Genomic DNA, 72,089 nt, shown 5'->3' with positions numbered 1-72,089 from the left:
TTCAACCTTAAAATTTTTCTTCTGTTTCATTTTCTTGATTTATGTTTTTCTTGAGATAGGGTCTCATATGGCCCAGGCTGGCCTCACAATGGCTCTGCAGTTAAAGTATAATCTTGAACTCCTGAATTTCTCAGCTTCACTTCCAAGTGTTGGAATTAAAGCATAGCCATCGGGGATGCTATAATCTTAAATATTTTGCCTGCATTGGTGAAGTTATAGATAGAGCTACATTTCATGAAAATGTTCTTTTTCTTATCAATTGATCAGATAGCTCAAAGGGTAAATGCACTTGTGTCCAAGCCTGGTTACTTATGTTCAATAACTGGAAATCAAATACTGAAGAAAGAAAGCCGATTCTCCACAAGTTATTCTCTGACACCCACATATATGCTATGGCAAGCACCACCCCCAACACAGATACACCAGCCCCTGCATACACACTAAAATAACATGGGGAATAAAAAAACAACAGGAACTCTTATGCAAAGACTATCCCAAGGATTCTTGCTACGTGTGTATATTCTAACCAATAACTGGAATTATTTTTATGATTTAAGATTAGGGTTCATTTTTGTCGTCATTCATAAAAATAATGATGTTAAACAGCTACTGAGAATGCAGAAACATAGTATGAGGACTAAAGATAAATAATACGTTATTTTTCCTAGGAGCAAAATTCACCGGCACATAGAAATATGATTCTCTTTTTTAATTTTTTAAAATTTTATTTAAAATATAATTGTATAATTTCTCCTTCTTCCATTTCCACCCTCTCCCCTCTCCCAGGGTTTTTGTTTCAATCTAGCAGATACTAACTCAGCCTGAAAAGAATTTATCTCTAAGTAGGATCAAAGATAATACCACTGCCTTCAGCCATGCTCCCACACAATAGTCAAATAAGTGACTCCAGAGAGGAGCTTTAGACCTGGATTCCAGGCTTTGTGAGCTTGTGTCAGAGTTCTGTCAGGGACCTCAGAGTCTGAGGACAAAAAATTGTAGGTTGCTTGCATAATCTTTCCTGTTTCACTTTTTACCTGCTCATCTAAAAGAATTTTCTTAATGTGTCCTCTATAGGACACTGGCATTTGAGACTATCAAACGTTAACGTCATTTATCCTTTGTGATTTTTTTTTTTTTAGAAAGTACCATGGTCTGAATGCATCCTGTGTAGCTCCAGAGTAACAAACAGTCTTATGAATCTTTATTTCAGAAAGTGTTTTTGTGTAAGATAAAAGAACATCGTCAGTACTGAATAGTTTTATGGTGACTTGTAAGTCCAATGAACATACACAAAAGAAATTCAAACTTTCACCCCACCTGTGTGTGTGTGTGTGTGTGTGTGTGTGTGTGTGTGTGTGTGTGTGTGTGTGTGTTTCTGCATGCATACATGCTTGTATATTGGGTATGGATAATGCATGCTTATGGGCAATGTGTGTTTACCTGCATCTGTGTATGGCTGCATGTTCATATGTGAGTGAGGGCATACACAATCTTTAATGTGTGTCCTCTTTTTTCACCTATGTGATTTAGGGTCTCATATCATTTATTTCTGCACATTTGAGGCCATCTGGCTAACCAAGTTCCCGAGATTCTCCCATCTGTATCTCCCATGTTCCCATAGGATCTTGGGGATTACAGATATGTACACTACTGCATCTGGCTTTTTACATTGGCTCTAGGACCTGAACTCAGATTGCAAGGCTTGTTCAGTAGGTGTTTTACCCACTGGGACAATTCCTATAACCTCAAACCCTATCTGTGGTTTAGGTCAGCTAATCATTAATTAGCTAGGAAGCTGTACACAAGGATTTTTAAAGGCATCAGAACCTTTGAAGATACAACTAGAATAAAGAATTAGGTAATACATTTAAAGAAAAAGGTTGTTTGTAGGTTCTTTTATTGTAATCTTGGTTAAGTTACTTGACTACACTGGGCTGATATCATGACATATATAGAAGGGCAGAGTTGGAATACAGATATTAAAATACTTGCAATAATTAAGTCTATAATGTTCTTTGGTTTGATATTTCATTAATTTACATTGAAATCATGTGATGTTTGCATATAAAAGTATCAACACAAAATATAGATCTTGAGTCAAAGAGAACAAGATACTTTGATCCAAAAAACCTTTTTATGAATCAGGGAAAAGTCCTGGTCCCACTGCCAGGGTCTCCCAAAACAGGTCTAGCCACATAACTGTATGCCAGACTTTATTGACTCTCCAAGGGAGGCCTCTCTGAGGAGTAGATGGGGGGTGGGATGGGGAGACATGAGGTAGGAGAAAGGGAGGTCGTGGGAACTGGGATTGGTATGTAAAAAGATAAAAACATTTTAAATAAAAAAAGACACATTGATCATAAGTGACCATGGCCAGGTTAGATTCATATGACCACAAATACTATGTTCCAACATGTTAATGGATTCATTGTTTTTATTATACTAGAACAAAGGAAGTTGTGCATCAAGACAATTTACATTGTAGAAACACAAGTCATTACAGTCAAGCAGGGCAATCCAACTTTCAAGTTTCATGTTTTCTAATGACATCTGTAGCTATTTGGTTAGCAAAAATGGGGGACTATTTCACCAGGTAGTCATGAGGGTGCTACATTGCACACAGAAGTGTGTAATACATGGCTATTTGGGAGCTAAGCTAGATCATGATAATTTGGCTTTGCACTTGAAACATTCCAACTCTCCACAATCATGAAAGTCCTAATCAATCAGCCTTGTAAAATGTTTAATGTAGATGCAGAGTCCCCTGCCCCAGGAACTTCCATTAACAAAAGGTAAAGGTGACCAGGCTTCACTGTTAATCTATTGTTTTATCTTCATTGCCAACTAGACATTAAAATGAGTAATTTGCAGGAGTGCTATTCAAAGTCAGGAACTGTCTCTAATGCCATTCCATACCTACTATATTGCAATTATGTTCAGAAGTCAGAGATTTTCCAATAGAAGTCAAAATTCACGTGTGAAACAGACATGCTTGGGTCGGCAGGAATTAAACTTAGCGTCATCTATTTGCACATTCCATTTCTTGTACGTGAATTCATGCTTATTAATGAATTGTAGTTGTAGTGATCTGAGGAAGTTGAAGCAGGGCAGTTTATTACTAGAAATTATATACTGGTCTTTTTACAGCACAATGGCACGACCAAGTTATTTAACATGATTCTATGTCAAGTTGTTCTGATCAGATACTGAAGTAGGTCTGTAACTGGCTGGATAGCCTTCATGGTACCATAAGCTTTGTCAAGTTTTGATAAATTGCACAATTGATGAGAGTTAAAGAAAGGAGACATAGAAAAATGCAAGATTCGTTTTACTTTGTTTATTCTGAGGAATTCATTGTAAATCTAAATATGAGGTCATTAGATCAGTAGAGAATGATTCCTGCAGAGTGTCTGTGATTAAGTTAGATCATTTGCATGGTGCCCGCTCTTGTCTTTGTATTCTGAACTCTGCTAGGAAATTCCTTTGGGCCTTGTCTCATGCCCTGAAACACTTAACATTCCTAACCTGTCTCCTTAGAACCAGCTTTTCATTTCCTGTGCTGTGCAATTCACTGAATTTGACCTTTCTGCTCTAAAGAATGCACTTCAAGACACAGCAAGAAGAATTATGGTGCCTTGTCACTTTTTATACATAGAAAAGGGACATTTTTAGAACATTGTGAGTGAGCAATAAAACAAATCACATATATAACTGTGCTCCTCACACAGCTCCCCACATGCTCCCTAGCAGGTATATTTACTGATCAGCTCACTGTCAATGCACAGAGCCCTGTTTATAGCACTGCAAAGAAAGACAGCATTACCTGGCATTCTCAGTCTTGCATATATATGTGTGTGTGTGTGTGTGTGTGTGTGTGTGTGTGTGTGTGTGTATTATATATATTATATGTATATATATAATATATATATCCATCTAGCTGTCTTCATTACCACTCAGAACACAAGAAAGTCATGGAAGTGATGATGTTGGTGGGAACATCATCTAACACGCAGTTCATTCTTCAAGCAGACCATGTGGGTATCGCATGCATACCTTCAAAGGTTATTATTGAAATGAGCAATTATTATTTTTGTAAAAAAAATATTTGTGCTTATTTGAACTATCTACTCCCTTTCTTTTTTTCTTTCTGTTTTTTTTTTAGTGGGGTAAGTATTGAGACAGGGTTTTTCTATGTAGCTTTGGTGCCTTTCCTGGAACTCACTCTGTAGCCCAGGCTGGCCTTGAATTCACAGAGATCCTCCTGCCTCTGCCTGCCAAGAGCTGGGATTAAAGGCATGCACCACCACTGCCCAGCCAAACAACTTATGCAATTCTTTTTTTTCCCCCCCCCCCGAGCTGAGGATTGAACCCAGGACCTTGTGATTACTAGGCAAGAACTCTACCACTGAGCTAAATTCTCAACCCATCTACTCCTTTCTTAAATGTACACAATTTCTGGATTTTATTTTCTCTCATATCTACAGACTGAAAATGGAACCAGAATATAACAACTCTCAAAGACAAAAACACAGCTCTCACTTTAGAGGGGATAGCAGATAGTTTATACTGGAGATAACTATGAGTGACCATGGCCCAGGAACACAAATTCCTTGTGTAAAAGTGAGAACAGTCTCGTGATGATTCATGGTGACAGAACAATAAAGGTCATGAATGAGTCATGAATGAGATGCTTTTCAAATGTGTGGGTGGAAACATCAGGTGAGTGGGTTTCAGCCAATCAGGGTACTCTGTGCTATGGGCCTCAAGTCCTAACTCATGGCATTCTCAGCCTTCGGGTTGGTGGAGGCTAAATTCTGCTCATATACTCCAGAATATACTTGATAGTGAAAAGATGTTAGATCACATGAAGAGGGGGTAATAAATGGCTATTAATGGATTAAACAGTGGGCTAATACAATGTGGTTCTAGACTTGCAACATTTCAATCTCTCCATGTCACTCCAGTTCCAATGAGTTAACAAGCCCTGTGGTAGACTTAGAGCATTTCTTCCCAGGAACTTTCATTCACACACAAATAATAATAATTAAGGGAAACATACATAACAGCATTTACAACTTTCATTTGACAGTGTATAAATAACATTCAACTTTGTCATTTGCACTTAGTGTAAATTACACCCTCTGGTGGCTTGAAAGAAAAGGGCCCCCAAAGAGAGTGGCACTATTAGGAGGTGTCATCTTGTTGGAGTAGGTGTGGTCTTGTTGGAGGAAGTGTGTTACTGTGGAGGCAGGCTTTGACATCTCATATATGCTAAAGCCATACCCAGTGAGACAGACTGTAAGTGGCTTTTTCTGTCCCTCCTGTCAGCTCCAAAATCATGACATGGAGACTTATTATTAATTATGAAAGCTCAGCCTATAGCTTTGGCTTGCTTTTAACTAGCTCTTATAACTTAAATTAACCCATTTCTATTCATTAACGTGCTGCCTCATGGCTTTATTATCTTTACTCTATACGGCCCATGCTGCTTCCTCTGAGTCTTGGTGTCTCCTTGCAACTCTGCCCTTCTTCTTCCCAGCATTCTCCTTGCCCCGAAAATCTGCCTACATATTGGCTGTTCAGCTTTTTATTAAACCAAACTGAGTGACACATATTCATAGCAAACAAAAAGAGTATACCACAACAGACAACTTCTGGTTGCCTGCAAGTCAAGATGTAGGACACAGGGCTACTTCTCTGCCACCATGTCTGTCTACATGCCACCTTGTTGTACCATGATGACAATGGGCTAAACCTCTGAAAATGTAAGCCACCCCAATTAAATGTTTTTCCTTTACAAGAGCTGCCATTTCATAGTGTCTCTTCACAGCAATAGAAACCCTGACTAAGACACACCCTTTACTTGTTTTATATTTGGTTCTAAATTATACCTCACTAAAACCATGATACAAAGTCTTTAACATTTAACAGACTGTCTTCACCCTTATTAATGATGCACATTATCATAGATGTTGAAGATATTAAGTGAAATAAAAGCGTATCTGTCTTGAAGGATGTTTCAAGGGAACGGATGGTTCTTGGGAATTGGTAGCTTCTATGACTGGACTTGTAAAATGAAGTTTACCACAATAAGCTACATTTATATTAAAGATCCCATAAATCTGATCCTATAGATCTCCAAGATTATAGGGATTTGGAAGGCCACAGACACCAAAGCAAAATATTTCTTGAGTTTTATTTATTCCTTTCAATAGATACCCACTGCCTTTATCTGTATCTGACCTCACATCCTTGTGGCCATCATATGTAAATGTGGAGAAATGTTAACTAAGCTGAGGATGCCGTCAGACAGCATCTGAAGCCTGTAGAAGAGTTCTCCTTGCTCTGATCTAAATTCCGTGTTTCTACCAATGAAAGTAGCTTGAGCTTTGAATTGCTTTTGTTCTACAAATAATAAAAAAATTATAAAACTATATTTACATTAGGTTTGTTTGCTATTTCTGTGATAAATTACCCTGACAAAAGCAAACTTGCTGTATGTATGGGGAGAGGGTTGTTATTTAAGGTCACAATGACAAATTGTAGTGTATCATTATGATAAAGTCAAAGTGCCATGGAGCAGCTAATCACATTTCATCCATGGTCAAGAGCAGAGAGCAAGGAATTAATTCATACATACTTTTGCTCACTCAACTTATGTTCTCCCTTCTTATATAGTCTAAGACCCAATTCCTGAGAAGGGTGCTTTCAACTTCTAGGCTAGGTTTTCCTTTATGTATTAACATAATCAAAACAATCCCCAAAGCCTAGCCCACAGGCCAGCATGTTCCAGAGAATTTCTCAATAATGTTATCTTCCTAAGTGACTCTAGATTGTGTCAAGTTGACAATTAAAACCAAATGGGGTGGTTTGAATGAGAAATGCTCCCATAGGCATGGGGGTATTTGAATACTTGGTCCCCAGTTAGTGGTGATTGGAGAGGGCTTAAGGGGTACAGCCTTGCTAGAGGAAGTAAATTAATGCAGGAGGTCTTTGAGGGTTTAAAGCCTTGTGCTATTTCCAGTTTTGTGTCTCTTGCTTTGTCTTGACATTTGAAGATGTGAGCTCCAAGCTTCCTGTTCTTGCTGCCATGCCTGCTACCCACTGCCATACCTCCCGCCATCATGCACTCATTCCTCTGGAACTGTAAGCTCAAATGAACTCCTCTTCCACAGGATGCTTCTGGTTATGGCAGTTCGTCAGAGCAATATGAAAGTAACTAATACACTAACTCATTATTTGGGTCAGCCTAAATCTATGTTCCCAGACCATGGTCACTCATCTGCCTCAAAAAATGAGTAATTATTGTTGAGGTAAGAGCTCTGTTCTGTGTTGAAAGATGAACCACAGAATGCTGTGTGAGACTTCATTTGGGCAGACTGGAGGATAATAAGATATTTTAGATAATCTTTGAGGTAGATTAGAAAATTGAAAAAGAGCAATATATTGGGTGGAGAAACTTCCATGATGTAGTATAGCTTACCTCAAGTGAGACAAGTTAATAGTGGAATGGTTAATACTTACAACTTTCACAAAATAATGCTGTTCTCTCCACCTGTTACCCACTCCTTGACTCCTCCAGTAACATCTAGAGAGAACTGTACATTCAAATCTTTTATAAGGAGTTGAAACTATTAAAATTAAATTGAGATTTCATACTGAGATCTAAAAAAAAAAGTCAATGGGCCTAGTTATTTTTTTCAATTACTGGAAAAATCAGCAATTAACTACTGAGTTTGTGAATTATGTTTCCCATCCTAGTAGTAAGATTAGATTGAACAAGCAAAATGATTATGTGATGATCAGCCAATATTATGGCCATCATTGCAATACAAAGACTTCAATTATTCAGTTAAATTTGGACATGTCACAAGACATCCATGAAATTAAAATCTGTTAGAAAAATAAAAGGACTGTAAAAATGCTTCACTTTAACAGATTAAATTAAATTTCAATGAGGAACATTGGAAGTGACTATGGCAAGGAAATTGAAATAATAAGCTGTTATTGTCTGTGATTGTCTGAAAATGTAGAAGTCATCTCATTGTATTTTCAACAGATGTCTATTTTACAAATCAAATTTATAAAGAAAGCAAAATAATATTAGACTATAATTTCTATAAGTTGAATTATTTTTAAATAAATTATGAAAAAACTTTATGGGTCTCCTGAAAATAAGTTATGTTACTCTTTAGAGACAAAAAGATTATTTATTACAAATGGTCTCACAGGAGAGTAGTTGTATTTAATAGTTAGCCATTCTGTTGAATAGAAATGGCAGTCATTGCTTGGTGTGTGGCTAGCCCACACTGAATAATGCATATTCAGTATCAATAATATTTGGTTTTACTAACTATACAAATCAATCACCACTTCTTAACTTCACCATGCCAAGTAGCAGCTTTCCATCAAAAACCTTGAGGGCAAATACATAAAATTCCTAACAGTGGATTTCAAGTTATTACAGTGAGGGGGTGGGCAATTGCAATGTTGGATTTTATATAAAATAAATTTAAGGCTAGAGCTTGTGTGGTCTTTTCCTAGAATATATTGAGAAAATTCTTTATGTCCTTGCAATAATGATTTTACCAATGTTTGTTATTTTTATCCTACAGTAAGCTTTTGGAAACAACAGATTTGAAGTAAATGAGAGTCAGTATTTAATAACATACATGCTTTGTACTAAGTTCTCTAAGAAACTGATGATAAACATTAACTTAAATACAATGTTGATATTCATGATTTGCTGCAGATAGTAATGAATATGTGAAGATAAGACTGATGTAAAAAATATGCTTTAGAAGTTGGGGTTCTTTTAGAAAGTCAGATGTTTGCTTTTGTATTTGTAGTTTACTTTGTAAGGATGGATTTTTTATTAGATCACATCATGCACTTTCAATTCCAAATTTCTTATGAGTCTATGGAATGTGGAACAAAGCTGACCTCGTGGCTCCATTAACAAAATAATGTCATTAATACTAATGCCACACAAATTCCACCATTATATCATCAGATACTTTGGGTAGACTATAAAGAAAAATGAATTCTAGTAATTGTGATATGATTTTATTCCTTTTAAGTAAGTTACATAGAGGTTTAGATACAGCATCTGATGTTCTTTATAGAGCTAATATAAACTCAATAACCAAAATTGAAGATGACTTTTGAGATGGTAATGTCAATACAGTCTTTGTTAGAACTCAGTGTGAGGTTAAAGAATTAGATGCAAACTGTTAACTGAAGTTCCAAAATAAATAAATAAATAAATAAATAAATAAATAAATAAATAAATAAATAAATAAAAGATGCTATGTCAAACATCTATGGAACTGATTAGTGGACTGCAATGATTGTGGACGGTTAGAATATTGCAAATCTAGAGCCAATTTTTTTCTCACTGTCAGCAATTTATTGTCCACCTCTGTGCATGCCTTAGCATCATTGTGAATAGAAGGTAAACACTTCTGGCCTCTATAAACAACCACCTGGTTTCCACCAATGCAAAAGCAAAGAATGTCACCAGAAACATTCGAGGTTATGCCAGAGTTCTCCCTGCTTCACTATAATCCATTTACCTGATATCCCCACTAATACATTTCAATGTCTTTATGACTTTCTTTTCTTTCCAGAACATCTTCACGAAGCTGCCACCCAACTGCAAACCAGTATTTGAAGCAGTCTGAACCTGGGTTCCAGGGTCAGGGTCAATCATATTTGCCTGGAGAAGGAATTCTCTGTTCTGCCATTTGAGGTGAGAGGGATGTCTTCACATCAATTAAAGGAACTGAGACTTGATCATTGATCTAGTTTTCTTTCTGGTTGTTACAATAAAGCACCATGAAAGAGAAACTTTAAGGGAGAAAGGATGGAATATTTATGATTTCAGGCTACAGTCTGTCATTTTAGAGAAGCCAGGGTAGCAGAGAAGGGAAGCAGTTGGTCACCATTGTGAAGCCATTAGTCACATCCATGAAGCCGGTAGTCAAGAACACAGAGAGAATTACTGGAGGCAAGCTTGTTCTCAGTTCATTCCCTTACTTTCTTATACAGTCCAGGACCCAAACCTAGGAATGGTGTGATCCAATTTTAGGCTGTGTCTTTCTGTATAAATTAGCATAGTCAGTACAATCCCCACAGAGACAGCCTCAGGCCAGTCTAATCTAGACAGTCCCTCTGGACTCACTTCCTAGTGATTCTAGGATGTGTCAAGTGGACAAAACTGCCACAGTTGTGATGAACATCTATTATTTAAAATCTAGCTATGATATAAAATACTTCGAAAAAAAAAGAAGTGTCAAAGTACACAATGTGAGTGTGCGTATGCACATGAGTGCATGTGTGCATGCATGCATAGTGCATATAATGCTTTTTAAAACCAGCTGATATTGTACTCAAAAAAATAAATCATCTTCCCGGGCTGTATTTAGGCTTAGAATGTTGTTAGCCACAGATGGTATGTGTAAAACTTTGAAATCTACTTTGTAAATCAATCTATTTGTCCAATCAGTTTTTGATATTTAATATTTTTTCTAAATTTGTTTATACTTTAAGTTTTTAAAATACTTAAAATATTTAACAGACTGATTATCAATTGACTTTGATAGGTTTTTTTTTTAAATCAAATATGCAAGCTGGGTATGATGGCTCAAGGCTTTAATCTCAGCACTCAGGCAGGCAGAGGTAGGTGGCTCAATTCCTGTGAGGTAGAGGGCAACCTGGTATCCCTAATAAGTTCCATGATGGCCAGAGATACAGAATAAAAAAATTCTAAACTATTAAAAAATAAAGTAAAACATGTAGACAGGAAAAACATTAATTTATCTCCATAAAAACTAAAACAAAAATACATGTTAGACAAAGAAAATCTCTTCTGTGGGTTCCTTTTCTGTAAAAGTAATATAATACTTATATTGGAGTTGATAGAAAAACTAATTTATATACAAATCACAATGTCTGATGCAAAGCAAGCCCTAGATTCACTGAATTAGTATTGATATCACTATCCTTGAAAGGAGCCCACAGAAGAGATTTTCTTTGTCTAACATATATTTTTGTCATGTAGCATAGATGGACTTTAGCCTCAGGTCTCACACACATATACACACACTCACAAAAAAACCTTTGTCTATATATTGTGTATTTAATAAATACTCAATGTTCAAACTAAAAAAAAAAACCAAAAACTAAAACAAAAATAAACAAACTAGATGAGAGCTTCTACAATGTTTAAGATTTAATTTTGTAATTTCAGGTTAAAATATTTCAAGTTGTATATTTCTCTTCTTGTTTCATATTTATTTTAATGTGATATATTTATATTCTGCAAAGGAGATGACTAAGATTCAGAAACCCAACACTTCACAGAATTTAATCTTTCTAAAGAGTGAAAATAAAATAGAGGGTTACTTGATTGGTTTTCTTTTGCAAAATATTTGTGTAACAGAAGTATTCAATAAAACAAAATATAGAATACATAAAACCTTAAGTCAAACTGTTTGTGCCCTCAATTTAAAAGAAAAAGAAAACTAAAGATCCAGACCACGTTTTACTTTATAGAATTTGAATGATCTATTTAAGTAGCTCAAACTCCATCCATGATGTATTTATTTTGTCAGTTAAATGAAATGGCATATTCAGGAAGAGGTCAACCAAAGGTGTTATTTTTGTTGAAGACGTCAACTAGGGCTGCCAGTTTAGATGACAGAATGTCCTATCTCTGTGCTTTGAATAAACTCTACGTTTAGAAGCCTGGGCTGCCTCACCATCCCTACATACACCAACGCACAGTCCATTAGTGGCTATTTCAGGAGGAACCTTTAAAGTACCTTTAGCTTTCTAAGTTACTACAAACAGAAAAGTAAAAAAAAAAAAAAAATTAACTGGAAGCATGTAGCTTTAGTAGTTTTCATACAATGAGTGTAAATCTGAAAGCAGCTGGAAATCTTGCACAAGAAGCATCCAATATCTGGGATGTGTCCTTGTACCCGCCCCACCCCAGCATAGTCCCTCCTCTGCTACTCCAGTCCCACTGCAAAGTAAGTTAAAAACACAACTTTGATGTGGCTGTCAATCAAGTTTGTTTGTTTTTTAATTTTATGTGGATGGAATTACATCTTACTTTTTTTTGTCTCTGAATCACTTCATTCAATATGATTCTCATGTGATTTCCTCCCTTTGCTCTCAAAATTGTTAACTTTTAATATTCTTACCCCTATGTGATATTCCATTGTATAAGTAAATTATAATGAAATTTTTCTCTACTATTCTAGATGAACACATGAGCTGTTTCCAGTTGGGGACTATTATACATAATATTGGTATAAATTTTCTCACATCAGTATTGGAAATTATGTATATTTCTAATATAGACTGTGAAAACTTTGTTTTAAATAAACTAAGCTTTCTACTAATGCAATCTCTCTTTTCAAACTCCCTACTCCAAGAGGTTATCAGGTCAGTTTAATGTTTAAGAATTAGGTAAAAGCCATATTTAATGGACATTAGCAAGAAGCAACTAAATCAATTTTAAGAAGAATTTGTATAATCTAATACTACTTTATGGTCATTTTGTATCATTGCATAGTTAATGTTATTCTCTTTGTTTCCATATTTTTCATAAACTTTCAATCTTCATATTTTTTTTTTGGGGGGGGGGGTTCAAGACAGAGTTTCTCCATGTAGTTTTGGTGCTTGTCCTGGATCTCGCGGTGTAGACCAGGCTGGCCTTGAACTCACAGAGATCCACCTGGATCTGCCTCCCGAGTGCTGGGATTAAAGGTGTGTACCACCACAGCCCAACCAATCTCCATATTGTTAATAAATGTTGAGTATATTTGAAGATTTTTAATATAAATACAACTTGTAGAAAAACAACAACAAAAAAAATTGCATAAAGTATGTTTCTTGATACAGGGAGAAAAATGATAAAACGATAAACTAACAAGTCAAAACAAACAGATTCTAATCTGACACACAATAAAAGATGTATTGACAAGAGAAATTGAGGAAATACAGGGCTCTGTTCTTCAAGGGGTTAACAATCTATCTGCTGAGCCGGGTTCTCCATTAACCCATTTTATTCAGTGAAAACTGAGCTGCACCACATACAGTAAGTAGGAAATCCAGAACAGGATCCCAAACCGCATAAATTTAGGATCGGTCCTGGTTCGTGGTAGAATCTAGAGCGGTCTTCAAGAAAACTTCGTGGAGGGCATTGAATTAATTGGATATCGCACATTCTCCTTATTTTTAAGGAACCTTACGTTGCATAGGGAGTTTATGGTGCCCGAAGACGTCCTGAAATAGCTGCCCTAGGTATCAATGGAAGACATGTTCACCATACCAGCAGCAGTGTGATTGAGAGTGTGCAAATCTCCCCACTGTGTGCTAGACACAGCCCAGTGCTCTTTCACGCTGTGCACTTGACCTTCCTGTCTTTGCACTCAGGGATCTTTTCCTAAGGTTCTCTACCAAGTAGCTCACAGGGCTCTTCCTAAAACTCACTGCCTTCTTCTCCCCACCCACCCCCAGGTCAAATATCTTCCTAGCTCACTGCTGTACTTTGCTCCTGCCTACAGTATCTCACTCATTCCTCCCACCTGCTCTCCTAATTCTGCCCTTCATCTTGTACATTTCAGTTTCCACCTACCTGCAGAAAGATTCAAAGATTCCCTTAGAGAATCCTAGCTACTCGTATATAAATAGGCGAGGTTTCTTTGGAAAATTTCTCTAAAATAGGGGAAGTTTGTTTTTCTGCACAACACCAGGCCCAGTATTCTACCCATAACTTTTTAAAGGAGTATTATGTAAAGATGTTTCCTAATGGGTACCAACCTCTTCACGTCATAGGATAGCTTCCTTACCATGTTTTTATCACACTGCTTCATGTTACAGATTTTCTTTTTTTGCACGGCTGTCTTATAAGCAAGCAGCAAAGAAACATACTTTATTTTACTCCTCAGTGGGTCATTATTCACTACCTTTAAATTAAAAATATATATAAACTAAACACAAAAGTCATGCTCTGAAAAAAATGTAGTTTACTTATTGATAAATTCGGCCCTTAACTAATCCAGTCAATATTAACTGGTACCTACTATTTCAAGGAATTCTGTGGAAAAGAAGAGGGTAAAGAGTAAAAGGATTAGAAAATTCGTACAAGTCAGTAGCACTGTGGCAACAAAAAAGCTGTGTTTGTTTTGCTTCATTTCACTTCATTCTTGTTTCTTTATTAATGATCAGGAGTCCAAGGAAGGGATGTGGTGTAACAGTGTTGAGGGCAGGCACAGGTGTTTGAATTTTATTTGGGGATACAGTTCCACTACACCAGGATTGTTTTTCACTTTGTCCCTCATTTAAACAGACATCCTCTACCCTATTAACTCCATGGCTTCTATCTCAGTCTCTAACCATCAAAGAACTGAGCGACTTGACATTCAGTTTCCACCTTTCTTGTATGTCTGATTTATATCACTGAATCAGTAAAGTTAAAATTAAAGAAATATGTATGTAGAAAGTGAGGGACTGAAGTCACTCCACTTCATAATACAGGGTTCATAAACTCTCAAGAAGTTCATGAAAATATTAGTGTTTTGCCAACTTATACAAAAAATCTGTATTTTTGTAAAAAAAATCTCTTAAATGTGGCATTTCTTTAATTATAAGTAAACTTCAATACTATCAGCACTACTTGTATATTTTCACCGGTAGAAGTCACAGATACTTGTATATTTTAGTACAGCTATTAAAGATGTCTAAAGTTATCATTGACTCCCTTCATTGTTGAGCAATTACAGTAATTGCTGGATCTACATCCAAATCTCATGGTTAAATGCATTAATAGAAAAGCACGTACATTACTGTATCAGAAATTTAAATGTCACAAAACATCACCTGAATATAATTTCATTCCTATGGAACTCTGTGTTTTATTTTGTGAAATAAATGAATGGGATGTTTTAAGAGAAAATAACTATGTGATACAGAAAATGGGAACTTAAAATAGAATATGCATATTGTGTTCTACAGTCAGGAAGGGACTCTGCAGGAAGTGATATTTGAACTGACAGCCAGAGTGTAGAGCAGTGAGTCATATGAAAAGTAAGGAGGGCGACCGTGGAGCAAGGGTACAAGAAAGACATAAGTCTTCAAACAGGAGAGAAATCAGGTGGACGTTTATGGAAGGCTGGACCAGGAGGGCGGTAATACAGAAAGAGCAATGCATTTGTTTCCAGCTATGCTAAGCTATGTGGGTGCAGTTACAGAAATGGTGGATGGATAAATCTTTACAGTAGTTTTCATAAGAGGTTGACAAACCAGAAGAAGAGTGTTAAGTTGGTACACCAGGACGGGGTTGAGGACAATGGTCACCATGGAAACAGAGCAATGTAGGAATTATGAATATTGAGAGCAGAGACTGAGAGGATACAATTCCAAGTTTGTGGGTTTTAGTGCAGCCCAAGGGATGCTGGAGATGAACAGCAGGAAAGGTACCTGGGAATTCACTTGCAGTGCTGGCAGGAAGAGTGTGGAGATATAGAGAAGCAGATGATTTAAGATACGAGGGAGCAAGTTTAGTAAGGTGGCTTACTTCAATGGTAAATTACTTCCCTTACTGTAAGTAAAATGTTCACTGCTTTATTCATAACATTTGGATATTTTCCCCCTGAACAGAAGATGTTTTCTAAATGTCAAAAAAAATCTTAAAAATGATGAAATGTATGTTTTTTATTTAGGAATATTACTAGCTCTCTCAATCATTATAATTTTCTAAACTGGGAAGTGAATAGATGTTTCTTAAATATCAATATAAAATTATAAATACTACCCCTTTCATTATTGATAGGAATATTAATTGTAAACCTATTCCAGTAGAATGCCTTTAAGTTTCTATTTCACATCAGTCAGAGCAGTTTACAAGAAGGAACCAAATGGTAGGAAATATTAGCAAGGATGCCAGGAAAGGGGAAACCTTTCCGTTAATAGTATTGTAAACTAGAAAGTCATATGGAAATCAATGTGAAGGTGTCAAAGGTTATGAATAGATCTACTATAGGACTCAGCTGAACCACTTTTGGGCATATACCCAAAGGATTCTGTGTCATACTACAGAGAAACCTGATCATCCATGTTCAGTGGTATTCTAATCACAATAGCCAGGAAATGTACCAAGCCTAGATGTCCATTAAGTGATGAATAGATCACTTAATGCAATATACAGTGGAGTTTCCCACAGCTGTAAATGAAAATTAAATTATGAAAAAGTGGAAATTTTAGATTTAAAAAAATTGAGTAAAATAACCCATGTCTAGAAAGGCAGATGTCACATACTCTGTATCAAATATGGGCTCTACATTTGATTATTTAGATCTGTGTGTTTCAAATGAGTTCCTCTAAGAAACTAAAGGAGACTTTGAGAGAGATAGGTACCTTAGAAGAGGTTAGTAGAATATAGGTAATGTGGGACTAGAGGGAGAAACACAGGAGGTGTAGAGATTTGAGAAGAGGAGGTAGGGGAGATTTAACAATGAAAAACTATGTGTCGAAGGGCCATATGCAAGTCCACTATTTTGTAAGCCAGTTTAAAATGTATAGGGGAAGTTCAAAGGGCTGAGAAACACAAAAAAATATTCAATGTCTTACCCATCAGGGAAATGCGAATCAAAATTGCTTTGAGATTGCGTATTACACCTGTCAGGATAGCTATGATCAACAAAACAAGTGACAGCTCCTGCTGACAAGGCTGTGGAATAAGGGGAACACTCATCCATTGCTGGTAGGCATGCAAACTTTTACAGCCACTACGGAAATCAGTGTGCTGGTTCCTCAGGAAGATGGGATGAATCTATTTCAAGATCCAGCTGTAGTACTCTTGGGCATATACCCAAAGGATGTTTCACCCTATCACAGAAACACTTACTTAACCATGTTGTTCCTGCTCTATTCACAGTAACCAGAAATTGTGAACAACCTAGATGTCACTCAACAGAAAAATGGACAAAGAAAATGTGGGACATTTATACAATGGAGTATTACTCAGCTGTTAAGAAAATAACACCATGAAATTTGCAGGCAAATGGATGGAAGTAGAAAAAATTATTCTGAGTGAAATTTTCAAGACCCATAAGAACAAAATATGATATACATTTGCTTATATGTGGATATTAACCCTTAAGTTGATGATAACTGAGCTACAATCCAGAGAACCACAGGGGATATGTATAGAGCAAGGGACTAGAGGGAACAGACAGATCTTGTTAGGAGAGGGAAATAAAATAGATAGATATGGATGGATAGAACTAGAATTTTGGAATCAAGTGTGGAGGGAGAAGGAAAAGGTGTATGAAGGAAGAAATGGGGGATTCAGATCTAAAATTAAGGGGCATTTGAGAGGGTATATGGTAACCTAATACAGTAGAAACTTGCAAAAACATATAGGAAGAAAATCTAAATGCAAACACCAAATAATGGTTTCCCAACTGGCCATCACCTGTCACGAAATTAAGCTTCCAGTATTGATATTGGATTGCATCTAATTGAGTTATTGGCCAAAGGTGCCCCATGGGAATCCCCAAACAACCAAGACTGTTGCCAAAACTATGGATTGCTTTCCACACCCTGACAGAAAGGCTGCATTTGCAGAAGACAACACCTACAGAACTCATTGAACATAAAGATGTTGAGTTGGTACCTAAATAGAGCCTTCACCCCTATGCTCCAGTGTCTTTGGTACAGAAAGGTGCTCTGCATGATATCAAAAGATAAACACCAAATCAGTCACAAACCCTTTATCTACAGTGGTGTAATACCTGCAAGATTTGCTAGGGCAATGGTGGCACAAAGTTTACAGGAATAACCAACAAATAACTTACTTGACTTAAGGCCCATTCCTTGAGATTAAACTTATACATGACACTGCTTTCGTGACTAAGAGCCTGAGACTAGATAGCCGAGAGACCTAAGGTAAAACCAAATAATTCTGTTGTAGAAAAACAACAAATAAAAGAACAATAAAATGACCCCCCTGATGTTCTGCTAGACTCATAGATTAGTTCCTTGTTGAGCCATCATCAGAGGATCTTCCACTTGTAGCAGATGAAAACTGATATAGAGACCCACAGCCAGACATTATGCAGAGGGAGAGAGAAACCTTGAACACTCAGCCCTCAGTGGGATGTCTCCATAACATCCTGCCCTCCAGAGCTCAGGGAACCCACAAAAAGGAGGCAAAAATAGTGTGAGAGCAAGAGGGGATGGAGAACACCAAGAAAATACCCTCTAAATCAACATGAGCAAAGCTCAATTGAATTCACAGAGTCTGAAACAGCATGCACAGGACCTGCATGGGTATGTACCAGGTTCTCTGCACTTACATTATGGCTTCCAGTTGGGTGTTTATATGGAATTCCTGAGTGTGCAAATGAGTGTGTCTCTGATTTTTATGCAGTTTCTTGGGCACTTTTCCTTTTATTGGTTTGTCTTATCCAACATCAATATGATTAGCTTTTAAAAAAAATCTTGCTGTATTTTATTTTGCTGTATTTTAAAAAACTGAATGAATGGAAACCTAGCCACTATGGTAAAGGTTAACAACTAAACTGTCATTTATACCTGCTGGGAGAGAAAAAAATCAGTTTTCTCCAGTGGAGTGACACTGAGTATATCAACCACTCCAGGGCAGGCCTCATGTTCAGAAGTAGCTGAGAGACATAATGGACTCCTTAGGGTTTTCTTCTTCTTTTGTTTTTTTTGTTTTTGTTCTTTTGTTTTGTTGTGTGTGTGTGTGTGTGTGTGTGTGTGTGTGTGTGTGTATGTGTGTGTGTTTATATGTGTTGTACACTCTAGTTAGGTTATAGTTTGGAGTATTTTTTTCATTTATTTTGGAGGTGTTTTATTTTGTTTTCTTGGTTTGGGGAGGATTTGTTGTGGTATTGCATTGTTGTTTGCTTTTGAGAAAGAACTTAAATGTAGGTTAGTAAGGAGGGGGGCAAAGAAAAAGAAAAATGCATACATTTTAAAAATAAATTAGAATGAGGATGGAGATATACCACTATAATAGATAGGGTTCTTTCTAGAAGCCATGGGTTCTGAAACAAAAATCTCCAAGTCACTAGTGGGACAGCTCATGATATGTACTGTTACTTGTGGAGGCCTCAGAGGTTCCCCCAAACAATATATCCCTTTGCCACTACTTTTAGTTAGGCACCATAACTATATAAGACCATATTCCTGAAGACACCACATACCTAGTTTGCAAAATATAGAAAATTCAAGTTGGACCTGAGCTGAAAGCTTCTTCCTAATGGTTCGCTTCGTAATGCTGGAAGGTGTTCTGCAGGATGCTAAGGAGCATCAGCAATCTTACCTAGCTGTAGAGCCACGAACTGCAATATTAAACAACCAGGCAAGATATGTCTACTGTTGCCATAGCAGCATATCTGTTATGAGGGCAACGGTGTTCTCCGTGGTTGAATTTGAAAGGAGTTCATGCTTGATTCTGTGACCCAGTTAAAAACCTAAAGCTGAGGAGGTCCTAAAGTCCTCAAAGCTGACTGGGGTAGGAGGGGCATAAGAGAGTTTGGGAGGTGAGAGTAGTCAGAATGCATTATAAATGCATGAAATTTCATTAATAAAAGGTATAATACTTTAACCAAAAAAAAAAAACAGATCATAAAGGTAAGTATAATATAATCAAAAATGTAGAAATACTTTTGGTACAGGATTATAAACTGGTTCAAAAGTAGAGTTTCATACCCAGCTAATGTATTAATCAGATATGGGTCAAATGCCATTTAAAAAAAATAAAGATGAAAATTATTCTTTTTGAAAAGTGTTATTGCAAGTACGTTTGAGTAAAGTCTCAATGAACTCAAGCAATCAATAAGCCATGGAAAGGTCCCATGTGTAATGAAATGCACCACCTGCAATATACTGAAGCCTAAGATTTGTAACCAAAGTTGTCATATCAACCAATAGATCAGTTTAATGATGCTTTGATAACAGGTTGGACACAAGATTCCATGGGGTAGAGGAAAATGTAACAACCACAAGGAATTCTTTGGACCTCATCTTGTGTATTTTTTTGTACAAATAGAGTTTTTTAAATACTAAAAACTTAATTAAAAATATTCCCAAAGAAATGTAATTTTGTAAATAAAGATAAGACTCATATAGAAAATTAGTGAAAACAGAAAAGAGGTATTAGGCAATCTTAAAATCTTAAAGACCAAGTTTCTCAAAGCCATGTTTCTCAATCATCCTTTGCCAAGTGACATTACTATGAATAACAAAAGTTTCATTTCTTCCAACAAACATAAAGAAAATATTATACACATATGACAAACTGTTAAGAAAATTGCACACAGGTCACAGTGGTTCCTGAAGCTCCATACTGTTATGTGTGTTTTTCTTCAGTTTCTTTGAAAATGAGAGACTGTTGAATCTTTGTGGCCAAAAATTCCTTCTGCTTCCCCTTGTGATATTTGAGAAATCACCTCAAAATCAAAATAAATTAGAAGAAAGTAGGGAAGGAAGGACAAAGAAAGGAAGAGAGGGAGGGAGGGAGGGAGGGAGGGAGGGAGGGAGGGAGGAAGGAAGGAAGGAAGGAAGGAAGGAAGGAAGGAAGGAAGGAAGGAAGGAACAGAAGGGGGAGGGTATGAAGGAGGGAGGAAGGGGAGGAGGAAGAAGGAAAGGAAGAAGGAATAGAATGAAACAAGAAAGAAGGAAGGAAAGAAGAGAAAGAAAGAAGGAAAGGTAGGCAGGCAGATATCAAATTGATTAATATATCAGTAATTCCTGACATTGTTGTATTCAAGTGTTTATTAGCAACTGGGCAAAATGTTAATCCTGATTGCTCTCATTTTCTTAAAGCCGAACTTAATCAGTGCTGTCCTATACCTCCTGGTAACAGCCTCCCACACCAAGATCAATGGAACTTGAAAGCTACCACAAAAAAAAATTTGAATGTGCATCAAATTTGTGGAGCTCATAAAGAAAACACAATTTTCCTTCATGTATTTTTAAAGAGATTCTTGTTCCATTAAGTCTTGTGGGTGGTTTATCTGTTCAGTACAGCAGATAGGATTGAACTTCAGTGGTATTCCATTTTTCACTGTAACAGAATGCCGTTCAGTTTTAATAAAGTTGTTAGTTGTGATTTTATTACCATTAGGGACATGGTTACTCTGTGGGGAATGTGTAATATCTGTGGGTAAACTTGGCATACATCCTCACTTTTTTTCCACTTTGATTTGTTTTCTTAACCTTTAAGATTCAAGAGCTAATTTTCCCGAACAGAAAAGGAAACTGACATATGATCAGGTATACTTCATGCTTTGTTTTTAGTAGCATATTAATTCTACAATTGGTAAAATAAACTATTATTTTAGAGTAGTGTTTTGTGTACACACATATTTAAATCTATTTCTCTTTAGATCGTATTTTTATGTAAAACTACTAGAGTGGATACTATGGCATTTAAACCTATGACTAATGTTAACTGTAGGTCTAAACTCTGAAGACTAGTGGAGCTGTGCTTTATAAGCAGTCATCTAGAGAAGCAGCATTTCCTTTTGGTTTTTCACTATTCATTTTCCATTAGCTTTTCAAGCCTAAGTCATCCAAAACAGAATAATTACTTGAGAACTGAATAATTCATTTCAACATTCTATTTTTCATTAATTTTAATATTTTATGGCATTGACAATAAATATTTGAGAAGAAACAACACTTAAAGAGGCTTTTGCATTTGGTACTTTTGAAAAATAATATTTTCACTGAACCCAATATTCTAAAATTCATTGCATATGCTATTTTTGAGCCTAAAATCATGAAATTTTTATATCTAAAATTATTGGAGTTAAAGCAATTACCTTAATGGGACCTCACACTCTTTGTATATGTGCTGACCTGAGACTTGAACAGGTTAGATGGCCTAGCTGGGTCAAGAGCTCCAAACACGCTTTAGTGTTTTAGAGTCTGAAAATGTTGCTAAATGCTCATTTTGTAGGATCCCTGTGTAGAGCTGAAAACCTTAGTTACCCTGTTTCGTGACTAATTTTAATGAGCTACAGAATTTTCAATAATAGATTTTATGGTTATTGTATCTGTGTTTTTTGCACAGGCCATTGAACTAGTTTTCATTGATGCATCAGTATAATTTAGGAAGAAAAAGTGGTTCATTAACTTTCTCACTACCAATTGAAAGGGTAAGATTCCTTGTTCCTCTTAAATTCTCAGTGATGACTCACAGTTTCACAGTGGTTTTCTAAAGAAATCGTGGTTAGTTTGGAGGAATATTTTAATAGCATTTTTCATCAGCTACCCACTCAATAGTATTTTCATAATCTCTACCACATCCAGGAAAATATTGATTTTTTTATGGAGAAATTCAAAGAATCTCATTAAGGGTCATCAAAGAATACATCTATTCTTGATAGATACCCACTGCTCTTTATTTAATATATGACATCAATATTTTGTCACAGCAATGGAACCTAAATTTTTGTAGTTGAGCATGTGTATGAAAAATGATATCAATAATGTACTGGAAATTACATTTTGTTAAGGCCTTGTGCAATTGTTTCATCTCATTATTTCATTACCACATGTCATGAAAAGTTAATGTTCAAATATACCAGTGACTAAATTGCTCTCTTTTCTTAGATTCTGTTAATATAGTACATAAAATTCTGTGGTGTTTTTTCTGAGCATTTCAAAGCATATGAAAAAGGGGGTTTCTTTTTTTTTTAAAGATTAAATTAGTTTTAATGTGTGTTTTCCCGCATGTATGTATCTGCACAGCATGTATGTCTGGTACCATTAGAGGCCAGAAGAGGGTGTCAGATCCCATGGAAATGCAAGTCATCCACTAGCATAGGTACAAAATTGCTTCGTTTTCTTTTTTTCCTACAGCATTAATGCGATTATATTGTTGAATGATGCAATGGTTTGTCTATATGACCATCCACCTAGCATTCTCAGTGATCCAGTTCAGCTTTTACCTCATTTGAGCATCTTTTTCCACAAGACAATACTAGAAACATTACTCCTTTTCCGCAATATACTTATACATATTCTTATGTAGGTTAAGAGAGATAGTTTTCTTTCTCTACAAACATATGGGCAGGGTAGCAAAGCAGATATCCCAGGAACTACCCACAAGTCCATTCATATATGTAAAATCAACAGAAACAAACTGGCAAGAAAACAGGCATGCATAGATCCATCCATCTCTTTCATGAGATGATCCATTTTTATGGGAAACACAGATGAATTCATGAGCTACTAGACATGGCAGACCAAAGTGGGAATCCATCACAAGTGAGGCAATTTACAAGTACAGTGAACACTTGAGCAGGGGTCATTAGGATGCATATAATTGTAACTTTGAACTCTTGGACTGATTATTTTGCCCTCTCTTCCACCCCCAGGCTCTGGTTATTGCCATTCTAATCTTCACTACTTTTTGATCTACTGTTTTAAGGTCTGCATCTGAGGAGATCACGAGATTATTTTTTTTTCCTATCTCTGGCTTATTTCACGTAGCATCCAATTCTCCATGTTCATCATGATTGAAGATAATAATGATACTGAATATATCAAATTGGCTGAAAGGTGAGATTTCAAATGTATTTATCATAGATAAGTAACAATAATTTCAGATGATGAATATGCTATTCTACAATATAGATGTGAAACTAAGCTATTTTTGAAGAAACTACAGAAAGCTGGATTTTTTTTCTTGAAAATATGAAGTGTACAACTTCTTCCCTAAAGAAGATGAAGCAAGCAAGCCCCACAGGACAAATGAGATAATGGCTCCCATGGTATTTTGGCAAAGACTCCCTTCCTGACATTTTAAAAGTCTGACTTGAATTGGTTGGTTTTATTAATATGAGGTAATATTCCAGAATATATGTTAGACCTAACCATTTGTACCTCAATGTAGGACTGACATCTGATTTGTCTCTTTTTCTAAGTATGAAGAATGGTCCAATGGTCTGATTCCCTTACTCAGAAGAAAGCCAGAAAAGTAGAGTTCTGATCGGATGACATCAATCTAGGAAGCAATGCCAATGATTCCGATCATGAAAGACTAAGTAATGCTATAGACAGGCTGAGTCAGAACCCTGGGCTCTTCATTGGGAGGTAGTAGAACATTTGATAAGACTGGGCACTGCTCCATGACTCTGGTCATGTCTCAGATAATGTTTCACTTTTAATTGAAAAGATGGAAGTGATAATCTTATAGGCCATAAGTAAATCCCATCCTTAGAGTTCAAACTTAAATTATAAATGTCAAAACTTGATTGGCCCTATGCCAGCATAAACAAAAAAATACTCCAATGATTGAGGGGTAGTAGCTACTCACATAAGTGTTTTCATATTTTCTTTGTGTGTAAGGGGGTGAGGACACCACATATATCAGAAGAATATGAAGACTGAACTCTTGTTTTAATTGATCATTAAGGAGCTTTAAGAACCCATCATGCTTTGATTAATGATCAACATGACCATGCAGCTGTTAATAGAGCAGCATGATTTACTTGAAACTCAAACTTCCTGGACTCTGCCTCATGTATGTATTAACAAAGTTAATTATAATTTGGTATATATAAAAATTTGAAATCATTCCTTCCTTGAAAGTTTAAATAAGGATTTTCCATGATTCAAATTGCATTTTAAATTTTATGGGGCAAGGACAGTCTATTTTCATTTAAGAACTCAGAGGCAGACTATTATAATAGTTGAGACTCTGGATTCTTTGTAGCTATGACCTTGCATTTCTCTATGAAAGTGTGTCTTTATGTGTTCTCAATATGATCTCAATTCTTTTACAATCCAATCTAATAACTGTCACAAAGGACCAGAGGAAATATATAACTTACAGTTCAGGCATCTAAAATACTGGCTTGAATTTCAGAAGACTCTCCAAAGCTTTTTAGTTTCTATGACATCATTTATTGTATCTGATGTCTTCTCACTACTTCCCATCAAATGCTAATGAAAATTAGTGAAAAATATAAAATAACAAAACATAAACAAGTAGTGAATATATGCTCTAGAATAGAAAACAACCCATTACTAAGGAAAAATTCCTGTTTATTTAACTAACAGTATCTATGGTTTTATTTTTGAAAAATATTAAGGCACTCATCTACATAAATATTCATAGTTTTTAGGTTGGGTAACGAGTCATTACTGACCTATTTCCAGTAAATCTAAAGCACCATTTCAATGAGAAGACAGTAAATTATCACTAAACTCACACCCCTAAAAATATTAAAGAGCTCAACAGGTGTTAAAAAATTGAAGAGGAAATGGAAAGCTAGAGAGCTAAGAGGATATGAACTGACATTCCCAGAAAAATCCACATTGTACATGGCTGCATGACTGATTAGCTGAAATGTTAAAGTTCCAGAACTGAATTATCTTGGGCTATTTTTAGACTCCCTAGATAGCCATTTATTACTTACCTGTCTGCCTGTATGCCCTAACATCCTCAGGAAGATCAAGTCAAGTCTTAGGGTACGAAGGCCAAGAATGTCATCAGAGCAGCTGAGGCCTTCCACTGATTTCACAGATTGACTGAAACCAATTTAATCTATCTTTCTGCCAAAGTATCTGAAAAGTGATTTGTGACTTTGTTCTATTATTACAAAAACTTCAAACTGTTGATCACATGGGAACATGTTCTTTTGGACAAACTGAATCTGCATTTCATGACCAAAGCCACTTACCTTTGGCTCCAAAATAAACAATCCATTATTTAAAAAACAAAAAACAAACAGACAAACAAATAAAAACTATCTCTGCTTCTGATACATAGGTGACTTTGAACAAATGGCAAATGGGGATGATATTTTCACCTATGTTTTCATGCATGAAGTTTCCTATGATATAGGTAATTGAGAGTTGGTAGCCTTGCCTTTGGAGGTTACTCCACCTGCCTTCTGTTTATGGTTAAGATGTAGTCTCTCTGCTTCCTGCCTCTGTCACTTTGCCTGCTGTCTACATCTGTACCTCCCTACCCTGAAGGACTCATCCCTCTGGATCCATGACTCAAAATATACTCTTTCTTCCATAAGTTTCTCTTGGTCATAGCAGTTTATCAAAACAGGAGAAAAGGAATTAAAACACCAGCACAGCAAAATCAAAACATCTATGTGTATATATGTATGCATATGTGTATAAATATGTATAAGTATTCATATCAAGATATACCACCATGTTTTATTGTGATTATTTTTAAAAATCCACCATGTTATCTTTTTTATTGTTTAGATTTCCCTATTTTTAATGTATATTAGTTTTTGCTTTTATGTATGTATGTATGTATGTGTACCATGTGTATCCTGTGTCCACAAGGCAACAGAAGAAGACATGTAATCACATGGAACTAGTGTGGCAGATGGTGGGAGGCACTATGTGGGTGTTGGAAACTAAGTCTAGGTTCTCTTCAAAAACAACAAGTTTTCTTAACCACTAAGCTATCTCTGTAGCCCCATGTTCTATTTTAATAGTAGTTATGGATTGCTAAAAATTGAAATCAAAACATCTTCATTCTTTTAATCTTACTGCTTTATTTAAAAACTTTTATCTTGAGTAAAGATGTTGCAGACATTTCTTACACGGCTTATTATTTTTAAAGTACTTTTTGATCATTAAAGACATAACAGCTGGATGATGGTACTGCACACTTTTAATCCCAGCACTTGGCAGGCAGAGACAGGCAGATCTCTGTGAGTTCAAGGCCAGTCTGGACTACAGAGTGAGTTCCAGGACAGCCAGGGCTGTTACAAGGTGCAACCCTGTCTCAAAAACAAAAACAGAAACAAACAAACAAAAGATGCAACATGAATTCATTTAAAAAAAAAAACACTGTCTGATACATTAACACACATATATGTCTACATGTATACACATGTACATATAGTTGCATCTTTGTATATAATCCTAGGACACATTCTTTGAATTCTTTCATTTTACTTTTTTTGATGAACATTCATTATAAAGTCAGATTTCATAATGACAATTTTGTTCAATTGTATTGTATTTGACCATATACACTCCCTACTACCTTTTCCAGCTGCCTCTTCTCCCAACTAGTCTCTTTTTTTTTTCCCAAATGGAAGAACAAACAGTATGGAAACGAACCAGAAAAGAAGAAAGATTGCAGGAATCAGCAAATATCTCTCAAAAATAACCCTAAGTGTTAAATTTTTGCTCTTAACTTCAAGGCACCAAGTTCAGCAGCCAGCTCAGGTCTCAGGCCTTTCTTTCCTCTTTCCCTTTGAAGTTGTCTTTACTCTTACTTTTCCCAGGCCTTGAAAATTCAAAGTCTGCCTTAGCTCTCTACCTAAACCTGTTCTTACTGATGACCAATTCCATTGTGAGCCAATCCTCTCTATTTTAAAATAGGACTAATATACTGATGGTCCCCAGATTCATGTCTTTATTCTATGTCATGCTGCTCGTCCAAAATTTGTCACCAAGTGCCTACTTTCATTGGCTGATGTATAACAACATCAAACTTAGGGCCATCAAGATGGCTCCTTGTTGCTAAGACAAATGATCTGGTTGGTTTCCCCACCTGCATGATATAGGAGTGAACCAACTTCTATATTTGTCCTCTTACCTATGTACCTGGGCTGTAATGTATGTGTATGCACAATAGAGAAATTATGGGAGATTAAGAAAGGAAAAGAGCCACTCGCCCTAAAGTCTGACTAAGTTTCTTGCCAGAAGAGAAGCAAGACTTCTGGCACAATTAATGGCATTGGCTGTAAAGGCTGCAGGCAGAGTCCATATTCCTTTCATATATGGACAGTTCTTGTTAACATCACTATGAAGTAGACCTAAGACCTGAATGTGCATGACTTAGGCAAGTGCCTGAGTCCTTTCCCCAGACATAAACTGAGAATTTATAGCAAGGCTTTTTGTTGTTGTTGTTGTTGTTGTTTTGTGTTGTGTTGTGCTTACAGCAAAGATAACCTATCTTCCTGCATTCCTGTGAACCAAACTTTTCCCTTCTCAAGTATAATCCTACCCAGGAGCCCTCCAAAACCATCTAGTGATCTCATTTGTATTTCTTAGCAACCTTTCAGAGATAATCATTTCAAGCCCCACCAAAATCCTATATTGGCTATTGTAAAACAACAAGCAAAGAAAAATAAGACAATGACCTGTTCCCCCATTCCAGGAGCCCAGACTCGTACTTGGACATGCCTTACTTTCTGTAATTCCTCCCTGAAGGCCTACACCCAGGCTCTCAGGTGTACCAAGCCCTTCCTCATGAGTGCCTGACTTTCTCTTAGCCCTTATGTTTGGAGTCTGCGTTAAAACATCTTTGTTAAATACTACTTATGCTCCACTCGTAGCGTGGTGAAAATGGCCAATTGACTTAGAACAGAAACCAAAGGTACAGGTAGATGCCAGATTCAAAATTGCCACTCAGAGTAATAAGGCTTTGCAAAGGGCAATAAGAGGCTAATTCTGAGCAGAGTGCATCAGCTTGAGCATTACTTACTGGCCAGTGCTGATATTAAATGCCTGCATTTATTTTGGCATTAAGAATGGCTGACGAGGGGTATCAGATATTCAAATATCTAGAGCAGAGGCTGCATTTGTTTGTTTTGCCTGTGTACGTATTAGCCTAGGTGGGGGTGGCACATGTCTACAGGAGGCTAGTATTTTTTTTCTCTACTATAAATTGTATGCATTCATTTATTCAACTGGTAGTCATTTGACTGCTTATTAAATATAATAAAATAGCTCTAAGCCAAGCACTGCTTAGATCCTTGCTTTCAGTAAATTTTATTTTGATCATGACTTTTTATTGATTGGTTTATTTACTTAGTTCTTTTGCTATTGTGCATATGTACATGAAGGACATGTGTGTGTGTGCATGAAGAAGATGTGTCTGTCTATATGATGAATACATGTATGTGTACATGAAGAAGCTGTGCATTTATACATGGAGAAGATGCATGTGTACATGAAGAATGTGTGTTCCATATGCAGACTTGGGGGATAAAGGATCATGCTGAATGTCTTTCTCTGGTACTCTTGGATTCATTTCTTTGGTATAAGGCCCTCTGCTGAACCTCATTTGAGGCTGAAGTCCAGCAAGTCCTGGCTATCATATCTTCACATCCTAAACCACTAATGTTACAACAGGAGTGTGTGCTGTTACTGGCTTTTTTTGTGGGTGCTGAGTGTTTAAACTGAGATCTGTAAAGTTCATAGTGAACACCCTTAATCACTGATCCATGTCCCCAGGCCTCTTTATTAGTGCACCTTCCTCTATGGGATGAGAGTTTAAAATATTATTTTTTGCAGAAAACTGTAGCTCATTTTTATGCATATTTTGTATAGCAGTCTTAAATGAAAGTACTTTCCTGGGGTTTCAAAATAGATTGAGGAATTGTACAATAGTGAACAAGATCCATCTTTCAGTTGGAAGTTTTAGTTGTAATGTTGGGTTACAGCCAACCTTAAGTGGCCTCAGATGGTAACATTAGGGAAAGATACTGGACATTTCTAATACAACCTCTTCAATACACACACACACACACACACACACACACACACACACACACACACGTGTGTGTGGGGGGGGAGGGTTGTAATTCATGTCAATGTCAAAACTACACACCATGTGAAATGTAGCTGGAACTAAAGTGGGGCTCTCCTCATACCGTGACGAACGACTGTGCTGTCTCTCATGTTTCATCTTTACTCCAGTTAGACCTAATATCATGTTTTTCTTGCCATTCACTTCACATTAAAATAGTCACCATATTTCCTCTGGAAAGAAATGAAAATGACTTATTTACTTGTCTGTATTTCTATGTGACATATGAAAGGGATTCCTGAAAAAAAAAAATAGAGAGTGTTAAAGGTCACTGAAAATGAGGAAGAACAATCCATAAATGTCAACCTGAGAAATCAAAGTTTGTAGTTCAGGTTATCACACCAAGAGATTTTTTTTTAATCAGAGTACTGCACTGTAAAAGCATTGAGCAACATATCAATTATGTTCATAGAGTCTTCCTTCCCTCATTATTTTTGGTGTCATAGACTTAAAAAAATAGTTAGGAGGAATAAATGTCAGGGAAGATGAGAATCAGGAAAACAAATTTTTCATAAATGGCCAGTGTGAAAGATTCTCTTGGTTGGCTTGTGCTGATGGAGGTAAGCAGTGCCTGACCAAGAGCAAATTCACACCATGAGTGAACCCGTTAGGATTCTGATTGTGCTCCTTTAGGAGTCTCTATTACCACATTCTACATCTCTATGTGTCTCCCTCTCCCTCACATTGATACACAGTTAAAATGACTTTGACATGCAGCTTAAAGACAGTCTAGTATGGAAGCAAGGTACCACGACTTTGACATGCAGCTTAAAGACAGTCTAGTATGGAAGCAAGGTACCACAACTAGAGCATCTGACATCTATGTTGATGTCCAGATTTCACACAGCAGCTTGACTTGGCTGCTGCTCAGAATGTTCCACCACCAACCACATGGAAGAAGCTTCTGTCCCTCACACTGCCTGAGCACAGTGGTCTTCAGTACCATTTATTCTTTGTTGCAGCTCAGTTTCAAAATGAAATTTGGTCATCAACAGCAGAATTTGCTGTTGATTCCAAATCTAGGTGATTCTTAGACACTGGGGGGTCTTGGAGGCCCCAAGGGAACCTCTCAATATCCTTCTTTGTAGACATTGAAATGACAGATATTTGTGGCTATAGTTGGAGCTGATCTAATGACAGAGTATTTGGGTCACAGACCAGCTCTGCCTCGAATATAAAAGCTGGCCTCCCCTTCTATTTTCTTGTTGTTCTCACCTGTCACCAAGTATGAAAAGACTCCAATTCACCTGCTCTCAAGTGCATACACTCTTCTGAGCATTGGGGACACTTGAGCAATAAGAGACTATTGAGAAAAGAATTACTAAACTAATAAGCTACAGCCAGTACTGCAAGGAGTCTCCCATCTGTGGTGTGAAAAGATGATCTTTTCCTCTGTACCCAACACAGTTTTGTTTCTTAAGAATTTCTTTTAAAGATTCCATAATTCTTTGGTAATTTATTTTTGGTTGTTGACTGGTACTTTCTCTCACTTTAAAACGTCTGTCTCATATCTGATCTATGATCTTCCCTCTCTCCTTCCCCCCACGGGTATTAGCTTATTCTGAAAAGCAATGGGCGGGTGTATCTTTTCCCAAATAGTGTTGGTTGATTCCTTTTTGGCAAGTGTTTCACAGCAGCCGTGATGGTCTGTCTCACGGGTTTCTGCATTCTTTTCTATTGTGAGATGCTGTTATGAGGATCTTATGTGACATTTTGGGGCTCTAACTATGGAACACCAGAATTTAAACATTAAAACTGTATTTATGTACTTTTCTTTGCCTTAGCTCTCACTCCATTGCTACTTACCACAGCCTCCCACCACTGGTATCACACGCCTTGTATGTAAGCAAGTCAACTGAAGGCCTTATGGAATATCCACCTATGGGAAACAGCCACATGCCTGCCTGGCTGGTTAGCAGACTGCAGGTGGATCCAACATTCTCTATTCTCCTCCCCCTTCAATAGACAGAATGATGCAGTAGCATGTGCAATCATAGAAGTCAGCAGGATAGTGAGTTCCTGTTCTTGAATGCATTCTCAGTGTCTACCCTTCACTGTTTGGAGGAAGAATGAGGACGACTGTCATTTCCTCTTCCAAAGGCATTTTGCACACCCTATGTAGAGTACTTGTGTTTTGTAGCCTACAGAATATGGCCAATTTTGCTGCCTATGAATCAACTTTGATGTTTTTTTTTTTTAATGTCTATCCTGAAAAAGAAAAAAAGTAAATATTTTTAACAGCTTTTGTTTTCAACTCTGAGAAAAACAGTTAATTGTAGAACAGTGTAAATCCTTATTAACATTCTATATCAAACAGACCCTATCACCATCACCATGGTCTGACTTCATAGCCATTCAGATAATAATAAATATGTAAAAAATAAACCAATATAAAACAGCCAGTTGATTAAGAAATTTTAAAATGCTTCCTCAAGAACACCTTAGCTGAGAATGACTAAAGATGCTAACAAGGCTAAGAGAAGCTGAGTTCTGGGTGGAATGATGTGGAGCTGTAATTAGGCAGAAGAAAGTGAAAAAGTGAAAATTTTCTACATTGAAAACAATACAAGCCCTTATGAAGAAGGAAGAAGTCTCTGTGGCTATAGCAGAGTTTCACAGAGTAGTATGAGATGGGCTGGAAGTGAATGAAAGAGACATGGTGGTGATTAAAATAACAGTGATGAGTTGGTGTGATTTGTTGGGGAAATAACTCAAGGTAGCATTAAAGCTTGTTGATGAAGGAGAAATATGCGCTGTTCAAGGAAACTATGGAAATTAAAAATGGCCCTTTGGTTTTTAACTTGATCTTATAATTTATTGAAATGAAGGGATTATGAGAACAGGCTATTTCACCTGTTGGTGTTAGTTTGACAGATCTGCCCTAATAAAACAAAATGCCACAAACTGTGTGGCTTTAACTATAGAAGATATTTTCCCACAGTGTCAGAGATCAAGGTGTTAATAGTGTTGGCTTCTTTGAGGATTCTGTCTTGACTTGGGTTGGTGATAGATTTCTGTCTTCCCCAAGAACTGATTGCAACAAAATTTGTAAATCAATTAGTCAAACTGGATTTATACCAATGGCCTCAGTGGTGCTCGCTGTGTGTGGGGTTAGGATCCCAGAAATTCAGTTCACAATACGGTTGGTATTAATTTGCATATCTTTCAGAGAGAGAGAGACAATAGAGATCTTGGAATCATGGCTTATGCCTCAGTGTTGTCATTTGAGGACCGAGTCAGCCATGAGTTTAATGACAGAATGGGCTACAAAATGAGTTTCAGGCCAGACTAGAAGACAGGATGGAACCCTGTCTCAAAATACCTTTTAATAATGTATGTTTTATGACAATTTTAGGACATTTAGGAAGATATGAAGGGTTCATAGTCATCTTAAATGGATGTCAGTGCATCACATATTATGTAGTGTTGGCTTTCCTCATTTCTCCAGTTGTTAACGTTTTCAATGAAAATCCTTTATATAAAGAATATCCCTGTTATATGAAGCCTAAGTGGGCCAGTTTCAATTTCAATGTCATATCATTGGTTCATACATTTCTCTGTCCTGGGTATGCTAATGCCTAATATACAAACTATTTTGATGTCAACTCTACCATCATCATGGGTATGATTTTGGCATTCGTGGAGAAACAATCCACCAAAATAATAGTTACAGTGGTTTTGCTGTTCTTACAACCTTTAAATCTGATCTACTCCAATCAGTCACTCTAATGGCTACTACTTTTACCCAACCTGTGCATACATGTAATACAATACAACCATGTATAGTGTATGAACTATGCAAAGATGTATAATACCAGATCCTAACATTTAAGTTATTTTCCATATCCAGGACAAATGAATTACTTTTTTTTATTCAATCAACCTATAAGTATTAACTAAACAATGGCAACTGCATTATTGGACACTGGCAATGTTCCACACTTGGTCACATATTATATGAATTCACTTCTAATAAAAATAACTACAAAGGTGACACTATTATCCTCATTTTACAGTTGGGAAAAACCAAAGTAGTAAGACACTGAGTAAGTTGTTCAACATCAGACAGCTTGTGATTATTACCACTGTGCCTAGCACCTAAACAGTATGGCCTCAGAGTACATTCTATCATTATACTAAGTCACGATTTCTGTAAGTATAATTATGCACCAAATGAAGTAGGTAGCCTTGAGGTGTGTCTTAATTTATTTTCTGCTGCTGTGATAAAACACTGACCACAACCAACTTGAAAAGGAAAGGGTTTATTTGACCTGCAGGATTTGGTTCATTATTGAAACAGGCAAGTCAAGGTAGAAACTCAAGGGAGCAATCTGGAGGCAGAAACCAAGGAGGATTAACCAATGAGCTTTCTCATACACCAAAGGGTTAGAATCTCCCTCAGTGGGCTATGGCTTCCCACATCAATCATTGGTCAGTAGAAGGCTCCACAAACATGCCCAATTTCTCACTTGAGATTCCTCTTCCTTGGTGACTCTATTTTGTAACAAGGTGGCAAAAATGAGGCGCCACTAATTACATGCATGCTATTGCCTAACACAAAGAATGACCATTTGCCAGTCAAGCTAGCCTATGGGCCAGAACAGATCTTTTATCCCAGGCTCATTCTACCAATTTTCAGTTCTCTGGATTTGGTCAATAGCAAGCTACAGTAGCAAAAATAAAAAATGTTTTGTTCAGTGTCTTGAAGCTAGGGATTTGTTGAAGTAGAAGAATAGCAGATGATAATTTTGACTAGAACGTTAGTGTATCTATAACTTCCTCAAGAACGATTCTCACTTACTATCACAGCCAAGTCAGAATTAAATTCAAAAGCAAAGATGGGCTCTGTTTGAAGGAGAAGAAAAGCAAGAGCGCCCGGAGAACAAGAGAGTAGGCTGGAGCTGTCCAGTCCCGACACATGAGCAGCATCAACACAGCTGCTCCTTTGCTTCAAGTTAGAACAGGTCCTGGTGCCATGCAGGTGGATTGTGACTCTATCTCCATCCTGCACACATACAGCAGCAGCACTTGAAGTTAGAAGAGAATTTGGAAGCTCTTAAAGAATTTGGATGTGGGCCAAAGGTAGTCAGAGACTGAACAATGATCTTTTGGAAACAAAATCTGTTGTTGGTGAAATATCTGGCTTAGGAAACATGTCTGGCAGCAAACCTATCCTTTAGAACAGGGAATCAGGTGCTGAGGACAGCACGCTTTGGTTGACAATTAACTCCTTGTGTCTTTCCCATTCATGCTCTCAGGAAATGTATTGATTGACAGCTAATCAAGTTTGTGTCTCTCTGCTGTGCAAAATGGACATTTAAACAACTTAGATTGTTTGGAATAAAGCAGCTGGGAAAATGAGAAGGCATACAGTGAAAGGTAGTTAGCTAACCAGCAAAGAACTTTGTCTAAGTGAGAAAAAAAGAGTGCAAAGTTATGAACAAAGAACAGAAGACCTAAGTCAGTGCTGAGTACCATGGATACGTTTCTTCAATAAATTTAGAGAAGGTGGAGGAGATGTAGAGGTGTTGCCACATTACAAAGACTGAAACACAATGGAAGGTTAAAAACATAGGTTCTGCCGGCCAAGGCCTCCCCTGGGGATTCAGCTCAACCTGGTAGATTCAGTCCAGGCAGGTCCAGTCCCCTCCTCCTAGGCTAAGCAAAGAGTCCCTGCATAGGCCCCAGGTCCCATACAGCCAGTTCGTGCACTAAGGTCAGGTCCCGATCCCACTGCCTGGGTGCCTCCCAAACAGTTCAAGCTAATCAACTGTCTCACTTATCCAGTTGGGGGCTCCTCAGCTATTGGTTCACAGTTCATGTGTTTCCACTAGTTTGGCTATTTGTCCCTGTGCTTTTTCCAATCTTGGTCTCAACAATTCTTGCTCATACAATCCCTCCTCTTTCTCGCTGATTGGACTCCTGGAGCTCCACCTGGAGGAGATGGGAATGGGGGTGGGTGGGAGGAGAGAGGACAGGGGAATCTGTGGCTGATATGTAAAATTAAATCATATTATAAAATAAAAAATAAAAAAGAAAGGTTCTCTTAAATAAAAATAAGCAAAAAAAAATAGGTTCTGAACACAAAATCCTGGATTTGGCTCAACTTTACCTGTGGAAACATTGGAATTCCACTTAAGGTAGGTTATAACGACCTGTTCTTCTAATTATATTAATTCTTGTGCACTAAAAATACTAGGTATTATTTGTCATTGTCATTAGTAATTTAAAAGAAATAAAGATGAATACAAAAATGTACTGAGAAATGTATGATGCTAGAACCAGATATTGTAGGTACTGCTACAATTTTAAGCAGTTAAAAAAAATGGTATTGAAACTCTAAATAGAGTGACATAATTTTATATACAGCACACATAAGTTAAATCAGAGCAGACCATTAAAAGTACCACTTAGCTCTCTTCCCAGGAGCATGAAAATTAATAAAGTCAAGATTCTCCAATTAGAAGCTCAAAAAGTATTTACAATTAATCTGGGGAGTTTAATTCGATCTTACTGTGTACAATGTCAGAGTCAGAGTAGAGGCTTGAAAAGGAGTTAAATACAAATGGGAGTTTTCTGCTTGCCTGGAGAGGTGGTGCAGACTTGACCACCTCAGGCTTTCTTTGTGGCTTTCATTGTTTCTTAATATTCTCTCTTCCTGGACTATATGTTATGGAATTTCTTTTCTGTGCTTTGAGAGAAGGGGCAGAGAAGGAAATGACCACACACTGGATAGTTATGCAATTTCAGAGTGCTGTTCTCTGTATTATATTAAGTATTTTGCATTTAATTTTTAGATTAATAGGTCAAATTGCATTTTATTTCAATTATGCAAAGTTGTATTGAAAAAATGATGCATGTATCTCATTCTTTTCAGAGGAACTGCGTTAATTGATAAAAATTGCTTTAATAATTTTCAACTGTGTAAACCACATACATGGCATATTGCCATACTAGTTTTATGCCAATCTCAGGCAGAAACAGTCAAGCACAATCATTGAATGCATGTGTTTAAGACAGAAGCACAGTCCACACTAATGGGGAAATAGGGTTAATCCACTAATTGTAAGATTTAGGTTTCTAAAGATATTTATTAGCACAGTAATGAATTTTGCTATAATTAATTGAGATTTTCTTAATATGTTTTTATCTTAAGTATTAAGATCCCATTGGCAAAGTGTGCAAAAGTACTTTCTAACATAAAATGATTTGAGAAGGAAATATTAATTCATACTGGTTAGGTAGTGTTGGTTATGAAGCAGTTAAGCCTCTATGCAACTGAAAAACATCTGTCATTCTGCTAATATGATGACACATATATCAGGCAAAATAGCAACTCAATGTTTTTGTTTCTGGTAGGTCACTCATTTGTGCAAAGCTTATGTCCCAATTCACTAAGTTGTATTCGGAGTCTATTATACTCTTAAGGGAGATTTCTCTGAGAATTCTTTGTAATCGTATTAATGTCACATTTCAAATGCACATACATTACTATTGCCAAAATGTTTTTGCATTTTGATTTGCAGAGATGGAACAAAAAATAAGTGACAAAGACATTGGTTTTAAAGAAGACACGATTTCTTCAAAAGCTTAAAAAAAAAAGAACTATAAAAACCTGTAATAAATTGTCTTACCTTTCTTAGCAGTGTGACACTGAACATTTACATTCCTAGACCGCATCAGTACAGAATGTAAGCATCCCTTTGAAATCAGAATTCTCTCTGGCCTGTCAGATTCTAAGGAGGTAAGGAAAAAAAATAAGAGCTAGCTGAGTGGAATGAAATCCGAGAAGGATCATGGGAATTGTAGTCAGCTGTAGCAAGTCAGTTTTGCAAGGAGAGGAGGGAAAGAGGGAAACAGCATTTGAGATGCAGGAATCGTAGCATCTGAACTCACCTGGCCTGGCCTATTGGCAAAGCTAGTGCCATGCCTGGATAAATAAAGTAATGTGTGTGTGTGTGTGTGTGTGTGTGTGTGTGTGTGTGTGTGTGTGTGTTGTACTATTGCACACAAGCCGTTTTTATTATGCTTCTGTAGCAGGTATCTCGGGAAATGAGTTTGAAAATTCTTCTACTTTCATCTGGAATCCCCATATAGCTTCTTACCTGAGGTGAAATAAAAAATGTTTCATTTCTTCTTCAGACTAAGCATTTCAGTGTAGTTATTCCAATTCTCTAAATTCAGCCCAAAGAAATTCAAAGAAGATTAAAATTCTGTTTAACTTCTGTCCAGATACACAGTGTACTTCATTTGATTTATATTGTTTGCAAATATTTTTAAGAAAAGGAAAAGACTTTTTAAGGCTATGCAATGTGCTTGTGGTTTAAACTGAGCGTTATTTGAAATGAGTCAAAATGCTAAAAAAAAAAAAAAGCTTATGAAGTAAAAACTTACCATAAATAAAAGTTAACTTATCATTGAAGAAAGGATTTTTATGAATTCTGTGGAATAATTACACAGTGATTCTAACACCGACAGTAATGTATAATGCCACCCTCAGCTTCCTGTGTGTCATCATTTGTCCATTAACTTAGAGCATATCTCAAATCTATAAACTGTACATGAATACACTGGTTTGCCTTTTACTTAATATTGTCTTCTGCTTCTGCTAACCTTAAATTTATTTAGATCTACAAACACTAGTGTATACAACTATCTACAATACTCAGTGAAATATTATGCTATACAGGTTTGTGCTATAAGATAAATAGGCTAGATCTCAGAGTCTAAATACGCAGCCGACTGTTATATAAATATATTCTATGATAAGTGGATAATGAGAGCATCTCCTAAGGTTGCATCTTTTTCAAAACTATTTTCTTTATACTAAGGAATAAATGGTTGTGCTCAATGTCTGATTCTTCTTGGAAATTGATAAATATAGAATATGACCTTAAATTTCATTATTGCCACTATATATTAAAACTAAGAAAGGCACCGTCACAATACATGAAATAAACTCCCTGCTACTCACATTACACTTTGTTTCTCTGACGCTGTGACCAACTAATGTACTCTCTGGTGTTGATTATCAACTAAGAGTTTGAGCAAAATATTCTTTTCTTATTCTAGAAAGTCTACTTTTTAATCTCCTACATTTTATGACTTTGAACACCTGATGTGGGCTTGAATTTGTGACACCTATTGGGTTTAGTTACATGTGGTCTAAAGTCCATGATTGAATGCAAATTATTCAGCCTGGAACATATTCTCCAATCACGTCTTTACTATTTAGTCAGCATATACTTAAGATTTCCTCTTACTGCAGTCACGATGGATAAGGTCAATAAAACAACTGACCACAATATTGACAAGGATGTGGGGAAAGGGGAGCCTTCATTCTCTGTTGGTGGGCTTGCAATCTGTTGCAGCCCCAATGAAAATCACAGTAGAGAATTCTCTAGAGATAAAAGTAGATATACTGTATGACTCAAGCATACCACTCCTTGGCCTGAGCCTAAAGGACCCAATATTTTATTAAGAAGATACTTTCTCAGACATGTGTATTGCCATTCAATTGAAAATTGAAACAACCTAAATGTTCTTCAGCTGAAGAATGCATAATGAAGATATGGTCCATAGAGATAGTAGGATTCTATTAATCTGTAAAGAAAAAGGAAATCATAAATTTTGCAGGCAAATGGCTATAACTAGAAAATACTATTCACAGTGAAGTTACTTTGTCCCAGAAAGGCAAATGCTGCGTGTTCTTTATTGTTTATGGATCCCCAGCCCTGAATCTTTAAATTTAAGCATATAATTGAAGCAACTGTAGAAGCCAGGAGAGTAGACAGGTACCATGGAATCGATGTGGGTTTCATATAAGTCAAGAGGAAACACGCCATAGAAGTGTTTCTAGAAATAAGGATAATGTGGCATGGATGTAGCGGAAGGGGAAAGGGGAAAAACAGGAGATATTTGTACCGGGATGGGGAAGGAGGGTAATACAAAGGGAGAAGGAATACAGAGCAATAAGTAAGACTAAGGATGCTTGAAAATCAATAAAAATTATATTATCTTATATGTTTACTTAAAAATACATACATATCTGTGTATGTACACAGATATATGTGTACATATATATGGAGTTATGCCACAAAGAAAGATAATGCTTCTCCCAAGATCACAAAAAAATGCAAATGGCAGGCGTGGAAAACTTAGTTCATTGGCTTTAATTGATAAAAATTAATGTTAGTGCTGCACACTTGATGCGATCTAGAATCACGGGGAGCTAGGCGTCTGAGCACGTCTGTAGTGAGTTATCTTAATAATGTTTCTTTTTTAAATTATTATTTAGTTAGGATGGTTGTACTCTTGATCCCGCCATGTGACTTGCTGGCTGTGAGTGGTACTATTTCCTTGGCACGAGATACTAGACTGTGTAAAAGAAGACAAGGTGAGCTGAATGCTAACATGCATACATTTACTGTTCTTTGTTCTTGACTACTAATGTGGTGCGACAATCTCTCTAGTGTCTCTGTGACTTTTCTTTTATGATCTACTACTATGCTAAAGTGAACATACATTACCTTAAGTTTCTCGAGTCACGGTATTTTATTAATGTAACAAGAAAAGAAACTATTAAATACTCCTGTGAGGGATAAGCATATCTCAAGTAGGTACTGAGCCCTAATTTAAAATCGTCCACCAGGATATAAGAAGACTTAGCTCCATTTCTTTGGAATAAGATCAAAGTTAAGGAAGAAGGTTATGAAGAAAGTCTTTTTTGTCTTTAGCACATTTTGGACTGGCTACTTTGTAAATTACAGAGCACAGTTTATACTAATGAGTATACAGTTGACAAAGTCGCAGGGATTTCCACTTAGACTTCTGTCTACATTCTTCTGTTGCACCAACATATCTTTTTGCATTATTTGTAGTTAGGATGGTTCTCCTCTTGATCCCATCATGGGATAGAATTAAATAGTTTCACTATCTATTGATAGAATGTAAAATAGCCTTACTTGTGACAGACTGTAATAGTGACTTTTGAGAGCTCAGAGTAGTAACTGCAGTGAACAAGACAAAGAAGCTGGACCCTGGTCTACACAACACATGTAATTATGGGAAATTGACATGTTATGAGAGATATTCCAGAAAGCTTCAATGGGCATCCATCCATTTATACTATCACTCCTGATATCAGCTGAAGCTCACATAGTATCAGAATATCCCACCCAAAAGTGAAATTTTATAGGATAGTGATACTTAAATCATTATTTGGCCATATAGAATGAAGGCCTAACTAGTGGATGGTGGAGTCTGGAAGTGAGTGACAAGACACAAGTGTAGCATAAGGAGCTGGGAATAAGGATGTTCTATCCTCAGGAGATATGTGCTCACTTGGCATGGATTACATTTTAGAAGAGCTTTACTGGAAGATGCAGCCCTTATGGGAAAGAGTAGGCCTTGAGGTCCAAAGAGGAGCTTCATTCAGAGAGATGCAACATCATGACCATAGGCAGCCTTAATGAGGTCTTGAAGGGAGAGAGAAACAGAACTATTTTGCCAAATCTAGGGAACAAAGGATATTTCTAATTCATAACTTTTTCATCAGGCTATACAAGTGTCACACTACACGATCTAATCCGACCTTGCTTAAGTGACAAGGAGTGTAGAGGCAGGCTTTAGGTAGGACCAAGATAGTTTGGGATCTAACATATACATATCATTCAAAAACATAATAGACACTATGGTATTTTTTTGAAATTTGTTTAGAGTTGCTAAGAAAAAAATGAGAAATTACAAGTGAAGTATGTTATCAGAGTTAAAAGTAATACACTGCATTATGCCCTTGGAAACCTTCGAAAGAAATATTTCCTTACCTAGTATCTTATACTTTATAAGAAAAAAAAAACTGCAATGAACACCAAAAGCAACAGAAGCTCAGAGAAGGATGGGGATAACGTAGGAAATAATGATCTTTTGTAGGACTTGCTAAGGAAAGACGAGATATGAGCAGTCTTTGTGCAGGTTAAGAGTTACCCAATCCTTATAATTTATTTATTCTTTTCAACCTTCATTTTGAACTTAGTCTTATTATAATCTGTTCACTCTTTTTCACCCTTGATTTTGAAATTAGTATTACTGAAAAAAAAATGGCAACTAAGTGTTCATTTTTTTAGCAAAGTCATAAAGCTGAGAAATAAAATGATTCATTTCAGGACATAACTGGCTTTGTAGTATTAATAAAGAAAATATTTATGTTAACTTTCCATGGGAAGCATGAAGAAATGTCTGTTCATCTAAGATAGGGTACCAATAATGGACTGAAGTGCACTTCCATCACAGTTCAACTCTGTGAGGCAAGTCATCTTCCAGAACTTGGGTAAGAAGTTGGTTATACAAATACAATGTTTTGCAAAGTGTGAAGACTAGAAAAACTACTGCTGTGTTGACTTAAAAAACATAGCTTGCTTCTCAAAGGGCATAAGGGATTTTATTCTGAGGATAAACTTGTAGAACATAGATTTAGGTAACTTCAAATTCTGTATTCCAACATGACAGCAGTTTCGAGAAGACATAATTAAAAAGTCACAAATCAAAGCACTTTTCAGATACATGAGTGGAAATACCCAGGTCACCAGATAGGTAGAGATCTCTCTGTTAAAGGTCTCAGATATAGTCTGACAATCTTCTTATCTTAAGGTTTGTTATAAACTAGAGACCTGTATATACATTCAAAAGAATTTACTACATAGTCACAAGAATGATAGGTCAAAGACAGAGATGAGCAACAAATGGATACCAAGGGGCTAAAATTAGCCCAAGATAATTTGGCTCTGGGATTACAAATTTTCAACCTTTCCACATCATTGAGCACTAATCAGATAATCAATCTTGTGGCTGGTTCAGTGTAAGATGTGGCTTCTATCTAGAAATATTCGTTCAGTTTCTTTCCCAGAACTTTCCCTTACATTTAGACAGGAATGTCACTCGATGGTTTTATGTACTCCCTGATCAATCCAAACGTATAATGGAGCTTCATCTTCTTGTACCTATGGAAGGAGTATCTCATAAATCATTCACTGGGAGAGCTTTTGTAATGACCAAATAGTGTGTTCCGGAGATGACCTAGATGGAAAATAATATTAAATAATTGATTATTATATTTCCCATGCATTTCAGAACCACTGGGGTATGGTTTGCATGCCAGCAACACTTCACTTTCTTCCATTATGTTGGATGGATATTTCTTTGCAAGGGAAAACATGAATAAATAGAAACTGTTTATGTACATATGTTTACACATATGACATTTATGTTTTAACTTCCCTAAAACTAATTACAATTGTAAGGACATTAAAGCAAAACCGCAGTAGTAGACTACCTCAAAAGTGGGACCAAACTGCTCCGGAAGTAGACTGGTGTATCCCAGATCATATTGTTTACAGAGTGTGTCTTTGAGATAGTCTTTATTTCATCCAGTTGGAAGCCAATTTATCAACACTAAATTATATCACTTAGTTGTCCATTTCCTTACAAAAAGCTTCAATTATTAAGATAAGCTTGTCTACCAGCTTCTCATTAATATTACCTGAGCCATGAAAAAAAAATGCCTACAATGTCTTAAATTCCCTGTCTTGGAAGACATCATTTTGTACTTGGATCTGAATGATTTAATCGCTTGTTCTTTACAGCTTTGTGAGCTGGTCTGGAATCCCTTTATTGTTTACCTAAAAATCAGACTTGTAGATGTCCCCTACTGTGCTATAATTTAAATGATAACATTTCTGATAGCTTCTGTGCCATAACATTGAAACGTCCATCCTTTTTTCTACCATGACCACTTTACCTATGATCTGCTACCATGAACTTTCCTTACATACCTGTAATATTATTTCTCTGCTTTGTACATCCTATTCTACAGTTTACTCTCTGTTTTGAATTGCTAACAACTTCATAATTCCTTCAGAAAAATAACAACATCTTTAAAGTAGCTTGCATAGGGCCCTTAGATAGCACAAAACATCAGTCATCTAAAGGGAAGGAAGGAGTACAGTTCAATAGTAAAGAACACACCTAACATGCAAGAGACAATCAGTGCAATCCCTAATCCTGCCAAACAAAACCAATAATCAGTCTTATATAAACAATGATATCATTCAATCCAATTTGTTCTGATCATTTCAAAGTAATAATGAGGAACAGATAAAATTAGAGAGGTGGAGAACATGACTCTCTGTTACAATATCATGATGTGGTCTGGTACAGACTAATAAATGTTTCTTAGTATCTATCATTTCCGCAAGAATTTCTATTTTGATAATGAAGTAACTCTACTCTATGCTCAATATAATAAAATTTTCCTAAAACTATACCATATAAACCATTAATTCTAGATTTTTATCTACTATGCAATAATATCGACTACGTATAGTCTACTGAAAGTATTCCACAAACCAGGACTATTCTGCCAGCAAGAACTGATCATTTGTTTGTCAGAGATTTGTACTGGAATCTTTACAATTTAATTTGTTTTATATAATACCCTTTTTCTCCCTTTCCCCCCTTTTCCAAAAGGTTTCCCTGTTAAGGCAGAAAGGGTGGTGATGGTGAGAACAGGTGATGGTTAGGGCAGAAATCTCAGGGAAAAAAAATACGGTTCTTATTACTGTACTTGATGAGTAGTTGGTTGTGGCCAGAGGTGTCCTTCTTTCTGTTAGTAGTTCTGTTCTGACCAGAAGCCAGAGAATAATACCCAGAGGCAGGTCCATTCATAGAGGCTCTGGTCCATGCACAGAGGCACTCGTTCACACTCACTGGTGATAGCTCACACATAGAGGCTCTGGTTCATGCACAGAGGTACTTGTTCACACTCACCAGCACTGGCTCACATACAGAGGTTCTGGTTCATGCACAGAGGCTAGTTCACACATAGAGGCTCTAATTTGTGCACAGAGGTACTCGTTCACACTCACCAGCACTAGTTCACACACAGAGGTTCTGGCTCATGCACAGAGGCTGGTTCACACACAGAGGCTCTGGTACATGCACAGAAGCTAGTTCACACACAGAGGCTCTAGTTCAAGGACAGAGGTACTCATTCACACTCACTGGTGATAGTTCACACACAGAGGCTCTGGCTGATGCACAGAGGCACTGGCTCATGCTTTGCTCTTGTTTTAATTTTTATCTCTCGACATCTTTTGACAGCAACCCAATGAGCAAAGTTGACTGGAAACTGTGCATGACTGAGCACTTCATGGGTCCTTGGAATTGTGGCCTGGACCCCCAATACACTCACTAGGATGGTAAGGTGCCTAGACACACCTCATAGAATGCTATCATTGGAATGGCAGAACCTGCCAGCCCACCTTTCCACACCTCAGACCAATCAGTTCAAAACTGAGTTTACTTCCTTTGTAGGGAAGAAATCCTATCAATCCCCAGACCAAGTTCCTCATTGGCAACCACCTCCAGGATTATTCCTTCCTAAAACCCTTTCTAGTGTCCCTGCTACACAGGAGCATGCTTATTTCCTCTCTGTAATTCATCCTCCTGCTTCAAGCTTCCTCCGGATAATAAAATTCCTTTTAAAATATCACACTTCCTTGCCCATAAAACCCATTGAGTTGGGGAGAAAAGGACCCACAGCAACTGAATAAGTTTCAGTGACTATGGAGCTCTAGTCTCTGAGTTAAGTCCACCTGAGATGAGAAAGTCTCCATCCTTTTCCAGAACATCAGTTCCCCCATGTCAGAATTTTTTTCCTCAAGGCTCTAACTAAATATAGCTTCTATATTATTTCAGAATCTTCAATACAGTTTACCTACTAAAAATCCCATCCAAATTGTCGATTTTAAGCCTGTGTGTGTGTGTGTGCGTATATGTGTGTGTTTGTGTGTGTGTGTATCTCTCTGTCTGTGTTTAATGAAAACCCAATGTTTCCAAAGGACATATCACCAAGATAGTGAATTTTTTTCATCTATTTTTTTCTGAAAGATCTATTAAGCTTAGAGGTTGTGCATCATTAATGTATCAACTTAACTATATAACACTCTCTTCCATCTAAAAAGCACTGTATCATATTCTGGAATTCACAGTTGGAAAATATGTGGTCCATTTTATTATTTTTGCAGATACCAAATTCTTCAATCGACAGTTACAATTTAGTTTTTGTATTTGTATTTGTAATATTTGCATTTTGCATTTGCAATAAATTGGAAGAATTGATGCAGAATCAAAACGAAGAAACTACTTTGCTGGAGCTGGTAACTGGTCTACTTTATCATCCAGTTCAAATGAGAAATCAGAAGGGAAGCTCTCACAGCTTCCTGTTCCTTTCCCCCTTCTTTCATGTACACAGAATAATTTTTATATCATTTATATTTAATTTTATAATATAAAAAAATTTATATCCCGTTTTTAAGCCAAGAAGCAAAGGAACCATGTATTATTTTGTCTTCCACAAATTAGTGAAATTGGTGCATTCACTAAAAACGTGACTGAAATGGGGTGCAGCCTTTCTCTGGAAACCATTGACTGAGAAATCTGTACCAACAGTCCAAGCTCTGGAGTTCAGCATCTTCATCTCAGATTCATGTTCTCATACTTACTGTCCATGCATTGTGAGAGAGCAGTTGAATCCTTGTATCTGATTTTCATATGTTAACAGGGGATAATAACAGCATTCAGTTTCTATGCATCTTTGAGGATTAAATTATTTAATTTATCAAGAAAACTACCTGGTGCATGTAAGCATAGAATTGTTCGTTGTTTTCTCTTTATCTTCTTTATTATTTTAAAGCGTATTGTACAAATAATAAACAAAGGCTATGCCACCCAAGGATGAAGTTTGAATAGCTTGTTACTCTGTGCAAATATTCTGCTTTTGTTCTTCATTTTGCTGATAAACACATCCCGTGACAAACGCTGAAGCTTCACACCTTATCCGTATGTGTTTGTCTTTTACATTTTTATTTCATCTCCTGGCATGTAATTTGACTCAGCATTGAATTCATTCTTCCCTAATCTTTTTTATGCTTTCCCATCTGCCAATTGTCTTGTCCATTAATAATCAGCAATTAGCACTTCCAAGTATAGCTTTTCAAATGCAAACACTGAAATTATTTGAACTTGAAAGTCTCTGAAATAAAGAGCATGGTGGAGGAGAATGGATTTTTTTTTTTAAGATGAATGTTTTCTTTGGAAATTTGTTTTTAGTATGGAGTCACTGCTCTTTGGTATTGGTTTTACTGTTTGCCTAAGAACCTGTTTGGTCACAGGCATGATGTATTTCTAAACTGAGCGAATTCTAGCTTCTTCCTCTGGAAGAAAGAAGAAACCTCTGGGGGAAAAGTTCACTAGCAATTATGACTTTAGTAAATAAGAAGTGGTCATTAAGGATGTAGTGATTCAGTAGTTGTAGTGAGGTTTCAAACATACATGAAAATAGTTCCTAAGGGCTACCATTAAATGTTGAAAAAATATGTCTTATACTTATTTAAAATCATTAACTTTCTGAAGTATAATCTCAGTTCTTTTTTTTTTTTTTTAGACAAGAAAAAGAACATGGAGAGCTATTAAAGGCATTGCCTTTTGTGATGTGCCCTGGTTACCAGGAGTCTCAAAAGCAAAACTGGCGTTTAGATTCAGGGAGTACATCAACTCTACTAATGTTCACTTTTTAAATTTGATGTTATTATTAGACTTTAATGAAAAGCTGACTTAACCTTGTAAAGGGAGAAAATTAATGTATTTTGTAAATAAACAACATCTCGAAACTCTGAAACACAAGTGAAAATATTTCAACTTCTTTTTCTCGACTCAGTAACCTGGTAACTTCTGTTGACATCAGTAGAATTTACAGGTAAGCCCACAGAACAAAAGGTGTACTGCTAGTTGTAGCTAGAGTTTTCCTGCCTGGCCCACAGTCAGGACAAATCTATGTCACCTGCCGGTCCCACAGCCACTTAGACCAAACCAAGTAAACACAGAGACTTACATTGCTTACAAACTGTATGGCTGTGGCAGGCTTCTTGCTAACTGTTCTTATATCTTAAATTAATCCATTTCTATAAATCTATACCTTGCCACGTGGCTCGTGGCTTACCTGAATCTTCACATGCTGCTTGTCATGGCAGCAGCTGGCAGTGTCTCCTTCCGCCTTCCTGTTCTCTCCATTCACCTATCTGTTAGTCCCGCCTATACTTCCTGCCTGGCCACTGGCCAATCAGTGTTTTATTTATTGACCAATCAGAGCAACACATTTGACATACAGACCATCCCACAGCAACTAGTGATATAAACTCCTTAGTCTCAGATTGAGCGGTTCATTTTTAATGGCATTCGGAAAGGAGTATGAGATAGAAGACTGAAGTATGGAACAAATTACTCTGACATTCATGTTCTTAGACTGAAAATGTTACACTAAAAATTTCACCTTGGCATGTCACAAAATTTCCTTTTCTTTCTTATTGATTAGTTGGTTCTTGGAAAGTCCAACATACTTTACCTAGGCATCAGATTACCAGTGGTAAAGTGTGAATTCATATCATTCATTAAAATCATAACTTGTTAAAATTAAGACATTTATATACATAGTGTGTGTGTGCATGTGTCTCTGTGTGTGTGTGTGTGTGTGTATGTGTGTGTGTGTGTGTGTGTGTGTGTGCACTTGTGTGTACACAGTGTACTCTGTGGGATTCAATACTCAGTTCTGGTTGTCAGTTTCAGAAGCACACTAAGCTGCTCAGCACTCCTGCCATCCTGAATATCATAAGGCCATGTTGTGCTGAAACATGTAGGCAGAGTTATGCTATAAATTATAAATAGCTACTGCTAGAATATACTCCATTACAAAATCACCTAAAACATTTATATTAGATAATTTTCTCAGTGGTCATATTCCGTATGTCTGCCACCATAAGCAATAATAATTAAAAACAATAAACTAAAAGAAAAATGGGAGGCAATCAACAGTGTTAAAAATCTGTAATCCATCTACACACCATCAAAAGAAAAGTAATTAGAGAATGGAAATATTTACAGAAAGAGAAATTTGAATAGTGAATTAACTGATCAATATTGCCCACCCTTTTTTTAAATTTTATTTTTTTAATTAAGAAAATTTTTTCATTCATTTTACACACCAATCAAAGATCTCCCTCTTCCCTCCTCCTGCTCCCCCCAGCCTCCCCCTCCCAACCCCCTCACTAACACCCAAAAGAAGGCAATACCTCCCATGGGAAGGCACATCCAGTAGAGGCAAGTCCAAGACCTTCCTCCTGCCTCCAGGCTGACAAGGTGTCCCATCATAGGTAGTGGGCTCCAAAAAGCCTGCTCATGCACCACGGATGGATTCTGATTCTACTGCCAGGGGGCCTCCAAAGCAGATCAAGCTACATACCTGTCTTGCTATGCAGAGGGCCTAGTCCAGTCCCATGCAGGCTCTACAGCCATTGATCTAGCTTTCATGAGTTCTCACTAACTTAGTTTAGGTTATTGCACAAAATTTCATCCACTTCTAATATGAATTGCCTCATTGGTGGGGAGGGAAGATATTTGGATTAAGCTTTCTGCACAAGAAGAAAAGAAAGCATTTTGGCGCTGTGATATAAATGTAACACTTAGTCATGCTGATTGAAAGTGTCACTGCGCTATCCAAATGAGCAAGGTCCTTCCTGCCACCTTGAGTGGTTATTGTGCACTTTGGATGCCTCGGACCTTTACTATTCATTTCTCCACATCTACCACTCAGGAAGCTTCTTTGCAAGAATCACATGAAGAATTCCCACCCATTCTGGGAGGCTCTTCCAGTGCGATCTGGTAACTGAGGCCAAGAAAAATAGAAGCATTAACCAATTTTATTTCTAGACTTTTTCTGGGTTCTCTGAATTGTTCCTTTGCTGGGAGATCTCAGACCCAATTTGACAATCACCCCGACCTCTAGTCTCTGACATCTGCTCCTTTTTTTACCCATGTCTGATGCCTCGTGACAGCAGAATTCTAGAGTGTTCAGCCCCTTTGTATTATTGTAACTTCTTTGTAGCAAATTCCTTTATTAAATGATCTTCTGCTTGGACAAACCATCTGTTCCAACTGGGACCTTGATAGATATATTTACTAATGAGGGAATGCTTCAATAAATTTTCACACATTGTACACATAAAGCATATTAGATCTGCATATATTGCCTCAGAGAAATTCCTGTAACCTAATGTAATATTAGAGACAACTTCCATCAAAATAGGCCATTAATTAAGTGAAGCTATATGGACAACAAACAATTGAAAATATAAAATTCTAATGTTTTTTAGGAATCTAGGAGTTAGTTAGAAAATCAGTACTTTTAACTTAAAGGTTTCTGGCAAAATATAAAATCTTACAACTCACATTTTTAAAAAGGACACCACAAGAAAAATCACAGAACCAATGAACCTGGGCTCATAAGGACTCACAGAGACTGAATCAACAACCAGGGAGCCTACATGGACTGAACTTGGCTTTCTGCATTTATGTTACAGTTGTGTAGCTTGGTCCTATTGTGAGACTCCTACCAGTGGGAGCAGAGGCTGCCTCTGACTCTTACTGGCTTCTGGGACCCTACTCCGCGTACTGGGTCACCTTGCCCAGCCTTAATACATGCGGAAGTGCTTAGTCTTACTGCAACTTGATATACTGTGTTTTATTGATATCCATGGGAGGCCTGCCCTTTTCTGAATAGAAATGGAGGAGAATTGGATAGAGGGGTAGAGTGGAGTTCAGGGAAGAGGGACTGGGAGGGGAGGAGGGAAAGAAACTGAAGCCAGTATGGTAATAAATAAATAAATAAATAACAAATAAATAAATAAATTTTAAAGAATGCATAACAAACTTTCATGGAAAATATTCTGTTGCACTTAAAATAAGAAAATACAAATTAGACAAAATGTCATTTCACATATGTCAGACTGATACATATAACACAAAGGTATTAATTGTTAGAGATGATGTGGAACAAAGATGACTTTAATGATGATGATGAGAGAATGTTAATACGTGGTCCCAAGGAAAGTCAAAGAAGATACTCAGTGCAGGAACCTGTAGTAAGGAAAGTCAAAGGAGATACTCAATGCAGGAACCTGTAGTGGAATTTACAGGGGAAATGATCTCTCTCTCTCTCTCTCTCTCTCTCTCTCTCTCTCTCTCTCTCTCTCTCTCTTACATTTTGCTTGTTTTTCTTTTTTTTTGTTTTTCTTTTTTCTTTTTTTTTTTTTAACATACCCAGGCCCACCTGCATAGGGATAGTGCCACCTAGACCGGCTTGAACCTTCAAAGATCAGTCAAGGTAATTCCTTAGACACAGCCAAAGGCCAGTATGATCAAATCAATTCTTCCATTGAGGATCTCCCTTCCCAGCTATAGGTTGTGTGAATATGACAATAAAAACTAAATAGTATAAATACTAATGTGGTGCTCCTGGTCCAGATTTCTGCTCTAGAGAACCTAGTGCCTATGTGCATAATGAAACATGCAAAACACTACTCATGATGAGAATTTTCATAAAATCCCTTCTACAGAACCTTATGTGCAATCATAAAAATAAATACAATGGATTCAAACAAATGAGTAAAACTACTTGTATTGACAGCAATATGCATCACCAACATAATAACAAGTAACAAACAGTTTAATTGGAGAAGAAATAATATTTATGCCTTATATACATTTTTGTAACAGGTAAAACAATTTTAACTATAGACAAACATTTAGGTAGTATAATTGCAAAAAGTGGCATTGATACTCTGTAAATGTAAAACAGTAGTAAATTCTGAGAAGGTATAAACTGAGATTAAGAAGGATCAAACCACTGCAATCAGTGGATCAAGTTATGTGTTATATTTGTTGCAAATCCATCTGTTATTTATCTGTCATTATCTCTCATTATAATCTATCTATAACACATCTGCATTTTGAGGTCAATTAAAAGGTAACACAGACATTTAATATATTAATTTCCACAACTTTGTACAAAACATTTCACTAAGAATAAATACAACTGGGCATGGCTGTGCATCCCTTTTTCCCAGCACTCTCGAGGAAGGGGCAAGAGGATCTCTATAGTTCAGGGCCACCCTCAAATACATAGAGATCCAGCTTAGCTAAGGCAGGAAGGAATACATTTGGCTTCACTAACTGCATCTGAACCTACAACACTACTACATTTACTTAAAGTTCGGGAAATTACTCTTGTACTTTCCTTAGTTTTTTCTACATAAACATCTACATCAAACAAAAACAGGCTTATCAAATCTATATGATTTTGCTCCTCTAATGTTTCTTTCTACAATAGAACTTCCAGTATAATGTCACAGGAGAGTAGCAAGAGAAAACCTACTGCCTTGTTTGGGACTTAGGCTAAAAGCTGAGAGTACAGTGTTGCTTGCAAGTTTTTAAAGATCTCAATGGACTTTTCTTATTTTCCTATTTATTTATTTATTTGCTGTTGATGCGTGTTTAGTCTTCCGGTATGTATGTGCTCTACATACATACCTGATCCCCACGGAGGTCAGAAGAGGGAATCAGATTCAGCTAGAGAGGAGTAACCGATGGTCGTGAGTTCACATGTGGATACTGGAAATCAAATCCAGGTCCTCTGTAAGAGCCACAAGTGTTCACAACCACTAAGCCGTTGCTCTAGTCATTTGGAGATTTTAATCACTTTTCAAAACACTTTTTTCTGCTAGTATCATAATGATTGTGGTTTGTAATATTTAGTTATTAATGTAGTAAGTAAAAATGGATGATTTTCAAATGATGAACTGCCCTTGTCTATTTGTTGCTCTGGATTTCCTTAACAAGTTACCACAAATTGAGTTGACAAACAGAAACTTACACAGTTCTGGGGACAAGAATTCTGAAATCACCACATCGGCAGAGAAGTTCTTTCTCTGATGGATCTAGCTAAGAATCTTCGTTTGCCTTTTCCAAACTTCCTGTGGCTACACAGATGTCCTTGGAGCTTCTCTGTTTCACAGCAAGTCACATCTCTGCAGTGCCTGTATCTTTCGTGGAAAGACCCATCCTAAACCAATAGATCCTCCCCTTACCATCAATAACCAATCATGCAAAGATCCTATTTCTAAATATATTCTAGAATTTCTGTAGACAGAAATTTATGACATCAGTTATTCCTGGCATCTCTATCTCTCTCTCTCTCTCTCTCTCTCTCTCTCTCTCTCTCTCTCTCTCTCTCTCTCTCACACACACACACACACACACACACACACACACACACACACACACACGGGGTGGAGACAGAGAGACAGAGACAAGTGAGCTATATTCTATTGCTAGTACTTTCATTGAGAAAATTGATCATGAAGTCCAACTGCTTTATATTTCAAATGTCTTTGCCTTGTTTCAATATTAACATTGATCTCAGTGAATGAATATTTTAAAAGTTATAGCATTTTAAACATGCTGTGAAATGGATCAATACAATCCATTACATGGAAGAATATATTTGCAAAGCATATTTTATATGAGAAAGAACTTGCATTCAGTTACATCAAGTGCTCTTAAACTCAAAGGATTTGAATACCTTTCAGAAAAGAAAATAAAGACGAACCATACTTGAAATATACACAACACAGCTATTCACCAAGGAAATTAAAAATTAAGATCACAGTGAAATAACATTATACATATATTAGAATATTAGGGGGAGGCTACAGGGATAGGAGGGGAATTGTTCAACCAGTTTGAAAGATGAACTGAAGTTTTCCTTCAAAGTTCTCATCACCAAATGACTCAGGTCTTTTTCTCAAGAATCCAAACAACAGAAGTCAAAAATACACGGCAATGTTGGGGCATGTGTGTGTGGGTCAGAGGACAAGCTGCAGGAAGAGGAAGTGTTTCTTTCTACCATGTGTGGTGTGGGATCCAACTGAGGTCATCAGACTTGGTGGTAAGCACCTTTACACACTGAGCAATCTCACTGGCCCGATAAACATTCTTAATACGTGAACTTCTTCTCATGAGACAGGTTTGTCTCTGTAGTATTCCAAATCTATAAAATTCAGAGACTTCTGAATTAATTATTTTGTTTAGATTTAACTTACTTTAATTGTGTGTGTGTGTGTGTGTGTGTGTGTGTGTGTGTGTGTGTGTGTGTGTGTATCTTTGTTATGTGTGGTAGGTGCCTACGGAGTCCACAACATCCTGAAGCTAGACTTACAGGCCATTGTGAGCTACCTGAAGTGGGTGTTGGGAACCAAACTCAGGTCCAAGCAATATTTACTTTTAACCACTGAGCCATATCTCCATACTGCAAAAATTTCACTGTCTCTTTTGGAAATAATTACTAAAAGGAGCAGAATTCTCACAGGGGATAACAGCTAAGGAAAAAGCATGGTATGTGAGTAGCAGCCCCTGTCCCACCCCTCTACAAAGTTTGGAGAAGATCCTAAAACGTCAGAAGAAACAGAGCAGTACTTCTTAAGATGCTCTACCTGTGTCTGTAGTGGAAAGAAGCTAATAAATTCAGAAAAGCATTCATTCTTCTGGATTCTTGTAGTTTTTTAAACTCACAAATATAAAAGATTTCAAATTTTTCAGTGAAAATAGAGTGGTTGTTGCTAGGATCTTCCTGTACTCTTCAACCATCGCCCCGTTTAATTGAAGACTGAGTCTGAGTTCAGCACTGAAACAGCTAAAATGCAAGCACAAAGCTGTGCTCAAAAAATATGCAGGAAATTAGTCTGAAAAGATGTCTCATGAGCCTATTAGTTACTAAACACATAAATAATATTTTGTGATATTTTGTGAATATCTCATTCTAAATAAAGCGTCCTTTGAATTTACATTTATTTCTTTTTATTTACTCTTAATTTTATAATCAATGAAGAGATAATAGATGCATTAAAAGAAAATAGTTATGAGAGATTTACTTCATATCATTTAAGAAAAGATGTCTTTGGTGATGCTATCATTTTGTGCTCAAAATTTATATTTTAATTTCTGGTGTTTGTAAAAATGTGTTTTCTATAAGTTCAATAAAAAATGTGAGCTCACATTTCAAGAGCTTAATTCTTCAGCAGCCATTTTTTCTCCATGGATTTTGGGAGATATTTGTAATGAGGGTGGACCAGTTTCCAACTCTTAAACTATTTTGAAATGCATAAGTTAAAAATGATATGTAATAACCTAATGACTGTATGATCATGGTTTTTAAATATTATTTTCAAGGCACTATAAAAGTGTGCATACACACGATCAGAAAGTTTGTGTGACTGGTTAGGCTCAGATCTTCTCCATCATTATAATAATTCTTCAAGCAATTATAAACTATTCATTTTAATAAAGAGATGCTAGAATTTATAAAAAATTTCATATTTGTTTTGCTAAATACATTCCATAAAACTCTCCTTTAAAAACTCTAGTGTAGTGGTGTCTAAGTAACTGCTTAATCAGAAATGGCACTAAACCCCTTTTTCTCATTATACTATAGAATATACTCTCTAACAACTTTTCCTACATCTATACTCTTATGCTGGGAGTATGAAGTTCATCAAATGTCCAATATTTCTATTTATTCTTGCACAGATCTTTAAGGTGATTTTGGAAGAACCAGACTTCGTAAACAGTGTCCCTTTCTTGAGAACCTACAATGGTGGAAAAGGACAGGCAGTTAATATGAAAAATAAAGAACGTCAGGTTGAATATTACAGTACGTAGTAGTGGGGGTTGTAGCAAAGTACACAGCATACGCCTCCGAAAATGAGGTTATCACAGGATTCAGCAGATAGTTACTAGGTCTCTAAAATTTTCATCTTGAATCTTAAATGGAAACATTTAATATTAAAACTTAAAGTTCTGCAATTATGGCATTAAACTGACAATGTGTCATTAATTTTCACATGTAGGAAGAAAGGAAACACGAGCATCGCTCAACCTATGTCATCTAACTCCTTTCTTCCTCTGTTATATATGTTGGTGCACACTGGACTGAGATTCACATGATCAGAATACTTTCTAAACTTATATCTTCACAAGCAACTTCATGGATCTCTTTGTTAAACTAATTTACATCTGAAACAGCCAAACTAGTTTTCAGTTCACAAATGTTTCATAGTAAAGAAATTTCACTGAGAACACATATCTTCCCCCCCCTTCCCTGAGAACACATATCTTAACTAACAAAATAACAAGCTAAATTGGACATATTAAATGTGTTTCATTTCTTTCGGTTATGAACTAGATAAAAAAAAAAGAGCAGGAAGGTCAACCTTAATTCCTTTTCTAATCCAGAACAGTTAACACTCTGCTATAACCATTTGTTTCTTAGCTATGGGCACACCTGAGGATGCCCAATCAGAAAGTCAACATTGGAACAAGAAGCCTGGGGAAAATCCCCAGTTCCAAAAGTCCTCGAGTTTACTGTTAGTATCATCTGAGTTGCAGAAGTAATGGAATAGTCACCAGACAGGGTAAAAGAAAATGCGAATTTTAAGCAATAATAGTAATCGTTTCAAATGAAAAACCAATCATTGTCTCAGCATCACGCCAGGCGAGAAATTAAATGGGCAATTTAACCAATGCAAATTCCCATAAAAAACACAAGGGGTTGTTTTAATGAATTGAAGGGGGGCTAAACAACTAAATATACGTGCAAAGACATACACATGTGAAATTAATTTCATAAATTGCAGGTGCTCCATAATAAGGAACACATTTTTCTAGAGTATTAACTACCAATGAACTATACTTCGGATCTTTCAACCAATCCTCAAGCTCTTACTCAACACAGAATTAGGAGCATTTGTTTTGATATTTTCCCTTCTCACTATTTTTACTCAGTCTGTTTAAATTATCAACTTTATGTAATTTTATTTCTGGGGATAAAATCTAGGACTTCTCACATGTTGTACATACCAGGCTGAGCTGCATCTCCAGCCAAAATGATCATTCTCAAAAGTTTCAATATATTATGTCTATTTGTATCCTGGTAATATGTACAGTGAGTGTGAGCTTTTCCTTCAAAGTAAATGAACTTCTAATTTTGCTTAATGAAGAGTTTTTATTAATGTGTTTCTATAAAATACAAAACACTATGCAAAAATAAGTTTAAAAGGTTGGTACTTCTGATGTTTTATTGTTTGATGATATTAGTACTGTAATCATCTTGTAGGATTTTATTATTATTATGTATGATCTAAGAATTCTAATATTCATGAGTAATAAACTAATAACCAAGACAAATACTAAGACAAGAAACAGCAGGATACTTTAGATGTTTAACAGTGACTGGTATTTTTGGATTTTTTTAAAAAAATTGTGAAATATCTAATCATATTGTCATATATTCTAACAGGCAGAAGACACATAGTAAATGAAATGAACATAAACTTTGAAAGGGGGCACTTTTTGATCCTAGTTAAATGTTATAGGAGAATCCCCCTGGGTAGAGTAGTGAACAAGCACACCCAACTTCAAAAGAATAGAAGTCTTTGTATTGGGTATAAGCCTACTGCAAATGTCTGAAGAAAATGTTCAGAATGTTTTTTGCAATCTTGTGTTCATGTATTACTTTTTAAGTCAGTCTTATGAAAATACAGGAGAGACAAAAGGTTTTAATTGTTTCTTTTACTATACTAAACCAGCACTGGTTACAATGAAGATATTCAGCTTTACTTCCCTTGGGACTTTCGTTTTAATTTTCTCTTTGATGAATATCAAAACATCATTTCATATCTCACTATTCAAATAATTTCTTGAATTCTGAGTGATGGTGGTGTTCAGGGGAGATTTTTAAAATGATTACATTGAGTTTTTAGTGCATTTAGATCTGCATACAAATGGCTTTACTAGCAGAACAGAGCATATTAAAGCCCCAGGGATTAACAAATTAATTGCAATTTGTTACTTCTTAAAAATTACTTCCTGGCAACCAAGACAAACAACACACCGTATAATGAACTTGTAACAGTACTTTGTTCAATACAGTTCAATTGTTCATTTCTAGTTTAAATGTTTGGCTCTGAGGCAGTGGCCTTTCCGCTTTCGCTTTGAATAAGAAGTCTGACTGTAATTACTCCTAAGTGAAAGGTGGTATGCTTCGCTATACTTAGTTCACAATAAGGCGGGTTATTTCTTGAGTCACTGATTAAAGGTGATTTGTCCATCATCACTCAAAATAGGACTGAATTCTTCAGGTTGTGTGAAGTGACCATGAACTATATGAGTAATATATTTTCCCTAGAGACCCTAGAGAGGCTAATTACTAAATCAAACATAAATTTAATTCACTTCTTAATAATACATAATAATAAGTACTATACAAAACTCTTTGACCCAATGACGTGAAAGCCTTTCATATAAAAATAAAATTCATTTATTGTTAGCAATTTATTAGACAATTAGGTAGAAAATAACTAGCATTGACCTAGAGAAAATTTAAAAACTTCACTTATCGAGAAAAGCTTACTATATTTATTCCAGAGGCCTTACCTTTCACCAAATTAGACTTTATAGCACTCCTGAGCTGTCATCCAAAGTACGCATCAGTGAAATGTGAAGAAAAAAGTCACATGTTCTTCACTTGGTAAGACATACTCTTACCCACTATTCTGGAGTAGAAAATTGAAACCTACATCCTCTGCTTGTGTGCACTAATGTGCAGGATCCAAGGGATGCTTTTTGTTTCTTTTAATTGCTTTCTTCTTATTGAAAATAGATTTTTTTCATACAGTATATTCTGATTATGGTCCCCCCCCTTAACTCCTCAGAGAAAATTCCCCTACCTTCCCTCCCATTGAAATCTACACCTTTTCTGTCTTTCATGAGAAAACAAACAGGCATCTAAAGAATAGTAATAAAACAAAATAAAACAACACCACTAACAAAAACCTAGGATAGTACAAAACTAACAAACAGAAGAAAAATATGCAAAGAAAAGGCACAAGGTACACATGTAGACTCAGAGACACACATGTTCACATCCACAGGAATCCATCAAAACCACAAAATTATAATTCATAATATATACATAAAGGATCTGTAAAGTTAAAAAAAAATGCCACATCAAAACCTTAAGTCTAATGCTGGTCATGGTCCCTGGTCTTAAAAGTGGCATGTGTATCCAGAGACTCCCTTGGAGAGAACTGAGTTTTCATTTGTGATTGGTTATCAATTGGAGATCACTCCAAGGTTAGAGATGGGGCCCTTTGTCCTCTTCTCTCAATGCTAGGACCATCTGGCACAAATCCATGAAGGCAGGCCCTTGGCATGCTGCCACTGTCTCTATGAGTTCATATGTCTGTAGTTTCTGCCATGTTTAGAGGACCTTTGATTCTTAGTGTCCTCCATCCTCTCTGGCTCTAACAATCTTTCTACCTCCTCTTCCACAGTGTTGCCTGGGCCCTGAGGGGAGAAATTTGATGGAGACATTCCAAGAGGACATTCCATTTAGGACTGAGTGTTACAAAGTCTCTTTGTGTGTGTGTGTGTGTGTGTGTGTGTGTGTGTGTGTGTGTGTGTGTGTGTGTCTGTTTGTCTGTCTGTCTGTCTGTCTCTGATATATATATATATATATATATATATATATATATATATATATATATATATATATTATCCACCTTGGGTCTCTATATTTGTTCTCATGGACTGCAAGAGGAAGCTTGTCTAATGATGGCTGAGCAAAAACTGATCTACAAATATAGCAGAACAGTAATACTTGGTTTCCACCTAGGTCCCGGACCTATCTGGTCTCTGATTCTTGGTCATCTGAGCTTTATCAGGGAAGGGCTCCATCTCATGGAGTGTACCTTAAATCCAATCAGATATTACTTTGTTTCTCCACAGGTTTGTGCCACTATTACACAAGCTCACTTTGCAGGTGGGACACCATTGCAGATAAAAGATTTTATAGCTTGGTTAGAGTTTACCATTCTCCATTGATAGTGTGTGGAGTAACTTCCAGTAGCAATACTAGCCAATAGGGATGGCTGCTGTAGATATCTAGGCATCATCTTTATTTCTCAATGGGCTGTGTTGGCATTGTTTTCAGCAATAGGGCCTTACCTTCAGTTTGTGGAGAGCAACAAATAACCTGTGCCTTAGCTTGAGTGGTTTGAGGATTACCATGGGGTCCCTGTGGCCAACAACTCAATTAGAGGTAACTCATTAATGGCAATAGGAGCATTGTTTAGTGAACAGAGATGTCCAGTTGGGGCTTTGTCTCTCTATTATTTTTCAATTTCATTTAGATTGCCTTCATAATGCATTTATATTTAGGAAGCATCTATTGCATTAGTTTTCCATACTACCCCTCAAATGGCCCTCAGCTGTAGCTGTCACTTCCTCTATGCTCTCCTTCCTTTGCCCCTCTTTTTCCTTTCCCTTCCATGTTGATCCTTCTATTCCCGCCTCCCCCACCTATCTGTCACTATCTCTTCGATGTCCCGTTTCTAAAGAGATTAACCTCTCCTTCGCCATTACCTTACTTTATACCTAACTTCTGTGGTGATATGAATTGTAGCTTGCTTTCTAAAGACTTAACAATGCACATGTAAGTGAGTATATGCCATATTTGTCTTTTGTATCTGGGTTAGTTCACTCAGACGTTTTTCTGGCTCCATCCATTTACCTGGAGAATTTTATAATCTAATTTCTCTAATGGCTGAGTAATATCCACTGTGTAAATGTACCACATTTTCTTTATCCATTCATCCATTGACAGACATCAAGCTTGTTTCCAATTTCTGACTATTATGAGGAGAGCAGCAGTGAACACGGTTGATCAAGTATCTCTGTAGTAGGAGGAAGGGTCCCTTGAGTATGTGCCCAAGAGTGGTATAGCTGGATCTTGGGGTATATCTATTCCCAGCTTCCTAGGGAACTGCCACACTGATCTCCATAGCAGTTGCACTAGTTTGCACTCCCATCATCAATGGATAAGTGCTCACCCTATGCCACATCCTCACCAGCCTGAGCTGTCATTTGTTTTCTTGATCTTGGCCATTCGGACTGGTGGAAAATGAAATCTCAAATTAGTTGTAGTTTGCAGTTCCCTGCTGACTAAGGATGTTGAATATGTAAGTGTTTCTCATCCATTTGAGTTTCCTCCTTTGAGATTTCTCTGTGTAGATCTACAGCCCATTTAGATTGGGTTGTTTCTTTGATGTCCAGTTTTCTGACTCTTTATATAGTTTAGATATTAGCCCTCTATCACATGTGTAGTGGGAAAAAACTTTTCCCATTCTGTAGACTGCTGCTTTCTCCAAATAATGGTGCCTGTTGTCACAGAAAGCTTTCTGTGTGAAGTCCCATTTTTTAATTTGTTAATTGTGCCTGGCTATCAGTGTTCTGCTCAGAAAGTCTTCTCCTGTATCAATGATCTTAACACTATTTGCCACTTTATCTCTGTCAGATTCGGTGTATCTTGTTGTACATTGAGGTCTTTGATCCATTTGGAGTTGAGTTTTATGCAAGGTGATAGGCATGGATCTATTTGCATTCTTCTACGTGGAGCCTTCCAGATTGAGAAGCACCATTTGTTGAAGATACTGTCTCTTTTCCAGTATGAATTTCTGGCTTCTTTATCAAATTCAGGTGTTCATAATTATGTGGACTTATGTCTGAGTCTTCAGTTCGATACCACTGATCAACATGTCTGTTTCATTGTTATAGTTCTGAAATACAATTAGAGGTTGGGGTTGATGGTACCTCTAAGAAGTTCTTTTATTATTTAGGGCTGTTTTTGCTATCCTAATTTTTGTGTTTCTATATAAAGCTGAATATTGTCCTTCCAAGTTCTATTAAGAACTGTGTTGGGATTTGATTATGAAACTGGGGATAAGACCGGGGATCTGGAATTCCAGTTTTTTTTTTTCTATAGAAATTATTGTCAGGAAAGAAACATAAATAATATCAAGAAAGGAAGGGCTTACTTAAGGTCATTCTACAGAAGTTATAAAGGAGGTAGGTGAAGTAACTAGCTGTCCACACAGCTGCACAGTGGTTTACCTCATGCGTTAACTACTGCTTACTCCTGAGCACATTTATATGTGGATTCCAGCTAGTTTTTATAATAGAGTTGACATGAAGCATATGAGTTACAGAGTTACTAAAATTGGTGCATATAAACAGAATCTCTGTTAACTTGTAGAAATTAATGTTTCTAAAGAAGGTCATTTCCATATGTGTAGATAAGTTTAACTTATGTTTCTTGCATGAAAGCCCAGGTTATTAAAAAGTTTGTCAGTCAAACTTTGTGCAGTTATTATTATTATTATTATTATTATTATTATTATTATTATTTTGCTTTTTTGAGACAGGTTTTCTCCGTGTAGCACTGGCTGTCCTAGAACTTGCTCTGTAGTCCAGGCTGACCTCTAATTCGGAGATCTGCCTGCCTCTACCTCCTGAGTGCTGGCATTAAAGGTATATGCCACCACTGCCCAACTAATATCATTATTTAATTTGAACTGCTCAATTATTTATGATGAATAGCTGTCTGATATCATGGTTTGTTTAATTCTTTTATTTATATTAATTATGACTTACGTGATTCACTGTTCATACTGAGTCTCTAGTAACTCTTTTTCTGGTTTTAATTTTATTAAAAGAATATGATTCACCACCTTTATATTGGCCTCAAATATATTTTTATCTAACGCATCATTATAATCACCACCTTAATCCACTTAAGTTTACACTTGCCTTATATAATATATGATTGTTCATATTTCTTATTTATGTACTCATTCAAATCAAGTTTTTGTTTAGATTGGTTTTTTAACAAATCAATAATCAAGAAGTTTAATTTAATTGTAAAATCATATTACATTTCCATTTTAATTATGATTACTATAAAGCATTTTGATCTATGCCAATAGTCATGGTCTGTAATTGAGGCATTACCAGAATATGAGATGTCTGAGTTCAAAACAAAGCTACAGGAATCACTAAAATGGGATCTTGCAATGTTTAACACACCATTTATATTGAAAATGTTTTTACATTTCATATGTAGTTTGGTATGTCTGATTTTATTCCATCTCCCATTTTAATATGCATATTTCTACTTTTGACTCAACCCCATGTTTAATATTACTTATTTTTGGAAAAACTTCTGTCAAAGTTATTGACAGAAGTTTCCATAATCAGTCTTCCTAAATGACCAAAGGCATTCAGAAAACTCTATGCTCCCACATCAATGCTCAGTGATATCTATGTTATCAGTTTTATTAGTTGTTGTTACATGCATATATGCATACACATATATTCCTAAATATAGTTTTCTCAGTCTGTATAATATTATTTGTATGTGCTGTGAGACTGTGTCTCTTAGGAATGTCAGAAGCTACATCCACAAAATCTCAATAACATGACTACCTAAATATGGGGTGAATAAGGCATCAGGATTTTTTTTTTTAAAAATGGGGGTCAGTGGGAGTAATAAGGTCACTGGTGTATTCCCTCTACAAAATATTAGTGACAGTCTCAAAGAGGAAATTCTCATGAGAACAAGTTGTTATAAAAAAAAGGAAGTCTGGTCCCTCCATGATTTCTGACTTCCTGTCTTACAGTGTGATTTCTCTCTCAAAGGGTCTCTGTGTTGCCATTCAATATGTTGTGGCAGCCAGAGGCCAAACTGATGAGGTTGTCCAAGAGTAGACTTTCTGCCTGCAAAATTGTAAGATCAAAAATCTTTACTTCATAAACCATCCAGCTTTAGGAATTTTGTTACAGCAAAAAGAAAACAAACAGTAGTCTTTAACCCATTATAAACTTTCTTTGGATGTAATACTTCCTCAGAATTATTTATGTGCTTTTGTTCCTCTTCATTTCCATATGAAATTTATAATGTCTTTCTACTGTCTACTAAAAAAGGAATTATTAAAAATTTGATTAAAAAAATGTATTAAAGCTATATAGAATATAAAGAGAATTGACCATTTAGTTTAAAACTTTCATGGGTGGAATGATTCCCATCTCTTAATATATGATTTTTAAGAATTATTTTCTATATTCATTATAAATACTGTTTTAAACTTATTCTTTTTGACTTTGTTTAGTGCTAGCTGTGTTTCAAAATAATAAAAGCCCCTTAAAATTGACTGAGAGAGGTTTCCTATACTGTACTTCCTACAAAAAAGATGAGTACGTTTTATGTTCATTTCCATCAATTCTTTAATAAATTTCATTGCAAGTATCTGAGCTTTGATATTTTTCTCCTTAAGTTATTTTCTAATTGTAAATTCAATGTCCCTTCTCTGTTACATGGTTATTAAGTATTCTACTTAAGATTGGATGAGTGAATGTTGCATGGACCCATTCAAATACATTGTTAAGTTTTTACTTACACAGTTGTTCATAACAAACTTCTGTTATTCTAGAGATGTATGTCTGGTTCATAGTTCCATAGTAACAATCCTCAGCTCATCGATAATATTAGCAATCTGTGTATTCTCCTTTTAATTTTTAATGAGGATTTCATAAGTATATATAATGTATTTTGATGTAACCCATCCCATGGTCCCTCCTCTCCAATTGTTCTTCTGCCTCTACCTCCTTCCCTCCCAACTTCATGCTCTCATTCTCTCTCTCTCTCTCTCTCTCTCTCTCTCTCTCTCTCTCTTTCTGTCTTTCTCTCTCTCTCTCTCTGTCTGCCTCTCCCTTTCCTTCTTTCTCTCACTCCCTCTCCCCTCCACCTTTGAGTGGATCAGTCAACTTTATTTAGTAACTTAGAACTAACTTATGATTGACAATTTATATTTTCCATCTATATTGCACTCTGCTTATACTTTTATTACATTTTTTCCATTCCCTTACAATAAAAAATAGATCTTTCACAATCATTTTTAGTTTTAATGTATATTATTAGAATGCTGTAATTTGTAATTCATTTCTTGACTTTACCATGTTGGCTTTTGACAAATGTTTCTTATATTGCAATCCAGTGACAAATACTTATTATTTTCAATAACTAGAAAATTACTAAATAGCAATTCAACTGAAGCAGAAAAGGCAATTGACAAAATTCAACATGCCATTGAATTTGTCCTAGATAATTTAAAAATAAATGATATATGACAAAGCTCTAGCCAACAACATGCAAAAATGAGGAAATTCTAAGACCATTTCACCTAAAATCTGGAATGAGACAAGAATGCTTACTCTTTCTATTCATATATATATATATATATATATATATATATATATATATATATATATATTCAAAAACATAGAAAAAGCAATAACTCAAGAGAAAATATAAAAGGGATAAAAATAACAAAGGAAGACATAAAACTAACCTATTGGCCTATTTGCAGTTGACATGATTAGAGTTAATAAACACTCTCAGTTAGGTTGCAAGATACATGATTGACATAAAATAATTAGCTTCCATATATATATATATATATATATATATATATATATATATATATATATATATCAGTAAGGAGCTTGCTTAGAAAAGTTAGTCAATTCAAAATATCTCTGGAACAAAAAAAAGTACCTAGGAATAAACCTAGTTAGTGAAAGACCTCTACAATAAAACACTAAGACACTAAAGAAGGAAACAAAGACACTAGATTATGTAAAGAACTATTATTTTCTTTGATTTGCAAAACTGCTATTGTGAAAATTGCTGTACTTGCAAAATGAACCGACTGGTTCAATGCAATACAATACAATACTCATCAAATTACAGTGACATTCTCCACGGAACAAAAAAAAATCCTAAAATTGATATAGAATCACAAAGTCAAAGCTATTCTTCACAAAAGTACACTGTCGGAGGATGAACAATACCTGATCTCAAATTATACCACAGAGTTGTAGTGACAAAAGACAGCTTAGCACTGATATAAAAGCAGATATCCAGACCAGTGGACTCTATGAAAGGACCAGACAAAAACTCACACAGTGATGGCAACCTCATTTTTTGACAGCAGTGTAGAAAAGTTACATTAGAAAAAAGACAGCCAATTCAACAAGTGGTACTGGAGCAAACACAGTAATTAGAAGGAAAATGAATCCAAAACCTCACTCTGCATAAAACATAATTTAAAGTGGACCAAACACCTTAATGTAAAATAGTGAAACCACCGGAGGGGGGAAAATAATAAGGAAGACTCCTCAAGATAAAGGTATACACAGAAACTTTCTGAACAGGGTTCCATTAGCACAGGAGATAGCCATAGCAATTGACAACCAGGATTTTACTCAATTTAAAGTTTCCTGCATTGCAAAGGCAACGGTCGGTGGAAAGAACAGTCTAAGGAACGGGAATAAAACTATACACGAGATAGGAGGTTAATATCCTCCTATCTCACGCAAACAACTGCAAAAATTAAGTCCTCCCAAATCAAACTTTCTACTCAAAACTTTATCCAACAAAATGAGCAGATGTTTCTCTGGAGAAGAATCTCAAGTGGGTAATTAGTTAAAAATGTCTAAGATTCTTAAAACTACTTTGAGACTATGTCTCACCATCCACAGAATGGCTGCTGTCAAGAAAAGACACAGTAACAAATGCTGACGAGGAGGTGAGGGAAAGAAGAGCTTTTAGTCACTGCCCATAGGAGTAAGATGGTACATCCACTGTGGAAATCAGTATATAAATCATAAATAGAATTCCCACAAGACTTTAGTACACCCTTCCTGGACATATTCCCAAAGGACTGTGTATTCTACTACAAAGAAACCAGTATATCCAAGCATATTGACGCAATATTCAAACAGCAACCAAATAGATCCAGTGTAGATGCCCATCAACAGAAAACTGGATGTTTATGGTACAAATGTGGAATGGAATTTTATTCAATAAAGAAAAGTAAAATCATTAAATTGTGGGGGAATGGATGGAGCTGTAAAGCATTACACTAAGCAAGGTAGCTCCAACCACGAGTGAAAAAAAAAATTCATATTCTGTCTCTTATTGAAGTACTAGTTTATAAGGTTTGCATGTATTTATGCGAGTGGGGAAAACATTGAGTATAGGTTATTAAACTAGAAAGCAGTCCACAAGAGGGGAAAGAGGCACCAAGGGAACTGGGAAGATAATACGATATGAGGAACATCAAAATGAAAAGGAGATCACAAGGAGAGGGTAGTAGAGGCTGCAATGTAAGTTAGGGGAAAAAAAAAAACCAAACAAACAAAGACAAAGTAAAACAAAAAACAAATTTGTTTGCAAATTCTGTGCGTGCTAGCAAGCAAGTGAGCAAGCAAGAAAACAAACAAACAAATAAATATAATAAAGACTATGAAGTGCAATCAGGAAAATTTGGAGGGAAATTGAAAAATGAAGTAACTCATATTTAACAATGGAGAATTCATGTTCACATCTTCTACTATTAGTGCCATTAGGAAATTCAAATGCATATTTCAGAGGATTCATAGGTTTTTTTTTTAAATGTTGTGTAGATTTCAGTGGCCAAGAATCCATTTCATCCAGTACCTTCAATCACAACTGAATGTCTCTTAGCAACCAGTGCTCATGATATTTCCAAGAAGAAACATCTATCTGTCCTGTTCTCAGATCTCCATTCTAATTACTGGAACAATATATTCCTAATTAAAGTCTTTCCCTGAGATTCAAATGAAATAAAAACATAAAATGGCTGCAAATTGTTCTTGGAGAGGGTAATACACTCCTAGCATACTGTTTATAAATGAAAGTCAACATGATCATCTGAATTTTACTCCTACATCTGGTAAATAAAGGAGTGAAAATTTGTAGAATCTTTTTCTTCTTTTGGTTAAATACTTTAAAAAAAATGGCTAAGTCTTTTTTTGGAGAATGCTTTATTAGAAAAACAAAGCAAAACTTTTTCCCCCAAGTACTTGATCTTATGGAGAAAAAGAAAGACTGAAGGAATCATAATACAAGAATGCAATTTTCTACAACTACAAAAATCACATGTTAAATAAATCAATAAGATTGGATTGAAGCATTCTTTTTTAATGCTGTGTGAAAACTCATTATGAGAAAGTAAAGCTAATATTTGAAAAACAATAACAGTTCAGTTTTGCAATAAAAAACATCATGTTCAGCCATCTCATCCTCTGCATTTTTTTTTTGAAATAGTTGATGAGAAAATAAATGAAGCCTCGGATGTTTTTGTTCCTTCCATTTGAAGATTTCAAGCAGGCACTCATCAAGTAAACCTATATTTATTTTCCTTCCAGTACCCATTAAAATATGCTAGGAGCTGGAGACTGCAGTGGAATCTAGGGCCTCGGCTTCTACAGTAGGCTTTTGAGCAGAAGCCAGCTGAGCACTCCGCCTTTGCTAAGTGCAGCTACTCTTTGAATTAAATTATTCCCACAGTAATTTAGCAGCATGAGCATTTAGAAAAGTGTTCTGTGAAATAACTGTTATTATGCACAGCTATAGAAATGGAGACTCAAGATGGAACAAGGCTTTACTGAGCTTGGAAGTATTGATTGAGGTTCAGAAGAATCATGAAGGAAATTATGATTAACATCCCTCCCCCCCCCCAATACAAAACGGTTTGGTTTCTTTTGTGGTTTCCCTGTAAGTAAAGCCAAACAATCTTCAGTCTGTGGAATTCTGCTCACTTATGGAAATAGTTTTTACAATGAATCCAAATGTGGGAAAATATCGAGGGACTTCTTTTTCTTCCCTTTGTTTTAGTCCATAATGAAAAGTGGAACTGATTCTTTTCATCTTTTTCCTCCTTTAAATATTAGTTTAGGCAGTCTAAACAAGACCTGAACAAGAACAATGGATACGCTAACACGGAAGGGGTAAATGCTGCATGCACAAACCCTGGACACAGAACCATAAGCCACCATGGAATACTGAGAACAAGAGAAATGGTCTTCCCCATTGACAAGTGACAAGTCCCCGCCCCCCCATTCGTTATCCAATAGAAGAGAGACACCTCTGAAATCATACATACAAGTAACATTATATACATTGAGGAAGTTTCATCTACATGGTGTGTGTGTGTGTGTGTGTGTGTGTGTGTGTGTGTGTGTGTGTGTAATAACAACAGAGGAAAAACCCCACCAGAGTCCATGAATTTGGGAGAGAAAGGATAGGAATTGTGATGGGGTACCTGGGAGGAGGTAGAAGGAAGAAAGGGAAAGGGGGAAATGATATACATTTTAATACAAATTTTTTATTTAAAAATGAAATTAAGGGTAGCACGAATCTTAAAAGGTCTTATGAATAAAATCAAACCAGGAGCCAGGTAGTGGGGTTGAATGCTGGAAGATCAGAGAAGCAGAACAAGCCACAGCCACCTCATCTTGCTGATTCCTCAGCTGATCCTGTTTCCTCAGACTGGAAGCCTCTGTGTCCTTATCCAGAATGAATCTCAGCTGAACTGCTGCTCAATAGCCTAAAAGGTTAACCAGCTCTAGTTCCTGGTCCTGACACCTTAAATACCTTTCTGCTTTCTGCCATCACTTCCTAGGATTAAAGGCACGTGTCACCATGCCTGGCTATTTCCAGTGTGGCTTTAAACTCACAGAGATCCAGGCGGATCTCTGCCTCTGGAATGCTAGGAGGTGTGAGTGCCACCCTTTTCTGGCCTCTATGTCTGTCTAGTGGTGTTCTGTTCTCTGACCCCAGATAAATTTATTAGGGTGCACGATATATTGGGGAACACAATATCACCACAATTAAGGAATATAACATTCATAAAATGCAAGACTTTTAAAATGATGCTCCTTGGTTCTGGGTAAGATAACTTTATAGGAGAAATTGTCATTATTAATATCCTACTGTATAGTTTGGCTATATGGCATGGTTCTTTTTGACCTTTTCAACGTTGAACTCTAATCTAGGAAAACTTGATAACAAAATTTTTATGAAAATAGCATAGAGATTATTAAGGGACTGCTGATGTTTTAGAACATCATCAAATTTAGGAATCATCAAACTCTTTCTAAGAAGTCTTTGAAGGTTCTGAATACCTTATCTGAGTCATTTATTAAGCTGGACTTCAATAAATACCTTGTGTGCAATGAATTAAACTGGTAAAATTTACGTGACACTACAGTTTTCTTTCACAACATATTTATGTGGCAGTATTCACACAAATAAATAGGTAGATCAATGACTGATAGATAAACTGCAATGTAATTTTAAAATACTGTTTTTTTCCTTAAATTATCTTTCTGTATTTCTACATTTCTTAAGTGGAACTATTAATTTTCCTATGCAGGATTTCTAATTTTTAAGGCTTTATTTCTTCTGTCATATATCAAATTGCTCACGTTAGTGTACATATGAATTCAAATAAAATAATCAAGCTGACTCCAATGCAGAGAGAGAGAAGTGGGGGGACAAGAGAGAGACAATAGAAGATAGATAGGTAGGTAGATAAACAGACAGACAGACAGATGATAGATAGATAGATAGATAGATAGATAGATAGATAGATAGATAGATAGATAATAGAAAGATGGATGGCTAGAAAGACAGATCATAGATAGATAGATGATAGATACATAGACACATATATAGACACATAGATAAACAGATAGATTGATATATAGATATTGATAGATATTTTTGTCCAACTTTAGTGTTTTTAGAATCCCTGGAGAATATGTTAACATACAAGCTTTTACAAACTATTTTCTATTTCAGATTTAGTAGATGTGAACTAGAGACAGGAGATTTCTCTAGAATTGTCTCACTCACTGATGATGATTCTACTTTGAATTCCATTGTTATATTTGACTATGTTTAGTTTGACCCTAGTTGGCTTAGAATGATCAACTACCTGCTTTCTTTGCCTCTCATTGTAACTCTGGCTCCAGGTGACTTATTCTAATGATTATCTATCTATCTATCTATCTATCTATCTATCTATCTATCTATCTATCTATCTATGCATTTCTTCAATATACAGTACATAATCTATAACATAAATATATATATATGAGTATATATGATATAACTGCATGCATTTTTCACTGTACTATATATAAATCTACCCATCTTCATAAGGAAACTTCCCTTTGATTCTTTTTTTTTTTTATTTTACATACCAACCATAGTTCCCCCTTCTGCCCCTTCTCCTGCTCCCCCAGACCTGCCACCATCCCACCCCCCCATCCACTCATCATAGGGGGCATGACCTCCCTTAGGGAGTCAACACAGGCTGGCATACCAAGTTGGGACAGGACCAAGCCCCTCCCTGCTGCATCAAGGCTGAGCAAGGCATCGCACCATAAGGAATGGGCACTAAAAAGCTAGTTCTTGTACCCAGGATAATGTATCCTGGTCCCACTGCCAGGGCCCCCACAAACAGACCAAGCCACACAACTGTCACCCACATTTGGATCCGATTTGATTCTTTAGTTAAATTTATTCAGACATTAATTCTTGATTGCATAGTACCTAGTAACTACTAGTTGTGATAGAAATATAATAATGAACAAGAGTAAAATTATATGATCTTATTGAATTGACATTTTAATGGTTATATAAAATTAAACAACTTTATACAATATTTAGAAGGCTCATGGGGGAGTATACTAATGTAGCATGCCATAAAGTATTGGAATATGTTTGACGACTTAGAAAAAATGGTCTGTAAATGAAGTGTTAAGAAAATAACATTTGTGTAAAAATCCAAAGAAAGACACAAAATTAATCATACTAGAGCTTAAGTGAGTGAACAGGCCTTGTGGTGAACTTACATGTAGTTTTCCTGGGAGAGCAAGGGGTCAGTGTTGGTAGTCAGTATACAGAGAGTGGAAGGAAAGAGCTTCTAAAACAATTCTTTGGTGTGGCATTTAAAGTTGCCCATAATCTTAGTATCCTCAGTTAACTTCATGGTGGGCATCAAAGTCTGCTCATGCCCACTGGCTCCATGAACACCTACATTCGGCAGTTCTCCTACACTACTTATATACTGTTTTCACTATCTGGTTTAACAATTGTGTCTCACCACATGAAGTACTATCACCAACTGAGCACTATCTTTAATCCAAGATGAATTCTTACTATTTTCCCTCTAAATAGCATGACATCACTTCTTTCACACAAATACATACACATATGCCAACTCAAACATTTGTATGCATGCACCTTTAAAATAACATATTTGTATTTTTCTCCACATTTAAAATTAAGATGTGAAAAAAATGGAGATCTATCTTAGTAGCTTTCGGTATCCTGTAGCAACCACAGTGACTTAGAGTAAGTCAATTTTTAAATAGATTTATTCATGTTTGTCTGTAGGATTGATAGCTCAGCGAAGTGAGGGATTTAGTCTTCCATTTGACAAACAATATTGAACGCTTCCTAAATATTGAACTAGAGTAGAGGAAAAAGCTGCCAGTTCCTAAAGACAAAAAGATCATAATCCAGGGTAGAAAGGAACCAGAAAACATGAGAGTACAACATGAAATAATTGAAGGCCTAGTTAACAATATGTGAAGAGACTTGAATTTTATTCTGGGTCCTGTGAGAAGCAGATTTAACCCTGTCCTAAAATAGGATTAAATATGCAATGTTTGTCATAGAGGA

Source organism: Peromyscus eremicus, chromosome 18 (assembly GCF_949786415.1).
Source record: "Peromyscus eremicus chromosome 18, PerEre_H2_v1, whole genome shotgun sequence".
Taxonomy (NCBI): Eukaryota; Metazoa; Chordata; class Mammalia; order Rodentia; family Cricetidae; genus Peromyscus; species Peromyscus eremicus.
This window is presented reverse-complemented; position numbering follows the sequence as displayed.